This window comes from Haliotis rufescens, unplaced genomic scaffold (assembly GCF_023055435.1).
Source record: "Haliotis rufescens isolate VD_foot unplaced genomic scaffold, xgHalRufe1.0.p SCAF_17, whole genome shotgun sequence".
Taxonomy (NCBI): Eukaryota; Metazoa; Mollusca; class Gastropoda; order Lepetellida; family Haliotidae; genus Haliotis; species Haliotis rufescens.
This window is the reverse complement of record NW_025963857.1, coordinates 27592927-27665015: the sequence shown is the minus strand read 5'-3', so window position 1 is coordinate 27665015 and position 72089 is coordinate 27592927. Positions and strand designations below refer to the sequence as shown.

General features: G+C 40.8%; 6 protein-coding genes across 8 annotated transcripts in view; 4 read left to right on the top strand and 2 right to left on the bottom strand.

Annotated features, from left to right (window-relative positions):
- Positions 1-8131: 8131 nt before the first annotated feature.
- LOC124138560 (uncharacterized aarF domain-containing protein kinase 5-like) lies at positions 8132-31225 on the bottom strand. Of its 3 annotated transcripts, none has more exons than XM_046505275.2 (12): positions 31132-31225; positions 27904-28347; positions 26135-26399; positions 25165-25305; positions 22298-22411; positions 21285-21416; positions 19337-19420; positions 17074-17326; positions 15808-16015; positions 10219-10293; positions 9109-9333; positions 8132-8521 (listed from the first exon to the last, which is right to left on the bottom strand). In XM_046505275.2, exons 2-12 carry the CDS (start codon positions 28299-28301, stop codon positions 8506-8508), a joined length of 1911 nt encoding a protein of 636 aa, XP_046361231.2. In that variant the 5' UTR covers positions 28302-28347; positions 31132-31225; the 3' UTR covers positions 8132-8505. The 3 variants fall into 3 exon arrangements, with proteins under 3 accessions (XP_046361231.2, XP_046361232.2, XP_046361234.2); XM_046505276.2 differs by lacking the exon at positions 15808-16015 and adding an exon at positions 13662-13839; XM_046505278.2 differs by lacking the exons at positions 8132-8521; positions 9109-9333; positions 10219-10293 and adding an exon at positions 13690-13839.
- Positions 31226-40139: 8914 nt separating this feature from the next.
- LOC124129305 (neuronal acetylcholine receptor subunit alpha-7-like) lies at positions 40140-42698 on the top strand. The gene has a single exon (XM_048397820.1). The coding sequence runs from the start codon at positions 40566-40568 to the stop codon at positions 41679-41681; it is 1116 nt and encodes a 371-aa protein (XP_048253777.1). The 5' UTR covers positions 40140-40565; the 3' UTR covers positions 41682-42698.
- Positions 42699-47101: 4403 nt separating this feature from the next.
- Positions 47102-50462, top strand: LOC124138628 (heavy metal-binding protein HIP-like). Its single transcript, XM_046505365.2, has 2 exons — positions 47102-47402; positions 49804-50462. Exons 1-2 carry the CDS (start codon positions 47129-47131, stop codon positions 50235-50237), a joined length of 708 nt encoding a protein of 235 aa, XP_046361321.1. The 5' UTR covers positions 47102-47128; the 3' UTR covers positions 50238-50462.
- Positions 50463-53620: 3158 nt separating this feature from the next.
- Positions 53621-55534, bottom strand: LOC124138629 (complement C1q-like protein 4). The gene is made up of 2 exons (XM_046505366.2): positions 55193-55534; positions 53621-54370 (listed from the first exon to the last, which is right to left on the bottom strand). Exons 1-2 carry the CDS (start codon positions 55497-55499, stop codon positions 53952-53954), a joined length of 726 nt encoding a protein of 241 aa, XP_046361322.2. The 5' UTR covers positions 55500-55534; the 3' UTR covers positions 53621-53951.
- Positions 55535-60355: 4821 nt separating this feature from the next.
- LOC124129302 lies at positions 60356-63596 on the top strand. Its single transcript, XM_046492824.2, has 3 exons — positions 60356-60510; positions 61202-61494; positions 61659-63596. The coding sequence occupies exons 2-3, from the start codon at positions 61467-61469 to the stop codon at positions 63275-63277; spliced, it is 1647 nt and encodes a 548-aa protein (XP_046348780.2). The 5' UTR covers positions 60356-60510; positions 61202-61466; the 3' UTR covers positions 63278-63596.
- An 8195-nt stretch (positions 63597-71791) lies between these two features.
- The window catches only part of LOC124138630, a 19901-nt gene continuing 19603 nt past the window's right edge, over positions 71792-72089 (top strand). Inside the window, exon 1 of the mRNA XM_048397254.1 lies at positions 71792-72089. This exon is cut by the window's right edge and continues 851 nt beyond it. The gene's annotated coding sequence lies outside the window, so the exon portion shown is untranslated.

The following is a 72089-nucleotide window of genomic DNA, read 5'->3' as shown; positions in this document are numbered from 1 at the left end:
AAACATGGTTGTATTAATGTATCAAGATAACCATGTAACACCGAAGCCAACAGGATTAATGGTAGAGCACCTGGGTGTGGCAAAGTGTAGGCTGGGTGTGATTGTGACTTGGGTAACAATAGAACAAGAGCAGATGAAGGGGTAAGAAGTAGCTGTGAACATTTTAACAATAAAGAAGCTGTTATCCATAAACATTTCATGTACAAATCACTCTGATGTAACCATTTTGACAACAAATGTACATACCAACTATATTCTATTACATCCTTTACTGATCTTGCTGATTGCTCAAGTGGAAGACAAAACTATCATTAACACGTTGCAGTGAATCTGTATTAGATAGAAATATATCTTAAAATCATTCAAGCCAATATGCACCAGAAATATTTATTTTTAAGCTGAGATGGAAGAATAAGCCCTGATTCTGGAAAAGGAGTAAAATCATCGTTGAATACTTGCAAACAAAACATATTCGGAATCCAAAACTGAAACTGTCACTTACAATTTGCTGTTCAAACAAAATCAGCAAAAATATGTATCACTTCAACCTCAAATTAATTTTGCTAATTCAAACCAGAAACCGGAATATTTATATCCCTGAATTTTTTCCTGACAAGCAACATATTATTGGAACTTCAAAACGCACATTCTTCTTCTAACCTTCAACAGCCAAGAATGTTAGGAGATAGAAAGATGGGTTTCGAAAGGTATGGTGCTGACAGATAATGGTTAAAAAGCTGAGGCAAATCAGGGTTCAGAAATCACAACCAGCAGCTTCTGGCAGCTCTAAGGGATGCAACGCTCAAGATCTCCAGATAAGCTGCATATTTTTGTATAATGCAAACACTGTATCACCATTACCCAATTAATTTGGAGTTGCTTGCATACAAATACGCATGAAAAATGTCAAAAACCCAATGTTATGTAATTACCTGACTATCAACTTTTCAACTTGCGTTCAGGGGCGGTCAGGTAGCCTAGTGGTTGAAGCGTTCGCTCGTCACGCCGAAGACCCAGTTTCAATTCCCGAAATAGGTACAATGAGTGAATTCTGGTGTACCCCGCTGTGATATTGCTGGAATATTGCTAAAAGCAGCGTAAAACCATACTCACTCACTCAACTTGCGTTCCTGTATTTATTTTCTTTACATATCTTTATTTACTGATCAAATGTAGGCTTAACATATACACATGAACTCTACTGCAGTGATTAATGCATGAAAATTACGCTACACCTCACCTATTGTTAATTAGACATGTCTAATGCTGTTTTGAATTCATGTGACGTTACAGGCTTTCTTCAGCACTTGAAAAGATACAAATTAGCATGATTAGAAGTCACCTGAAATAACACTTTAAGAATTACTTTTAAAATGTCTACTCAAGGCTAAAAAAATATAAGAATTGGTTCTCAGGCAAAGGATTTTGAAAATATAGTGCAGGCTGGCGGGGTTTTTTTTTGTTGTTGTTCAAACTAGTATGTAAGTAAATAAACAGTTGTGTACAATCAACCTGGGACAGGGCCTCCCTACATAAATGTATTCCTTGATGAGTAAAATACTGGAATACAGTATTGGACTACCATTGGGACTACCGTTGGGACTACCAGTGTGTGTGTGCATTGCCATGATGACCATAACACAAGATGCGCAGTAAAGGGAAGTAACTGCACGCTATATTGGATCACATTGTTTGTAAGTACTGAAGCATTTCACTGCCAGTGTTGTGTGTTCGAGACGCTGAATATTTAAGATTTTTTTTTTTTAATGGAAATAAAAACAAAACATGCGGCGGACTTTATGATGTGAGCTGTGCCTGAGAACCAAGACTAATATTTTTTTTAGACCAATGAAGTAAAAATATATTCAATACCCAAAGACACCTATCAATACCCAAAGTGAATGATAACAAATTGAGACTATACTCAAGAACATTATCTGGAGCCTTGAACTCTTCACTGGTGCCCTTATCATTTGACCACACGATACCTTATCAACATGCAGAATCATAACAATCAACAGTCAACAACCTTAGAAAACAAATAAAATTAACAGTTTGACATCACCAAGGTAGAAAACAGATTCTAATAATTTTAAAAAACAAGCACTTCTTTTGACATTAGATAACATGTATACATATAATATTTAAAACAAACCTCGGAAGCTATAGTACTGATCAAAGTGCTTATACAAGCTAGTCTCAGCACAGTTCTCATAGAAATATTATTGAATCATTTTTCATCATTTGTTTTTCCCTATGCAATGAAGGTCAAACATATTAACATAGGCTGTTATTCCATAATTGTAGAATTTTCCTATTCGGAATATTCTATAAGTAATACGTTACCACTGTTATACCGAGGCTGTTGTCTCCCACAACTGCTGCTATAGCGAAATCTACCACAGAGATCTCAATTACCTCATGCAGCACGTGCGTAGCCACCTAGCTGCCATGTGACACCCTTCACTCTTGTCTCCTGCGAGAGCAAGTGCTCGGGGGACGGACGGGCGGGCAGCAGCCCAGTGGTAACGTATTACTTATAGAATATTCCGAATAGGAAAATTCTACAAATTACATTAAGTAATACGTTACCACTGTTATACCGAGGCTGACTACCACAGTAGGCGGTGGGGAGCACCTACAACCCGAATCCTGACTGCTAGCGTTCCTTCCGACCAGCAGAAGTAAACACCAAGGCGGAAGCACTCGATGCGCATGCACCTAGCTAGGCGTTACCCTATAGGAATACCAAAGCACTGTCAAGCGCATACCGTAAGGCTCAATCGTCAATGCCAAAACGATTGGTGACTCCAAACGGCCCCACTGGATAGGTATTTCATCGCCGCAGCGGATGAGAACACTGTATCCGCGTGAGCTAAATCTTAGATCAGGTTAAACAGTCGAAAAGAGGGAAATTAATTTCCTTCAGACCGTATATCCCAGAGCAAGCCTACTTAAAGTATGCATTAGGCGCGTGACCTAATTCCAGTATTCGTAAGCATGTATCGCAAGGTTGGAATACACGACAGACAATTAAATGTATAATTGTCAAAATACAAATAAGGACAAAACACACAAAAAGCCGCCTCACCTGTGGTGTGAGTGCGCTGGTTTGCAGGACCCCAACTCCTGTACCCACGGCGTGGGAACATTGGAGACGACCCAGATTGACCACCGTGCAAGGACTGACGACTGCGGAGTTTGGAATTGCGCTGGACACACCCCCTAGATGACCGCTTGTGCCGCGATCAGCGGCCCAAGACGGTGCACCCCCTCCACGTCTTCATCAGAAACCTTTCTGAGGTAATGATTGGCAAAAACCGAGTCAGAACGCCAGTAACAACCTCGTAATATTCTGTGAACAGAGATATTCGAGTGTAGGGCAAATGTTGCCGCTAGCGCCCTGATCTCGTGCGGGTTTGACCCCGCTACCGGTAACCCCCGAGACCGGTACGCCAGATTGATGACAGAACGAAGCCACAACGCAATCGAGTTGCGAGTTATGTCAACCGTGCGATTAGGGTTACACGATATGAACAGACGGTCACGCCCTTGTCTACGTTCATTCGAAGCCTTAAGATAATACTTAAGGGCCCTAACCGGACACAGCGCTCTGTCCTCAGTATCAGCAGGATGTAAGATTTCTTTGAGTGATCTTACAGTGAATTCTCTCTCCGTTTGCCCGACTCTCTGATTCTTGGCGACGAAGCCCATGAGCAGGCCCAGGCGGACCGCTCCTTCGTCACCCCTATCGAATCGTACCTTGGCGACATCGAGTGCATGAATTTCGGATACACGTGCCGCCGTGGCAAAGGAGAGGAGAAATGCTGTTTTCCAAGTCACATGCCGGAACGAAGCACTATGCAAGGGTTCATACGGAGCTTCCGTAAGTGATTGCAACACTAGGGAAAGATCCCAGGCCGGTGCCCGAAGGCTGCCCTTCTTAAGATCATGCTGTTTGAAACCCTTGATAATACCCCGTATCACCGGCTCTTTGGAGAGACTGGTACCCATAGCAACGTCCCGTACCGTAGCAACGGACGAGACATAGTTGGCAATGGAACCCCCGGAGAGTTTCCGGGTCTCTCGCAAGTGAGACATGAAACGAGCAATATCCTGCACAGATACCTTATCTGGCGAATGAATGTGATGTTTACAACACCACTTCGTGAAAATAACCCAACGTGCATTATACACCTTCTGGGTAGAATCAAGATGCATACTAACGTATGCCCGAGACGCCCGACAAGAAAAACCTTTACTCCTCAGACGCTCGGTGACAACATCCACGCGTGCAGATTGAACTGCCCTGCGTTTGGATGAAGCTGACGGGTGTGAGGGTGGATCAAGAGATCCGGTCTCACAGGCAGTGGGAGTGGCGACTGCGTGACCTGGGTCAGCAAGTCGGGGTACCACGATCTGTTCGGCCACATGGGCGCGATCAGTAACATTCGACAGCGAACTCCTCGAAGCTGGCTTAGAATGTGTGGTATCAACGCTGTCGGCGGGTAAGCATAAGCCCGTCCAGTCTAACGCGAGAGCATCGTGATCGATGGCCCTCGGGTCCGGGACTGGTGATACAAACAACGGGAGTTGATTGTTGAACCGTGTTGCGAACAGGTCGACCATCGGACAACCCAAACGTTCGTACAGCCACTGAAACACTACTGGGTTCAGCATCCACTCTGTGGGGCTCGGATCCTGAGGCCTCGATAGAGCATCGGCCAGTACGTTCCGCACACCTGGGATGTGACGGGCGCGTATCTGGCACGGGACACTGTCCACCAGAGCGTAAAACTCGAACGTGAGATCGAGTAGCGAGTGACTGTGGGTTCCCCCCAGTTTGTTCACATAGGACACTACCGTCGTGTTGTCGGTCGCCAGCATGAGCCGGGCGTCGACGAGACGATGCTTCCAGTGATTGACTGCGTTGATCACTGCCATGAACTCGAGACAATTGATGTGAAGACCTAGTTGGTCTACGCACCACAGCCCCGAGCTCACCTCCCCCTCTAGATGGGCGCCCCAGCCCACTAGAGAGGCGTCTGTATACAGGTTCAACGTGGCCCGGTAGGGCCGCAAAGAGACTCCTGATAAGACATTGTAAGGGAGCGTCCACCACTCCAGATGCGGTCGGAGCCGATCCGGGAGGGCGACGGTCGCACTGTTCACCTCCGTTGCTAACAACTGGATTAAAAACCGTTGCAGCGGGCGGAGTTGGAGACGACCCCGTTCGGTGCAGTCCTGGGCTGATACAAGTAGCCCTAACAGCTGTTCCCAAAAGTGAACAGTCTGTTGCACCGCTAAGACTTTGGCAATCATCGCCTGAATTTTGTGCCACCGGTCTGGGGGGACAAAGAGGCGATGGGACACCGTGTTGAACCGACCTCCGATGAACTGCAAGTTCTGAGAAGGGGTTAACTCGCTCTTGGGGAGATTGACAATCCACCCCAATTGCTCCAAGAGCCGACGTGCGAAAACGAGATGGCGTGACAGGGTGTCCGTCATTCGATTTGCTACTAGCGAGTCGTCCAGGTACGCGAAGTACCGGACACCCCTCCTGTGGAGGAACCCCACTATGGGGGTTGTTAACCGGGTGAACAGCCAGGGAGCGGATGAAAGACCGAATGGGAGTACAATCCACTCGTAGTGCCTGCCTTGAAAGACAAACCTGAGATACTTGTGATGATCCGAGTGAATCGGAACATGCAGATAAGCATCCTTCAGGTCGATCGAAGCTAGCCAGTCGGCCGGCATGATCAGTGCTTTCAGGTCCGTCAAGCTCAACATTCTGAACTTGGGCGGTTTGCGCAGGTAGAACTCGTTGAACGATTTCAAGTTGTGAATCATTCTGAGTTCGGCACTGTCCTTCTTGGGAACGAGAAATATCCTGGAGTAAAACCCCGGTGTTATTTCTGGTAGAGCTAACTCCCGAACTGCCCTCTTCTCCACCAACCTGCCGATGGCATCGGCAAGGAAGGGAAGATCGGTTTCCGAATAGAAACCTGCCGACGGGGCAATGGTGAGCGGCGGAATCGCTTTGAGATCGAGCCGATAGCCGTACCGAATCGTGTTGACCACCCACGGGTCGTCGAACACTTGTTCCCAATTCTCCCAGTAAGTCTGGAGTCTGGCTCCCACTGGGGAAAGAGAGGGGGGCCGGACGGGCTGCGGCAGGCGCAACTGTCCAGGGCCAAGTGACTCGGGTTCGCCTACGGGCCAACCAAAGTTGGCGCTGTCGGCATACGAACCCCTCCAATGAGAGTCACCTGGAGGGGCCCTTGCCGTCCTTAGACGACTTGGGCTTCCCCCAGTTCCCCTTCTTCCCGCGAAAGGGCTGCTGAGAACCCTTACCGGAGCCCTCAGAGCGGGGCTTCTTCCCGGAGGAAGAAGGACCCGACCCCTTAGGCCTGCCGGACGCAGCATCCTGGGGCGCGCTCCGCTTCGGAGCGGCACCCAGGCGCCTATGCAAGGACCCCACAAGATCCAGTGTGTGCCGAGAGGCCTCGGCAGACACAGCGGCCTGTTGTTCCTTCAGAACCCCAGGGATCTTGTTATTAAACAGGGTCCGAGCAGACCAAGGCTGCGAAAGGAGCACCTCCTGATTAGCAGCGTCCAACCCTGAAGCAACCAGATACGACTGGCGCCGAAGAAAATGGCACGTGCCGGAAACAAAGGCCGAAGCCCCGGCAACGTACTCCAGGGAAGCATTCAAACCGAGCAAGCAGTTGTAAATGCGCTGGTCTCGGTCCGTGGGAGAACCTTCGACCAGACTGGCCGCTGCAGCCAGGTATGTGTCTCCGTGAGACATTGCCAGCATGGAGTGTCGAGCGAGGGTGTCCAGCTGTTGCAAGGTACCTTGTGGTACCGTGGCAACCGGTGGGGCACGGACCCCCAAACGCTCAACATGGGCTTCCGCAGAAGGACCAGCCTCGGGAAAGGCAAGGTCATGTACTGGGAAAGACCCTTTTCTCAACGACAGGGGAGGTAACGGGAGACCCCGACCAGAGGCAGCCGTGAAGGCCTTCTCCAAAGAAGGCTTAATCCCGCGCAGCAAGGTTGATGCCGGGAAAGCCTTGTCGGACGTCTTGTCGTATACCTCGGAGGAACCCACGGAACCGTGGATTCCCCGCGGTATCGGCAGGGGCTTTGGCATGTCCTCGAAGAGGTCATACACCATGGCAACGCGGTCCTTTACCGATAGCGGAAGCAACGGTTCGGGGGAAGGACCGGTAACCACGGCAGCCGCCGCCGTACCGGTGGACCCCGCGTCCGAACCCGCGGCCACCGAAGAGGCCGGGGACGGAACAGCCAGCGGCCTATCTTGTGATAAGGCCTCCAGCTTGGAGTCCACAAGTTTCGACAATAATGCGGCGACGGAATCCCCAGACAGCCCGAGGGCCGCAAGGGGATCCGCCGCAGCCGAGGAGGTGGTACCCGCACGGGGACCCCGACCGGACGAACCGGCCACCACAGGGGTGGAGACGGACTGTACGTACAGCCGGTACCGCTCAAACTCCGCAGGCCCCAGACCTTCGCACAGGGTACACCGGGTGTCCCCGCAAGGAACCCTGCACCGCGGGCAACGATCGTGGGGATCCCGGGATGACAAAAACTTTCTGCACACCCCACAACTCCGAGGAGCAGGGGTAGAGGGGGTGGATACTGGGGACATATCCATGTCAGACATTGTTTGCTATAAACAAAGAACAAAACATGGTTACAACGCACGCACCACAACGATTCACAAACGAGCATTTTCACAAGAAAATAAACGAGCAATGTGAACATATAACATACACATATAACTTTTATTAAAGAAATAAGTTATGTTAACCCCCAAAACATACAAGAACAGGGGAAACGTAAAACACAACGTGCATACGCGAACCCCGCAAGTATATAGAAAAAAGGGCGGGAAAATTATAACCAAGCGTAGCTACCGCAACGCCCCATAAAAGCACAGTTTATTAGAGAATAAACTATAATAAGTATCACCAAATCTTCAAGGAACGCTTCAGCAGGAGAAAACACGTCTTGCTAAGCAGACGAAGGAGACAAGAGTGAAGGGTGTCACATGGCAGCTAGGTGGCTACGCACGTGCTGCATGAGGTAATTGAGATCTCTGTGGTAGATTTCGCTATAGCAGCAGTTGTGGGAGACAACAGCCTCGGTATAACAGTGGTAACGTTGTACTTAATGTAATTGATGTAATACAAATCACTTTCCAATGATTATTGAGAAATTACTCAAAACTATAAAAAGTGTATATTAATAACTACTTTACCATAACTGCAAGGTTACATAGCTTTCAGATGAAAACTCTCTATGGTGTTAACACAATCTGTCCGCACCAACAACGCCACCAAACAGGCACTGGAATTACACTCCGCCATGTGATGAACACCCTGTTATACAGTCAGTTCCAATAATCTTCTTCTTTGCTGTATTTCCTCTCTGGATGACAAGGGTCACAATGATGAATATGCTTCAAACTGCCAGGTCTCAGATTGTATCAAATCTGAAACAGATGAAACAGTGTCAAACAAAAAAATACAGATTGTTTTTCCTTAGAAGGCACTTTGGACAAGTTCTCAGTAGCCCACACTTCACTTCCAACAAAAATGAGGATGAACTAGCTTTAAAAAAGAAGTTTTTATCCTTAGTTACAAACAATAAAAAAGTTGTTATGCATAGTAACAAACAATAAAAACATTGTTATCCAGTTACAAACAATAAAGAAGTTGTTATCCATTGTTGTAAACAATAAACACATTATCATCCCTAGTTACAAACAATAAAGTCATTATCCATAGTTACAAACAATAAACAAGTTATCCATATAGTTACATGCAGAGTTGCGTCCCTTAGGCACACAAGGAAACTATGATTGTGTGTTCGAATACGGGTTCACCCTGATTATCTTTATGTTTCTTGGTTTGTCAGCACCTAACACATACTCATGGTTTTACCCAAGAAGTAAGTCATCTCTAATAACAAGCATACGTTGCTGGGGACCAATTCTAACCAGGAATCACTCTAGGGCTCCCCCGACCTGTATTTGTTTTTATTACCTTGGGAATCTGTTATAATCTGAATGCACCCTACCTCTTCCCTTCCTTGTCCGCAAACTGTTTGATGGACTTCAAAGAGGGTGCTCTTCCCAGAAGCTCCAGCACTCGGAGGAAGGCAAAGGCCAGGAACATTGTCAGTCTGTGTTTAACATTCTCTGTGTGGACACGGATGTCGAACACACACCTCTCCCACCATGCCCTTAGGTGCCCGGTAATGTTTAGACCTCCTGCCAGCTGCCGAGCTGTTCCTGATATGGCACTACAACAAAATCAAAATTAGGAGCCGTCTTAAAATCTGAGCGAAAATGACATAAATAAGGAAGGAATGTTGACAATGTTCACTTCATGCACAAAAATGAGATTTATCACATGAGATCACATGCAAAGCTGCATCAGTTGCTTTTTTTCATTAACTGCTTTATGGATCAGCCAGTCATAAAAATCAAGATAGTAGAAAAAAAGTATAATACTCAATTAATATGATTAAGATGTTTTTTTATAACTGCCAAGTCTGAAAACACCATTTACTATAAAATATATCATAAATTGTTTTCATGCCTGTCTTGACAAAAGATTGTCATGATCTTGGCACTGAAATTTAATCAAATTGATTAATCAAATTAATTAATGAAATTTAAAAAAAGAGTTGTTTTTCAATACCTACTGACTGCCCATAGGTTTTGAAAATGACACAAACACTTAAAGTGGTTTTATTCTTTTTTTTATAGGTGAGTGAGTTGAGTTTAACGCCGCTTTTAACAGTATTCCAGTTATATCACGGCATGTCAGCTTAATGTGGGAGGAAAGCCCGAAATGATGCAGGTCCCAAATGTTTACCACTTTAGTGAAAACCACGAGCACAGGTATGGTGCAAACCTTGAAACATAATCAGGGGGAACCGGGATTCGAACCCATAATCATAGGTTTCTGGCATGCCCAAGGGACGCAACTCTGCACAGCGAATCACGGCGCCTTAGACGACTGGGCCACCCATGCCCCCCCACACCTTTTTATAGGATTTTTTTATGTTCAAAATAAGATCAAGTGATCTGGTTGAAGCACACAACATATTTACGATACACATACTTTCCATATTGCTCCTACAACAGTGACTACAGTATACAGATCCGTCTGAGTGGCCTACCTGCGAGCCATAATGCCATATCTGTCAACAGGGTGGCCATGTTCCCTAGTGATAGCCCTGATGGTGTTCAGGTTCCTGGAAAACAAACATTCCAAAATACAGCACTATCCCCGTCTGTGCAGCAATCAGCATTGCAATGTTTCACAATAAATACCCAGAAAGACCTCTGACAAAACTTTCATTTTGGAAATGTAGTGTAAAGGTTGATGTTCAGACCAGGTAAACCAGTGACTGATACCATGAGCAACGTCCCACATTGACAGGGTATGATTACCACACAAAAGGTACACAAATATACTCACTGCCAAAAGAAACACGAACCATAGAAACATATTGTTTGTTTCTTCTTAGTTGTTTAACGCTGTACTCAGCAATATTACAGCTATATGACGGCGGTATGTAAATAATCAAGTCTGGACCCGACAATCCAGTGACTGATATCATGAGCATCGATCCACGCAATTGGGATCGATGACATGCATCAACAAAGTCAGTGAGTCTGACCACCCAATCCTGTGAGTCGCCTTTTACGGCAAGTATGGGTTGCTGAAGACCTATTCTACCCCAGATTTTCACTGGTCTGAAACTTATAGAGAAGTATGTAGGTTAAGAAGAGATGTTTCCAATGTGTACCAATTAATGACAATACCAAAAATCAGTCAAGTGTTACCACAGTCTTTTTATTCTTTTAACCATACGCTGCACTTGATTTCCAAACTTTACACGTTTATTGTTAATCCACAGACAAAAGGAGCATCTCGAGTCGTGGATCTATGACGTCACATGTGATGCGTTCATGAGCATCAGTTGGCACAACATAACAGTATCTTCATTTGTGCATCGAACCAATCTAATATCTCTTGAATATGAGTAATTCTTCATATATTAACCAACATGTATGGCATTCGCATTTCTTTTGTCGGTGAGTATATGTACATTATGTATGATATCAATTGGAGAAGTTGAATAGGGAAGGTTGTCTTTAAAGGGAGCACAAAGTTCTTCAAAAGTACAAATAGATTTCAAATTGTATTTGCAGAAGACATGGTAAATATACTGTTACACTTTGAAAACACATATTCAATTTTTGTTAACATTTGAAAAATGCTACCAAAATCTAATTAGGTTGTTCCTTGTACACTGGCATGAGATAATCAAACAACAATGTCATTTTGTCACACAGTTCTCATTCATCGTCATGTCTGTGTACCCTGGCATGAGATAATCAAACAACAATTCATTCATCGTCATGTCTGTGTACACTGGCATGAGATAATCAAACAACAATTCATTCATCGTCATGTCTGTGTACCCTGGCATGAGATAATCAAACAACAATGTCATTTTGTCACACAGTTCTCATTCATCGTCATGTCTGTGTACACTGGCATGAGATAATCAAACAACAATGTCATTTTGTCACACAGTTCTCATTCATTGTCATGTCTGTGTACACTGGCATGAGATAATCAAACAACAATGTCATTTTGTCACACAGTTCTCATTCATCGTCATGTCAGGTGAGTAAAGATTTAGTTCTAACATAACTCTTGTGGTGAAAACTGATTATGTGTTTTCACTGTGTGTCAGTATAAATTATTCATAGTATGTTAGAGAGTAACATCCTGACTGAATGTACACAAACCTAGTCCAAGACTCATCATCAGGGATACAAGAGCTGTCATCAGCAATTGTAGCACAGTTTCAACTCGGACAAGTATATTAAAACATCAGAGCAGACCAACTAGTGGTTGAAGGTGTGAGCATCACTATACAAATTCTGAGATTCAATGACACACAATCAGAGACTAACTAGGTCTTCCATGACACTGGACAGTTACAGTACTATCCATACTATGTACCCATTGTATCCATCTGATCCCCACTGTGTCCATCTGTTCCCCATTTTGTCCATCTGTTCCCCATTGTGTCCATCTGATCCCCAATGTGTCCATCTGATCCCCATTACGTCTGAATCATATTGTGGCCATGGGATCCCCATTGTGGCTCAATCATATTGTGGTCATCTGTTCCCCATTGTATCCATCTGATCCCAATTGTGTCCATCTGATCCCCATTATGTCTAAATCATATTGTGGCCTTATGATCCCCATTGTGGCTCAATCATATTGTGTCCATCTGTTCCCCATTGTATCCATCTGTTCCCCACTGTATCCATCTGATCCCCATTGTGTCCATCTGATCCCCATTATGTCTGAATCATATTGTGTCCATCTGATGCCCATTGTGTACATCTGATCTTCATTATGTCTGAATCATATTGTGGCCATAGGATCCCCATCGTGGCTCAATCATATTGTGTCCATTTGTTCCCCATTGTATCCATCTGATCCCCATTGTGTCCATCTGATCTTCATTATGTCTGAATCATATTGTGTCCATCTGATGCCCATTGTGTCCATCTGATCTTCATTATGTCTGAATCATATTGTGTCCATCTCATGCCCATTGTGTCTGAATGATATGATGACCATCTGATCTCCATTGTGTCCATCTGCTCCCCATTGTGTCTATTGGATCCCGTAGAATTCATCTGCTCCCCATTGTGTCCACTGGATCGCTATCCGATCATCAGTGTATCCATCTGAACCCAATTGTGTCCATTGTATCCCATATTGTGTTCACATAATACCAATTGTGTCCATCTGATTCCCATTTCATCTTCAAACGATCATGGACTACTGCAATCTATATTTACTGGTGTGGTTCATTGCTGAGACCCTATGACTGTAGAATATGTGTGTCTGTACTTCAAGGTTGCAGATGAGGCAAGAAAATACTGAAGCTTGAGAAGTGAAATACCCAGAAACAAACCAGAACCATGAATATCAAGCACCAGCTCCAAATTCAAAATTGTTTCACCTTTTTCATGATACAACCAGCAAAAGGCATTTCCTCATCACATCAACAGCTGTGCAAAGCATGGACAATTTCTCAACCAGTAAATAGTAACAAAACATCACATTTCCCCTGGGACGTGTGCACAAACATTCATGAAGAAATATTTACGTGGATGTGTATATTTCAACTTTGAAAATTAAACCTTTGTGTATGTATTCAAAAACAACACATGTAAAATGCCCCCACAACCACAATGGCTTCAAAGACTGCTTATTTAATCCTGAACACACAAACAATTGTTATAAACAATACAAAATCTGTGACATCATTCAGATAGATAATGCAAACCCTGCCCACTATTATAAGCCAATCAGGAAACAGTAAGCTTCTAGTGGCATGGCCTACTATTTTTAGGTTTAGGGAAACAAACACACACAAAATATTGCTTGGTTAATTCACAGTCACTTACAATTGTTTTATTCCTGCAAAAACAGACAAACCACTTACTGTTTGATGATACCCACCTGATGAAGCAACAACACACTCTGCAGCATATATTCAACAAGCATTTGTACACCCACCTTATGACTAACAACAGACTTCGTGGCATACATTTCAGCACAGCCATAATTTTGTCAAAGTGTTGGCCTGCCATCACTCGCATATGTTCCAAGTCTTTTTCTGTCATTCGACTCGGCAAGTAAAGCGTCTTGCGTGCTATCGGGCGTTGTACCAGAATCTCACAGAAGACACGATGGTCTAAGGAAACAAATGTCACCAAGAGATGAGAGAGACGGATACATCAACAGCAGCTTCCTCGAATGAAGAACAAGCCTTTCCACCTACATTTTCAGCCTACTTTTTTCGGTTTTTACTAACATCACTGTCGGACTAATACATCCTTTCAAAGTGGCCGTATTACAAGAGATAGCGGTGTAGGATTCATTATGCAAGTAATAACAGGTCAGCCTTTGTTTGCATGCAACCTTATTGATGTTTTAGTACAGGCATTAAACTGCATTAACCTTTCAAGTAGTTCAAAGTGTTTTGTTCAAGTTGTTGGAAATAGATGTGGTTAATATGGTTTCTGTTAGCAAATGAGGGTAGGAGAAAGTACAAATCTCTGCAATATTCCCTCAGGACTAACACGTAACTCTAACATTAAAGAATCTAGCTAACACAGGACTATCCTTAAACCAAAATGCCAAAAGCAAATCTTGTCTAGTTTTCATGACATACACAAATGATCACAAATGCATTTATGTATGCAAGTATTTACTATCTCAGCTGTGTCTACCACTGTATCACAAAGATTTTTTCACCAGTCAACAGCGTTATGGCTAGCATGCAATAAGGGAACTTCCTTTGCAGAGTTTTGTTCATCTCAGGGCAATAATGAATAATATTTTCCAGGTTCTGCTATTAAGGATTTCTCTTTGGAATTAAACTCTTATGCTCTAACATATTAATAGTCAGCAGACATGTGAAGTTCAGTAAGTCTTACATATTTCTGAATATGAACATAAATAACAAGATTAATGCCAGTGTCATTTCTGATTACAACTACCTACCCTTAACGCATTTCTCAGACTAATTAGATATTGAATATTCATCATGATTACTAACCTAACTTATCACGCAAATGTCGTTCAAAAACAGACAAGGAATGCCACCATGGGCCTAACATTGCTTGTCCTTGAGGAGACTCTCAGACAAACTCAGCTCACGACAGGTCTACAATCATTAAAACAAATGTTCATTCCAAAGCAGGCACTTGCAGCAATTAAAGAAGATTAAAGAATAGATCTATTCCAGTCCTTACACCATGCTGAGCAATCATGTTTGGGTTTAAAATAATAAAATATCTAATGCAACAGAACTAACGAGCGCACAGCTAGCGTTTCCTTTCTCACATTTCCTGTAGAAAGATGGCATCCCTTTGGAGTTATAACACATACAGTGTATATTCTTTCTACTAGTCTTAACTCTGTAAATGGATCACAAACAAATAACCACAGATGAATACTGAAAGTCAAATGACAGGTAGGGATTTTAGTTCAGCAAATCTGTATGATGGATTTTTGTCTAGGTCGTTTTGCTTTCACTGGGGCAGTTTGACCAATCTCATTTACCTTAATAAGTCCCCCAGGTAAAACACAACGTGATCATAACATGCTGACACAATACAACCAAGCCATGTGTGACATGATTACAGGACATAGACGACTGGTCGTAATAACCAGCAGATATAAAACCACCACAAACACTGAGCAGGAGGAGGATAAACATATGCAAATGCGCAAAAGCTTAGCAACTTTTTTCAATTTACAATCAAATTTTGGTAAGCGCTACATCTTTACACCAAAACAAGAAAAGCATTTTCAAGACTGCCTCCTGTAAGCAACACCAACCTATGTCCCCCAAGGACTGCCATGAGATACATGCAGGATAGAAGATATCATTTCCAGAGTACATCAATAATAACTGGCATACCATCCTACTGAATCACATTTAAGCATCCCAACACAGCCATAAGCATGCTTACAAAGCAGTTGATATCACAATATTCAGAGTCGAGAGAGTGCAAACGTGAAACTGCTCAGGAAAGAGTGAGAGAAATGACACAATCAAAAGGGAGAAATTGATACGACAAATACGTAATAACACCAACCACTGAAGATAAAGAGTGAAGAAAGCCACTCATCAACTAAAACGGAGATTTCCTACCTAAATATCAAAAGAAGACCCTTAGGCATATCTTTCATGACCTGCAAAACACGATCATGAATGACTAAGAATTCCTTCTTGAGTTGATCTTGTAACTCTTTGGACATGTTTCTCCACTCTTGACGCGAGAAGGGTTTGGTGCGGAGCAAAGGCTTGTTCTTCACTCTAACTGGCCGCTGTACTAGCATTATGGCAAATATGTGGAAATCTGAGGAGTAGCAAGGCATTGCAATATTAATGACAGTGTCAAATCTTAATAACAACCTTGTTCCAGTACATTTCTTTATCACCATAGTTACATAACTTCTACTAAGTGAGTGAGTGAGTATGGTTTTACGCTGCTTATAGCAATATACCAGCAAAATCACGGCGGGGGACACCAGAAATGGGCTTCCCACATTCTACCCATGTTGGAAATCGAACCCGATTCTTGGGGGGGCAATTGAATATTTTGTTTGTCAAATGCCGCACCCAGCAATATTTCAGCTATATGATGACGGCCTGTAAATAACTCTAGACAGTCCAGTTGTTGCTTTGTTTTAGCATGTGATCATTTCAAGGTGAGAACACTGTTCATTGACTCCACCTATTCAAATAAATTGGACATCTCCTTCAAGACAATGTGCAAAATTCTGAACTTAGAAAGGGATATTAAAAGAGATTATGGACCATGCTTCTTTACCAAGATGTATTTAGGGATGCACGTTATCAAGAGAGCAGGAAAAAAGCATTATACAGACATATGAGCAGATATCACTTTGTATGGTTTGTTTGTTACAGCTCTGTCACCATGGGCAGATCAAATTTACACTGTTGAGGAATAGCCAGACTCATTGGAAACCTGAGGGTTATTTCTAGTTTGCACCCCGGGCCTTTAAAAGTACTCATGAATAAAACATCCATTTCTACTTAGACAAGAGTGAGTGAGTGAGTTGGGTTTAACGCCGCTTCTAACAGTATTCCAGTTATATCACGGCTATCAGTTTAATGTGGGAGGAAAGCCCCAAGTGATGCAGGTCTCAGACGTTTACCACTTCGTTGAAACCCACGAGCACGGGTATGGTGCTGACAAACCTAGAAACATAATCTGGGTGAACCTGGGATTCGAACCCACAATCATAGGTTTCTGGCGTGCCCAAGGGCCGCAACTCTGCACAGCGAATCGCGGCGCCTTAGACCACTGGGCCAACCGTGCCCCCTACTTAGACAAGACACACCAATAGCATCTGTTGTAATATACTGGTCAAAGTACTCCCTTCTCCTCACCTTCAACACCTAGATTCTGGGAGTATGTTTCCATGTCTTGTTCGTTCTTCATCACAATGGCTTTATACAGATGGCACAGGGACTCCCTGTGAGAGGGACTGAGGGAGTCGTATAGGCCATGATCTAATAGCACCAACTCGGCACCGCCTTGTTTAGACCGCCGCACAAACACGTTTCCAGGGTGTGGGTCAGCATGGACAAAACCAGACAGGAAGATCTGGTCCGAGAAACATTTGACTAGCTTGGTATCTATCTGGAAAACAACATATATGGTCAGTATTGCTGGTAATAAACGAGTGAGTGAGTATACATTTATGCCACTTTTAGCAATATTCCAGCAATATCACGGCGGGGACACCAGAAATTGGCTTTACACATTGTACCCATGTTGGGAATCGAAACCAGTTCATTTGCATGACAAGCGGACGCTTTAATCACTAGACTACCCCACCGCCCCAGTAATAAAATGAACTGTGGATATATAATCATTGCCATATGTGTCAAGTCTTTGTTACTAAAATCAATTTTGTTATCTTGAAAAGCATTCATAATCGACCACAATAGTTTGCCACCAACTGTTTCCAACCCTTCATATTGCAACTAATAACGCCATTTGTGTGATCAAAAATACTTCACAATTTATGAATATGTTTTGTTCCTCCATTCCTTTTGAAAATACATGGACTGTATGTTTTAGTAGTGACACATGTCTAATTTCAGTACGCTAATGAAATTAGGTCGTATATAACTAGGAGTGTAACAATATATCAAACTATCAATTTAGTGCAATTGTTTGCCCAACGATTGTATTACTCAATAGGAATTTATAAAAGTTGATGATATTATTGATAGTCTTCATAAGAGTCGATAGTTTCAATATTTGCAATTTAAACACTAATTATGCATCAGAATACTTCAGATTAGAGTTATTTCCCATTGGTTTGATAATCGACAGGGAGAGAAAAGGCCGAAAGTGTCAACATTACTTTATTGATTTCTTTTACATTGATAATCAACCACTAAAGTTGGTTTAATACTATTGCAAAACTATTGCAATAGTGTGGGGTTCTATTGCAATATAATTGCAATAGTAAAAAAAGCCCAATAGTTACCCCAATTAATAACTCATTGAAGTACAAATGAACCCACTAACCTACCATCCTGAGCCATTAAAACAATGTGTAGAGAAGACTGCCACAAGGCTAAGGCACATGTTGCACACGATGTCAAGCAAGAAACCTTGCCATTTGTCTAACGTCAGCTTGGCACCCATTGATCTGAACAAAAGCAAGCTGGCCTCTTGTTGTCACCAGGAACCCATTCCACAAAGCGATCATAGCGTTAAGATGATCGTAACTCATATACCTTAACATAAACTTACAACAATCGTAGTGCTAAGATCACTTTGTGGAAAGGAGCCCAGGCCTTCGCTAGATTGGTTGGTTAATACAGCGACTACACCTCATAGCCGACACATTCATTCACAGGTGAAGGAATGAAGTGAAAACAACAAACCATTCAGTAATGACCATGTATGACTTTCAACTGACATTGCTTCGATTCAGATTATAATATTAACAAGGAATAGCCAGGAATACAAAGAAGGAGATTCATAAACTCTACCAAACCTAAGTCACTGGCGTGACATTATAACACATGATCCACTAGGCAACTCAACAATCCCAACATTTTGTCACAAAGCTATATTGTGTCAGGAACAAAAAAGAGAATGTGAGTTGTGTTTAACGTCAATTCGAACAGTATTCAAGTTATATCAAGGCATATTAGGAAAGAAATCCTGAAAGGACATGGGTCCTGGAAGTTAGTACTCTGGTGAAACCAACCAGCTGTGTGCCGATCTGAATCTATGGGATAAGTTAGTCCAATAAACAGGGAATGTCAGTATGGTCAAATGTTATACTCAGATACAATACCTGTGTGCATGAACATCTCACAACTCTGAAGGTTGCGTCAGGTGAATTTTTTAATCAGCATCAAGAATTTCAAATTATCAGTACAATTGAACAAATAATTCAGACAAGCATATCTGTTATCCGTATCTTGAAAAATGAACATAATCAAGTAAATCCAAATGGGAAAATATGCTATCATTTTATTGTTGTGGACATTTTATATCCTGTCATTTTCCATGTCGCTAACTGATTGTTTCAAGTCCGTCTATGGACGTGTCCTCAGACCTTGATGCAAACAAGTACTGTAACGGAGGACAAAAAGAAGTTGTTTTAACAAACTGTTTATTTACATCTTTCAGTGACAGACCCAAGTTCTTGATGCCAGCAATGTTGCTGATCTTGCAGCCATCAATGTATTCCGCTGTGAGCACCCTCTAAGAGTAACATAAGATGCATGTTATAGTCAACATAGGCAAAGAGTACTTGACATAGACATACTGTCAATAAAAGTAAGAACTGAGAAACAAGCACTTTCAAAAATACTTTCATTTTGACAATGTCTTATTATTTCAACAATGTCATCAGTACAATAAGCATGATAGGTTTTCAACTACGAAACTTCCTTCCATCATTTTGAACCTAGAGCTACAGAAGCTCACCTTTATTCACTGTTATAAAAGTGAGTGACTGAGTTGGGTTTAACGCTGCTTTGTAACATTATTCCAGTTATATCGCGGCGTGTCAGCTTAATGTGAAGGAAAGCCCGAAATGATGCAGGTCTCAGACGTTTACATATTGGAGAAAACACGCTCACGAGGTTTTGGTAAAATAAAAGGCGTGTAAAATATCTGTTGCTGGCGTACAGATCTTGAAAAGGACATTCTAAAAACCAGTGATGCTTATCAACACCTCTGTAGCCTCGTGGTACACTCACTGGGCTACAGATATGAAGGTTGCGAGTTCGATCCTCGGGAATAAAAAGAAAACATTTGGCATTTGATTTTACATTTCATTACATGTTACAATGTGTAAGGAAGTTATATTAATAAAATACCCAGGACATTATATAATATCCCAGGGATATTATATAAAATCCCAGGGACATTACGACGTCCCTGTTTATGAGATTTAACCCGACTGGAAAGTAAAACCTCACAATAGGTCTTAATGCCTATAGAAAGAAGTCTTTTACTTAATAGCGATCCCAATGAATAGGTTTATAACACGTCCGTGAAACCCACGAGCACGGGTATGGTGCTGACAAACCTTGAAACATGGTTTCTGGCGTGCCCAAGGGACGCAACTCTGCACAGCGAATCACAGCGCTTAGACAACTGGGCCACCCGTGACTTTAAATATACCAATACTTTAAATAGAATAGAAGTGATCTCACCAAAACATATTAATGTAGGAATTATTACAAGTTGCTGATTGCTTGAAACATTTTGTATTTGACTTGAAACAAGAGCAATATTTACAGATACATATCAGTCTTAAACTCTACAATATTCCAGGCAGACGATGACAGTCTCTCCTGACAAACCAGTGGTCGATATTAGGACCAATGTCCAACAATAACTCGTAACTACCTAATCCAAATAGTGTTATATGGCAGTGTAATTTATTGTTAAACAATGATGTAATTGTACGACATTTATTTCTGCTGAGATTCAGTAGAAGTTTACAGTATTATGTTTTAACAATGGTTAGTTGTCATGAATGTAGTGCTATTTAATGTATGTTAGCATACATCTTTGTTATTTGTTGGTTTCACACTTAATAATTTTGTGTGGAGATTTCTGGGTTAACTTATTATTTTAATTTGGAAGTGGACACGTAACAATTGCTCAATCTTATGACCAGTATGGGTAGCTGGGGACCTTTCTAACCCAGAGTGAGTGAGTTGGGTTTAACTCTGCTTTTAACAGTATTCCAGTTATATCGTGCCGTGTCAGCTTAATGTGGGAGGAAAGCCCCAAGTGATGCAGGTCTCAGACATTTACCACTTCGGTGAAACCCACGAGCACGGGTATGGCGCTGACAAACCTAGAAACATAATCGGGGCGAACCGGGATTCGAACCCACAATCATAGGTTTCTGGCGTGCCCAAGGGTGGCAAATCTGCACAGCGAATCGCGGCGCCTTAGACGACTGGACCACCTGTGCCCCCTCTAACCCAGAATCCTAATGGGCCAGCTGAATATTGAAGGTTCACCATGTTGAATAACACAACAGCAGAGCATTCTACTATTCCTTTCATTCTACTATTCACTTAACACACAGACACAGATCACCTACCTTACTTGTTTTATCCCAGTGCACCTTGGGGACGTAGACATACTTAAGATGTTGCAAGTCCTTCTGGCACCTCTCACCATTACCACCCTCATTCACAAAGTCCAGCTCCTGGGCTAATGTCCCCTTCAGATCCTGAAAACATATATAAAGGTACAACGATATAGCAAGGTGGCAAGTGGTCCTGTGTACAGCTCACTGGTCACAAATCTGACAAAGTTAAGTGACATTTTCAAGAGTCGGTGAATGAGTGACAGTGTTCAGCAGCTTGACTCCTGTGAGTTTCTAGAGATCCAGGCCTTCCCCATACTAAAACACTGATTACGCTGGTGTCTCCTTTGGCAAGAAACTTCGTTCAGAACATGAATGTGTTCCTGTTATTGGTAGTAGTAGTAGTAGGATCATCTGAAAATACTTCTCATACTGTACACTGGGAGTTGAAACATAACAAATTTCTCATACTTATCAGTGTATTAAACATACTGCAATACCTTGCGAAGACCATGAAAAGAAATATATATAAAGCATTTTAGAATATTGGTAATTTTTGTAAGAGTAAAATTCTCTCTGAATATTTCTTAATAATATTTGTAAGAAATTACTGGTGATATAAAAACAATTTTACTCTTACAAAAATTACCAATATGCTAAAATGCTTTTATCATGATCTAAAGGTAAATCACTTCTGATAATTTTTTATGTTACTATGGTTACCTAGATATTGCTATCTTGTTTGTATGTTTTACGCTACACAGCAATATTCCGGCTTCATGATGACAGCCTTTAAATAACTGAGTCTGGGCCAGACAAACCAGTTATTGATATTGAGCACTGATCCAGGCTATCGGGGTGAGGACATGCAATAACCCAAGTTCATTAATTTGATCACCCGATCTCTTAAATAGCCTCTTACAACCAGCATAAGTTGTTGGGGAACAATTCTAACCAGGAATCCCATGACGGAGATATTGAAATCAACAAAATATGCTCTCCACATATCTGTGCTAGCTAGTTACCTGAATGACCCAGGCGAAGCCAAACTTTGGGTGAATCCAGCCAATCAGGTGCAACAGGATCTCACATGTTCGAATATCCCCACTGAAGCGGTCACGCAGGTCTATATACTGCACCTGGAAAACCACAATGGTATTGTAATGAATACATCATTCTGACTACAATGTGAAGTTCGTCTTGGATCTGTTTTAAATATTAAGTCTAATAATGAGCATTTCAGAATAAATGCAATGTGTTTATACTTACCTGACACAACACAGTGCTTTAGATCCCTACCTTTACAGACAGTATTGGAAAAGACAGACAGTTGAACCCTGTTGAATAACCACAGGCCGAAGAATTCCAAATTGGAGCACTCTCCACTTAAAGTGCCGGTCCCGTGAGAAGAACCGGAGGAAGCAATGATGAGCTGCATGGATGGTCGAGGCGGGAAGTCGGCAACTTACTGGTTATGTCGCAGGAGAAACCTAAGCGGCATCAAGGACCGTAGGTCCATTATGGGAATATGTCTTGTCCTGGCGAAGTGCAGGGCTGATGATCAGTAACCTCAGTGGCATGTCTGCTGGGGTCAGGGGTTGACTGAGGCACTTCAACAAAGTCAGGAATGAAGTCATCATCAAAGAAATGGCCATCTCGGTGGCAAAAGTGATCGAAGCGAGCCAGCAGACTGGCGCCTCATGCCTGGTGGCAAAGTCATACCCTGGTGCTAGTCTCTGGAGGAGCGAGGCGCATCAGAGGTCCCGAGATGCCAGAGTTGGAGGAGGTGTGGCAATGGTCAGGCAATGTCTACATGCTGGCGACCATCAGGAAACTGCTGATCCAGTAGACTGCAACAGGATCCAGTAGACAGGCAGGAGGATGTCTCAGAAGGGGCACAGGAGAGGCGATCAGGGGACTCAGGGTGCTGACAACCTTTCCCAGTCAGAGAGGTGAGTTCTGGCAACCCACAGGTTACAGAACTTGTGGGAGGTGTCATCGGGGTCTTCAGGCAATTTCAATCAGGAACGGGATCAAGAAGGCCGGCGGGATGACATCTCAGAAGAGGCACAGGGTGTCACCTGAGTAGCAATCCTCTAAGGCAATGGCACCAATGTGGAGGTATTCATTGAGGTTGTTGTGGGTGGTAAAGGTAATGTCTCTGACAGAGGAGAATACAAAACAAAATACAAAATGGCAACCTTGCCACGAAAAATGTGCTTAGGTACATGGTTGACGTTTTCTGCAAAACTAAGAGCAAAAAGCAGAAATATACCATATAGAAGCAGAATATATGTCAGAAGAAAGATATACTCAAGGAAAACCATTGAAACCCCTGTCAGGAAACGACTTAAAAGTATCGGAGGGAAGTCTTAGTTCACTGTAAGCATGTCTGTCGTGTAGGCAGACAGAGCAGAATATAAGGTAGTACGGGCCAAGGGGGGTAACTCTGGAGTAACAGGGTAAGAGCTATAGTGTTTCAACTGTCTTTCTGTTCCAGTTTTGATCTGTTTGTAAAGGTAGGGAAGCTAAAGCACTGTGCAGCATCAGGTACAGTAAAACTTAATATTTAATATAGTGTATTAACATGACTTAGAAATGACTACTTGACAATTATTATTGGTACTGAGTCCGATAATGCAAATGTTATGCATACAGCGCTGAGAAAACAAACAATATTTCCTCAATGTGTATCATGTTAATAACAAATCTAAAACGATAATATTTCTGCATCTTATTCCACACCCTCTATACACTCCCTAAAACACAACTGTGCCATGCTGACAGCCTGAATAAATAAACATTGTCTGCCTGCACCATGTGCACAAGCCATGCCTAGTAAAAGTCGGTGTTTTAGGAAACACAATTTCCGAGACACAATTATGAGCTAATTTACTTTTTGAGTCAAGCCTATATTTAGAACCGTTATATCACATCTAAAACATTATTATTATTTTTTTAAATCTCTAAAAGCTTACTGGTACTCAATTTGGGAAAAACCCAACAGAGTGATGAATAGATGAGTAAAAAATATTGGTAACCGAATGCAAAATGTAATAACCCAATTGAAATAGAAACCTGCGAGTAAAAACTCAATTGCTCAAAAAGTTATCTGGAGCTCTGGATGAGTGAGTGAGTATGGTTTTACGCCGCTTTTAGCAATATTCCAGCAATATCACGGCGGGGGACACCAGAAATGGGCTTCACACATTGTGCCCATGTCGACAATCGAACCCGGGTCTTCGGCGTGAAGAGCGAACGCTTTAACCACTAGGCTACCTGACCGCCCCGAGCTCTGGATGAAGTGCACATGCTCTCCTTTTCATAGTAAATGCACCACAACACATGCACTACACCACGCTCTGTGACTTTAGCCACTAGTCAGAAGCCAGAGTTCATTTAAATTATGTTCAGTCTCATAAGCATGGTAAGCTCAGGTAATAATAGCAGGGGTAGAAATTTACAGTTTTAGTCCAGTAGTCCTTATAATGATAACACATAGCAAAACGCTTAAAAATGGCAAATTTCTACTACCGGTAGTCCTTATGATACCTTAACTATTGGGAACTTTTGCAAGGACTACAAGACTAGTGCTAATTTCTAATGCTGAATAGCCCACATAACATTACTAAATTCTACTAAAAATGGTACTAGGAGCCAAGTTCAGGGTAGCAGTCTCAAAGGGTTTTGGCACAGACAGAACACATGAAGCTACAACTGCCTTCCAACCCTGTTGCTGACTGCAGAGATAATACAGATCCAAAGTTCAGCCCAGAGTTTGTTCAGCAGTAGTCATCCTGAACCTTGCATGATCTCAACCCTTGCCTAGCACACACAGTCAACATGCCCCTATACACTGAATACATGGTAACTACTCCATCATGTGGTTTACCTTCACAGCTACCCTTTCTCCCTCATGGGTGACAGCACGATGGACTTGAGCGAGACTGGCAGCAGCAATTGGTTCCTCCTCAAACTCAGAGAACATTTCCTTTGGAGTCTTTCCAAAATCTTCTAAAAATAGTTGTTGTACCTGTAGTTGGGATACAGTGAGTTCATAAACCTAGTAAAACACAACAGAGGACAAACCAAAATACAAAAATGACCAAAATTATTCTTACACATGAATGAGTTTAGTTTAATACCACTTTGAACAGTTTCTCAGTTATAACACGTCACGAAGCTTCATGTAGCATGTGTAGCAGTGAGTGAGTGAGTGAGTCGGGTTTAACCCTGCTTTGAACAGTTTAGAAGTTATATCACAGCATGTCAGCTTGATGTGGGAGGAAAGCCAGAAGTGATGCAGGTCTCTGACGCTTAACATTTTGGTGAAACCCACAAGCACGAGTATGGTGCTGACAAACCTAGAAACATAATCGGGACGAACCTGGACTCGAACCCATGATTAATGTTTCTGGCTTGCCCAAGGTACACAACTCTGCACTTATAGGAGGAGAGCCTGAAGGGATGCAGACGCTTACCACATCAGTGAAGTGAAACCAACAAGAATGAGTATGGTGGTGACAAACCTAGAAATGTGGGTAAAGCTGGGATTTGAACCCAGAATCTTAGATTTCCGGTCAGCGTAAGAGATGCAATACTGCATGGCATGAGCTGGTGAGTGAGTCAAATTTTAAGGTCTTATCGGCAGTATTTCAGCCACATCGTGACTATGAAAGGCTGTACATAATAAATAAATTTAGAATACATCAGAACTTGTCAACAGAAGACAGTACAATAACTACACTTATCACCAATTTGATGGCTTAATTAGAATGTTCACACTGAGATAGAATTTTGATCATCTACCCACATCAACGAAATGTCGTCATTCTCATTCCTTCTTCCAGACTATCACCTACCTCATGTGGTCCACGTGCCAGCGCCTTATCTTGCAGAGCAACCAACACATCAACATATTCTCGAGGTAGGATGTGGTTCAGAGATACAAGACCCTGTCCAAGTTTTATATACAACCCTCCATTCTGTAAGCAGCCAAGCAACATCCTCTCAGCTGCCCGCCGATGACATCCTTTGATCGTCCGATCATATTCCTCTCCATCCTCATCCAGGTTCCATAGAGACCATTTGTAGTCCAGAGAGATTAAAGTACCAATCACTAGAGACCTAAAATCACACACGATCATACTTATAAATATTTACTGCTAAAACATTTGTCATGTTCACCAGATCTGATCTGAAACATGTTACAATATGAGATTGAGTCTTGCTAAACTTTGTTCCGGGTTAGAATTGGTCAACCTTTGCTTGTCGTACAAGTCAGCTAAACAGATTGGGTACACAGGCTTGATTATCTACATGCCACCATTATAAAGCTGGAACATTGATCAGTGTTTAACAACATACAAACATATAATGTACACTCACAAGTCTGAAAAATTACCCCCAGGGTTCACTCTTGGGATTTTCTGACACGAGCCCTTTATGTGAAAATTCCACCCACACTCGCACATACAGCACAATGTTAAAATGCCCCATTGTATTTGAAATGTGGGCCTTTTTCCAAATTTAGGGGCTAGAAGCACAAGACCCCATCCTAGAATTATCCCTGGGGTCACCCCAATATGTTCAACAATGAAGCCCTAGTGCAGACTCAAAGGTTCAATAGGTCCCCTCTCTATCTCATTTAAGTCAGATGTTTTACTGTTCCGTCTCTGCTTGAAGACACCTCCATTGGCGTGGACTTTCTAATCAGCATGATCAGCCAAAACAGTGCCAAGGCTTCTAAATTCTCAGTAGTAAACAAGTTTAATCCAGGAAATTTGAATGTGAGTATGGTTTTACGCCGCATTTAACAATACTCCAGCAATATTATGGCGGGGGACACCAGAAATGGGCTTCACACATTGTACCCATGTCGGGAATCGAAACTGGCTCTTTGGTGTGATGAGCGAACGTTTTAACCACTAGCCTACCCAACCGTCCCTTTGAATGTGAAAAAAGCCATGCTATATTACATCGTCATGGATGTTTTACACATCCTATCATCTTGAGTTTCTATGGAATGTACAGGTTTATAGTTTCTGTGGCGCTTTTCTTTGGCAGAGATCAAATTTCCCTGTCAAGGTGGTTACGAATCAAAACTGAAAAACTGTTTATAGATGGTAAGATGAAATGGGGTTTAACGCCGTGTCCAAGATTATTGCACTTATATAGCGACATGCATGCACGTGTATGTATAGAGATGTGCATGCATGTGTGTGTTTGTGGCTGCTTGTACTAACTAGCAGTTTAACATGAACATCCCACTTAGACTCCATGCCAACCAGTCCTTGTTTTGGACCTTTGTTGCCAAGCGCCAGAAAGGGTAAAACAAGTACCATCTTTTAACGTCTTTTCGTATGACGGGGCTGGGAATGGTACCCCAGACCTTCCGCTCTACGGACGGACGCTCTACCACAAGAGAATTCTTAATAGAAAACAGACATCTCATGCAGAGAGGTACCGTTTCAGAGAAAATGATCTAATTTTAATTATAGGTCCCCTCCACTCAGTTATTTTTGATATTATAAGTCGACTAAACTTTTAGAAAGGTGCTGAATGTTCACTGGGCATTGAAAGATTTCATACCAACAAAAGATAAACATAATATTAATAACATGCAACTTAACTCCAGAATCGCCTAAATCCACCAATTGTGACCCGTATTTTCCTCCGGTCTTTCTCCTCCAAATATGCATAATATGTTCCACTCGCTCCTGAACTGATTCCAAGAGTCAATAAAAAATGTTTTGGCCATTTACGTACTTTTGTAGAAGTGCTAGAAATATTGCTTTTATGACGGAATGGTTTCAAAGATTGCCATAGTGATACTCTAGGATATTTTCTGCACAGGCATCTGTTCGTCACTATGCTTGGTTGTGAATGTAGTTGGCTGTGAAATTGATGACCTAGTTTTCTGCTGATGGGCATCAGCCATTTTGAACATACAGAGGTTGATCTGAGGCTTGTTGCTGCATATGACAGCATGACAGGGATGTTGGAAGCAAAGGTAGTTCTGGACAACATGGCGTTCCTTCCTGCTTCTCCTTACTTTGCATCTTAGGCCATCAATCTGAAAACAATTATATGAACAAACAGTCATAGCGAGTATTAACACAGTACCTATACCTTGTTTCCTTTAAGAAGGGTTTTAATTTATTACTCACCCATGAAGAGAAGACCCGTCTAATATCAATACACATTTATTAAACAAATACAAATTTTGTGTTCGCTTTGCCTTAACCTTGGTATAATTGAAAACATCTGGATATTTTAAATAGTATTGTGTAGTTTTCTATCAGGAATAAATGTGCAAAATATTTCTTCAATTGGCCTTTGTTTAATGAAGCACTGACTGTCTGAAATCGTCCACCCTCTTCACAGAGCCTTATGTCCAAACAATTCAACAGTTCAAGGTTCAACAGTGTTTTCTAACACCAAGTATGGATGCAACTATTTTTTGTCATGGTCATTCCAAAGGTGGCATCAGTATCCCGGTGCAACTGTACTCCACATCTACTCTTCTCAGAGATGGATAATCTACTCCTGATAGAAACTACTATTTTGCATACCCTAAGAATGTATCGCAAAACCTGCAATATTATTGACATATTTTACTTGAATTTTCAAGTTGTTTTTTTATAGCTGCCTATGATCTTTCGCATGACACAGGAACAAATATGTATGATATAAAGAAATTATACAAATGCTCACTTTTGTATTGTACCCATGGCATTTAAAAGGTTCACTTTTGTATTGTGCCTATGGCATTTAAAAGGTTCAGAGATTCACTAATAAACAAAACCTTATGTCATTTAGCATATCACACTGCATCTACTAACACCCTTGGACTTTATGTTGCAAATGAGAGTAACCCTCTTTGCAAAAGGGGGAGGATAATAAAAATATTGTCCATATGTCAACTGATGCAATCGCATGTCGTGAAAGCCCATATGAAAGCATGCAGTCAACATGACATGATGCAATGGTCCCTCATCAGGTTTCCCTAACCTACACTCAACGAAGAGTGAAGCTCTGAATGCAGATGTTCCAAACTTGGTAAGGCTAATATGAACATGTTTTTAAAATCGGCATCTTATAATCATCTCATAGAAAGTTTACCTTATTGCCAGGTTACACCTTGAGTAAGTCGAATCATGACCTCCAAATGTTGCATTCATATGTCCCCCTTACATCAGTTTGTTGTTTAACGCCGCACTCAGCAATATTCCAGCTATATGACGGCGGTCTGTAATTAATCGAGTATGGACCAGACAATCTAGTGATTGATATCTTGAGCATCGATCCACGCAATTGGGATCGATGACATGCATCAACCAAGTCAGTAAGCCTGACCACCCGATCACTTTAGTCGCCTTTTACGACAAGCATAGTCGCCTTTTACGGCAAGCATAGGTTGCTGAAGACCTATTCTACCCAGAATCTTCACGGGTCTGATATTAAGGGTGTAATGCTTGATCAAGCTAATAATGCAACATAATTGTCCATGAGTGAATGAGTGTAGCCTTACCCTGCTTTCAGGAATATTCCATCAATATATCATGGGGAAACATCAGCAACGAGCTCCACACATTGTACCCAAGTGGTGTATCATGCCCAGGGGCTCGACATTACGAGCGAGAATAGCTCCAAGCACATGTCAAACCATTCGAGATGATAGTCCAAAATAAGCAAGTTTTGAATCCACAAAGAAAAAGCTGATACTAGAGCTGGAACGAGACCAAATTCACTACCAGGGTACCCACCCCTCTATTACCCGACACTACCCGAGGTACAAAATGTCTGATTGGGATTAGTTTGACCGTAGCCAAGGACAGAATGTATTTAGATACACGTATAAAACAATCTGGTCATGCATACACTGAAGTTGACTGAAGTTTTATCTTTATTCAAACATAAAAATCAGAAGGAATGGATGCATAGTCAGGAAGAAATCTGAACATTAGTGACTTGTAGTGTAACCATATAGTGTCCTTGATAATTTTTGTCATTAAACATTATATTACGTGACTAACCACGGGCCTGGGTAGTGCTGTGGGTACCCAGGTCCTTCTGAAAACCCACCCAAGTCGAGTACCTAGGTTACGGTTCATATATCACATTCATTAATGTTCATTCTCATACATTACAACGCTGACTGATTAATATGGATATCAGAATGAAATCAAAATGACACTCTGACAGACCAAACAAAATGACAGAAAATGTCTGATATCACATTCAGCAGGGTTAGAAATTGGCACTAGTCCTATAGTCCTTGACAAACTGCCCAATGGTAAAGGTATCATAAGGACTAGTAGAAAATTGCCATTTTTAAGGGTTTTGCTATATGTTATCATTATAAGGACTAGTGGACGAAAACTGTTAGTTTCTAACGCCCGTCAGTACTACTCATTGTCACTAATTATAAAAAGTTAACCGATTACCGGTAATACTTATACAGGATGACAAATGAAGCATGAATGTATTTCATCATGCAAAGACACCGACGTCAATATGAAACAAAATGACATGTCTTTTTCCCAGCATCATATTGTCAAAACGAATCAACGCCCTTGACAACTTCTCATTTTTTCTCAGATTTAGATTGTGTGTCAGTACTCGAGACCTTAGCTTACGACACGAGTCGTCTAGTTTCTAAACTCGACCTGTTAGAGTAGGCCCACCCGAATACCCTTCATAAGGTCAGAGTCCTATCGAAAAGGCCTCAGTGTTCTGTACTCAAAACAATGTCATTTGCAACCAGGAACTGACGTTATGCACTCTTCCTTATGAAATGATCAATTAAATGTGCTAACTTAATGTCAAGCACTGTATAGCAAATGGAACCACGTACCAACTGTAGACACGGGCTACAACACCGTCTTCGTATAACGCAACATTGTCGTGTTTATCTTCCCACCAAGCGTTGGTCGCTGTGAACTCTAGCGGTTAATACAAAAGACGGAGTTAGCTGTCATTGAAAACCTGGATCAAGCGTTTCTAAAACGAACTACGAGTAACTATAGTCCCGTGTGTCTAATAATTGTCCAAACTAAATCGTTGAATTAATTTTCTTCCCTATTTTATTGAGTAAACATCAGGTAGACCTGTTCAGAACAAAATCTTATTAATCCTGAAGTTGTTTGTTTGTTTGTTGTTTAACGCCGCACTCATCAATGGTCCAGCTATATGACGGCGGTCTGTAAAAATAAACCGAGTCTGGACCAGATAATCCAGTGATTGATATCATGAGCATCGACCTACGTAATTGGGATACGATGACATGCATCAACAAAGTCAGCGAGTCTGTTTTCACATCAGCCTTGTGATAATATTATATTTCAGTGCATGTCGATTCATCTTATTTGCTGTTTCTAATCAAAGTGCGGCACATTCACATTGTACCTTTCACTAAATCAGGACCCATGAAGGCGACTATGCTTGTCGTAAGGGGCGACTAACGGGATCGGGTGGTAACTGGAATACTGTTAAAAGCGGCGTTAAACCCAACTCAGTCACTCACTCACTCTGAAGTGTGTAACTTCCTTTTCTTCGAAGCATTCACATTGTTTAATTGATTTGATAAATGTCATTACATATCACATCGTAAATAAGGCTAATAATGACTTTCAAAAGAATCCAGAGAACAAGTGCAAGAACCGGAAAGTCAACTAATAGATAAACAGCGATTTTATGTGCGCATCAGATGTAAATTAAAGCGACGAATCCCATTCCAAATTTCTTGCTAAAAACAGAATCGATTGTACGATTCCGAATATACGTTTGTTTGTTGTTTAACATCGCACTCAGCAATATTCCAGCTATATATATATATATATATATATATATATATGCCTTCAGCAACCAATGCTTGCCGTAAAAGGTGACAATGCTTGTCGTAAGAGGCCACTTTTTTTTAATAATTCACCGACAGCATGAAATATCTCAAACGATTTCTCAATAGAAGGGAAGCAACTCTTCCGTAACTGCACTTTCCATGAGCAGAAGTGTAAATATGTCATTGGATGACTTTTTTGTAAAATGCGTCTGTAGTTGTGAATTTGTTATTATAATGGTTTCAGGTAATGTCGACAGAGTGCCAAACGGTCACAACACACAACAACTTTCTATTAGGGAGTGAGCTGGCTTTAACGCCGCTTTCAACAGTATTCCAGTTACATCACGACGTGTCTGCTTAATGTGGGAGGAAAGCCCAAAGTGATGCAGGTCTCAGACGTTTACCACCTTGAAACATAATCGGGGCGAACTGGGATTCGAACCCACATTCATAGGTTTTGGGCGTGCCCACGGGACGCAACACTGCACAGCAAATCGCGGGGCCTTAGACGACTGGGCCACCCGTGCCCCAACTTTCTAATAAACAAAATAACTTAAATTACTGACACAGTTTGTGATTTGTTGTCAAATATGGTCACATGCTATACGTATCGGGGAATGTACGCAATATCTATAAACTATTAAACTCTCAAAACAGACTTAAATAGACATATACGGTCTATTTGACACGTGACTGCATTCACAAGCTGTGATCTGACCAGCAAGCCTTACAACGTTGCAGATCTCCATACAACAACATAATTAGAATGTTGGTAAGAAATGCCTAGCTAGAACCGCTAAATATATTCCGTCAATAGGAGAAGAGTGGCGAGTAGTTTTATAACACTGTTAAGGTTTCTAAATATCAATTTAAAAAATGAGATTATCATGTTATTGTGCCGCCATGCTCAGAAGGTACACTAAACAGGAGGACAGTCTACTACAGCTTCAGAAGGTACCCTACAACACGAGGAGGCACACTTCAACCGTAGGAGGTAAACACGCTCAGAAGGTCTACTACAACCTCAGAAGACACACAGACCCGTGAAGATTCCGGGGTAGAATAGGTCTTCAGCAACCCATGCCTGCCGTTAAAGGTGAATATGCTTGTCGTAAAAGGCGACTAACGGATCGGGTGGTCAGGCTCGCTGACTTGGTTGATACAAGTCATCGATCCCAATTGCGTGGATCGATGCTCATGATATCAATCACTGGATTGTCTGGTCCAGACTCGATTATTTACAGACCGCCGTCATATAGCTGGAATATTGCTGAGTGCGGCGTTAAACAACAAACCAACCAACCAACAAACCAGAAGGCACACAGCAATCAGACACGTGAAGATCCGGGGTAGAATAGGTCTTCAGCATCCCAAGCTTGCCGTTAAAGGCGACTATGCTTGTCGTAAAAGGCGACTAACGGTATCGAGTGGTCAGGCACGCTGACTTGGTTGATGCATGTCATCGTATCCCAATTGCGTGGATCGATGCTCATGATATCAATCACTTGATTGTCTGGTCCAGACTCGATTATTTACAGACCGCCGTCATATAGCTGGAATATTGCTGAGTGCGGCGTTAAACAACAAACCAACCAACCAACAAACCAGAAGGCACACAGCAATCAGACACGTGAAGATCCGGGGTAGAATAGGTCTTCAGCATCCCAAGCTTGCCGTTAAAGGCGACTATGCTTGTCGTAAGAGGCGACTAACGGTATCGAGTGGTCAGGCACGCTGACTTGGTTGATGCATGTCATCGTATCCCAATTGCGTGGATCGATGCTCATGATGTCTGATCACGGGATTTACAGACCGCCGTCATATAACAAACCAAACAATGTCACGTTGATGCCTGAAGACATTTGCTGCCCGGTTATGTATTGGGTCAAAGGCAGCCTATGCTTGTCGTAAAAGGCGACTAAAGTGATCGGGTGGTCAGGCTTACTGACTTGGTTGATGCATGTCATCGATCCCAATTGCTTGGATCGATGCTCAAGATATCAATCACTGGATTGTCTGGTCCAGATTCGATTATTTACAGACCGCCGTCATATAGCAGGAATATTGCTGAGTGCGGCGTTAAACCACAAATAATAATCACAACAACAACAACACAGCCATCTCGAAATGTACGCTAAATTCTCATGTAGTACACTACAACCGAAGGAGGTAAGCAGCCTCAGAAGGTACATTGTAATCTCGGAAGGCACCTCTGAAAATAGTCATCAACCTCATAGGCTAGACTGTAATCTAAGAAGGCACACGGCAGTTTCTTAGGGCTCCCTACAACAACATATGCCACACCAAACTCCTTCCCAGCGCGTGACACCTTCGTTACACTCTCGGTAACATCGCTGCCACCAGTGTGGGCGCGGCCATTACAAGAATCTTGAAATTTGCCCTCTAACCCCATGTGTAGTAACGTTTATACTTTTGTTTATGTCTTTGAGAATGCCATCATATTCATTTTGAAAAGGTTTACGGCTGACCATGTTTTCCAGATGAATATAGTTTGTTGTTTTAATAATCAGATTGGTTCGAGGGGCGGTCGGGTAGCCTAGTGGTTAAAGCGTTCGCTCGTCACGCCGAAGACCCGGGTTCTATTCCCGACATGGGTACAATGTATGAAGCCCATTTCTGGTGTCCCCCGCCGTGATATAGCTGTAATAATGCTAAAAGCGGCGTAAAACAATACTCACTCACTCACTCACCCTATGAACAGACAAAACAACGTGTTAGTTACTGTCGAAAGAGTGGCCTCCCTTGAATTGATGACGGATATGATGTTTTCACCTACACTCACAAGGGACATAGAACTCTGTTACACCCCCAAGGTATGACAACAACCAGAACAGATGACATCCTGCTTGTAGACAGAAACTCCCACAAGGTGATTCAATTGACAGTGTCGGAGCAGTTTGTCAAAGATATATTTTCACACATCAAGTGGTCAGGGACGAAGTCTCTGAGGGGAAACTACAAACAGGGATGTACACACCAACCACGGAGGGTACACATCGACCACTTCAAAAAGTAAAACAACCTCAGGGGTACACTTTAACCCATAAGCAGCACTGCAATCTAAGGAGGTACACTGCAACCTTCGAAAGTACACTGCATTCTCAGGAGGTACACTACAAACCTCAACAACCACTTTAGGAGGTGCAGCCACTATTTTTCAAAATTACTTTCAAATATGTTTTGGTAGCCCACATTAGTATTGGACACTGACAGGATGTTTAGGGTTTTTTAACTGTGACTTCCAACAGTTCAGTATCATCTTATGTTGTGGTCAACTGCATCTGGAACTACTCTGGAACCAGCCAACTTACCATGCTTCTCAATACCCTCGTGGAGGTTCCGCGTTAGACCTCCCAAACAGCCTATGCTTGTTACCCCAGATGTATAAACATCGGATGAATAATTGGTCAGGCTCACCGAATGTTGATTGTCAACATACACCGGCGACGTGTATCTTTGTTTATAATATTCGGAACTCTTCTGTCTGGTCCAAACTCGATATTTTGTTTGTATCGAATGTAGTTGTTATAGAACAAACGCCGGGGGTATGTTATTGTACTGACAATATGCTACTGACTTGTATCTCGGGTAGATCATGTGATAGCAAACAGTTTACCACCACTGTTGGTGATTAATCCTAACCATCTTTGCTTTGCTTTCCTTAACCCATTCATGTTCCTCATCCCAGCTCGGTCCGGGGAGAAACTTGGCTTCTTGATGGCTGTCTTTGTTTCTCATACAATGTTCCTGAGTCTGATCCACGGCAACATGCCACCCACCTCGGACTGCACATCCACACTGTCTCTGTACCTGTTGATGAACGAGATCCAAGGATTCCTCACCATCTTTGCTTCTATCATTGTGCTCGTGGTTCATCACCAGAAAGTGGTGGCCCATACCGACTCAACATCCTTGGACACAAACCCTCTTCTGGACCGTGCAAGGCCTGTAACTGGGAACGTTTACTTGACTGTGTATTTTTTGTCATATCTCTGACAAACCTGGAGCCAGCATCTTTATCCTGTTCATTTAGAAGATGAAAAGAATTAGGAACGAAAATTAGTTTTGAGATGCAAAATTACTGCTATTAAATCTACAGGTAAGCTAGTTTTTACATTAAAGACATGATAAATGTAAATGTTTATCTCCGTTCTATCATGAAAACACGAAACGCTGTCTGATGTTGGAGAAGTCAGTAAGTGAAGCGGTTTTCATTGACCCTATTGTTTTGAGTGCATTGTCGACTACACACCGATTAAATGAGATCTTCATAGATCGGATGATGAATTGGTCGGGCTCAGCGACTGTGTCAACATACACCGTCGACGTGTATCCTTTTCACAACATTAAGAACTGATTTGACTGGTCCAAACTCGATATTCTGTTGGAATTCGAATGTAGTACGAATACTGTCTTGTATCTCTGGTAGATCATATGATCGCAAACAGTTTACTACCACTGTTGGTGGTCATTACAACTTTTGCTAAAATGGACAATTGTCATGTTTAGATACTCAATGTTAAAATACGGCAGTTGGAATTTCCAGTGGTTCACGTCGAAGTTTCAGGTTCGATTCCTAACATTGGCACAATGTGTTAAGCCCATTTGTTGTACCTTCCTCTGTGGTATTGCTGGAATATTGCTCAAACTGAAATGACACACTTCACATTATCAAGAAGATTCTTGAATACACAATGCCATTTAGAAGTGGTCAAATGTAACAAATGTTATATTTGGGATAACACTTTCTTAGTAAAGTGCAGATTCTCGTACTTTTTGGGGGTTGAGTCCCGTCCGGAATTCGAACCCACACTTGCCAATTTACACTTGTCAGAGGGGTACTCAAAGTACGTGATCTTGACTACCAGTTGTCGGACTTTCATTTTTTGTGGAAGCCTCGGTGGCTGAGTGGGTTAGATCGCTGACTTTGTGTGCTGGCGATTAGGTGCCTCACTCTGGGACTCAACCCAAAAAAGTATGAGAATCTGTACTTTACTAAGAAAGCGTTATCCCAAATATAACATTTGTTACAAAAGAAGATTCTTCTGTGTGAATCTTTATTATTGTTGAGTGGATGTTCATGTGCACCTGCACGTTTATATGTCATGTGCGTTGGAGACTATGTACATATTATATTACCATGGATAATTCATTTATTGTGTTTGCAAAATCCAATGCTTTTACACAGTGATTTTTTGTTTCCTCTCGTTGTACATTAGCCAGATTACATATCTGTCCAACACATGCAAACAAATCCAGTATATGCATAGCTGTCATGACAACTCTAAACTCTAAACAATTATAACGATTTTATTAGAAATGCACATGTAACATTTACAAGCGGGTTTCCCAAATGCACTTAGATGCAAATGACAAAGCAAAATACCCTTCAGATGGATATCGATCGACTGGGGCCATATGTACAAAATGTATACAGCGTCCGCTTCAAATTCCACTGGGATTCCTAAAAGTATTTTTCTTGATTCATTAAATCGATTCTGGACAGTTTGTTATGGTTACCATTGACCTAACACGGTTCCACGGACCTCTCCGTTGTAACAGTGCTTGTAGAATGGATTATGCCAGTGTTTCAAGGACTTTAAAGGACGAGCTTGCCTATTACGCCCAGTCGAATCTGTTACATCAGATTATCGAAACTGGTTATTCTCTAGCGTTGACACTGTATGTTGTATTGCAGTGAAGTGATTTAATATGGACCGTTACGTGAGAATCGGTATGGTCAGAATATGCCTTCTCCTGTTTGTATTTATGGGTGCGAAAGCAGATTCAGAAACAAGAGACTCTTTAAGTCATTTGAGGAAGGATCTTCTTGCACAACAAGATAATGCTGTTCCTCCGTTCAAAGGAAACTCGAAATCAGTAGACGTTTCACTGTCCTTCACCCCGGTCACGATCCTAGACTTGAACTCAGTCACCCAAGTGTTGTCTGTGACTGGATATCTCAAGGTAAGCTGGCTTGACTCGAGACTCACTTGGAATGTTCACAATCATTCAGATGTCCGATTGATGGAGGTAAGAAGTGGCGACATATGGACACCCACTATATCTGTTGGCAACAGTGTATCAGACATGAATCCAGTGGAAACAAAGATACCTATTGTTGTCATGCATTCCGGGTACGTGACATGGCAAACTGTCGATGTTTTCCGGACAGTGTGTAAGATAGACGTTTCACGATTTCCTTTCGACACTCAACACTGTCCCCTGCTCTTCACTCCTTCCTATGGATACACACTTAACATTTCAATTGATGATGACGATATTCCAGGAAAAAATTTCTTGGGTGAAAATGGTGAATGGAAAACTCGAAGAGTTTCTGCGTTCCTCTCATTAATAGAAAAATTTGAAATTGCCGAATACATGCTCACATTGGAAAGGAAATATGTTTACTATCTCATTAACTTTCTCTTCCCCATGGGCCTCATGTCCATCCTTAACCCATTCGTGTTTCTCATCCCAGCTCGGTCTGGGGAGAAACTTGGCTTCTTGATGGCTGTCTTTGTTTCTCATACAATGTTCCTGAGTCTGATCCACGGCAACATGCCACCCACTTCGGACAGCACATCCTCGCTGTCTCTGTACCTGTTGATGAACGAGATCCAAGGATTCCTCACCATCTTTGCTTCTATCATTGTGCTTGTGGTTCATCACCAGAAAGAGGAGGCCCAGACTAACACAACATCCTCGGACACAAAACCCTTTTCTGGACCATGCAAGTCCTGTAACATGGAACGTTTACTTGACTGTGTATTTTTTGCCGTATCTTTGACAATAGCTGGTGGCAGCATCTTGATCCTGTTCATTTAAGGGATAAAAAGAATTAGGAACGGAACGCGCATCATGATTTTTAAGATGTAACATTTAGCACGAATAATTCTACAGGTAACCTAGTTTTTCCTTGAAAACACGATATGTGTATGTTTATCTCCATTCTATCATACTAACACAAACGCTGTTTGGTGTTTGTAAAAGGTCTTAGTGAAGCAGTTTGGTTGACCCCAATGTTTGGAGTGGATTGTCGATGAATTAACTAAACACCAATTAAATGCTTTTGTACAAAGGATGGCGATGTATATTGGTTCTACATTTGTATTCTTTGCCAGTAAAGATGATAATCATTGACAGTGTGTGTCACAGCTACTCCGTAAGCAAAGTGTGTATCCTTAAAAAATTAAGCAAGAATTGCAATGTTGTCCTTAATATTTGCTATTTAGTAATATTCCCTATGCACGTCGCACAAGGTCTTCATGAATCAGCTGGTGAATTGGTCAGACTCACTGACTATTGATTGTCAACATACTCCGGCAACGAACTGGTTTGTCTGGTCCAAACTTGATATTTTGTTGGAATTCGAATGTAGCTGGAATTCTGCTGAGTGAGGTGTAATAGAACAAACGCCAGGTGTTTGTTACTGTACTGACAATATGTTACTGTCTTGTATCTCGGTTAGATCATATGATAGCAAACAGTTTACTACCACTGTTGGTGTGTCATTACAACTTTGGCTAAAATGGACAATTGTCATGTTCACATACTTAATGTAAATATACAGCAGTAGGATATTCCAGCCTTTAACGCAATTGCGCGTAATGTCAAAGACTCAGGCTCGATTCCTCACAAGGGCACAATGTGTGAAGCCCATTTCTTTTACCTTCCTCTGTGATATTGCTGGAATGATGTTAAGTGGATAAAATTTATATTATTCTCAAACTAAAATAACACACTTCACATTATCAAGAAGATTATCCTATGTGAATCATTATTATTGTTGAGGTGGTGTTCATGTGCACCTGCACGTTTATATGTCATATGCTTTGGAGACTATTAAACATATTACATTACCATAGATAGTTCATTTATCGTGTTTGGCAGGTCGAATGCTTTTACATAGTGATTCTTTGTTCCCTCATGTTGTACATTAGCCAGATGACATATATGTCACACATGCAAACAAATCCAGTATATGCATAGCTTTCATGACAACTCTAAACTCACAATTATAACGATTTTATCACAAATACACATGTAACGTTTACAAGCTGTTTTCCCAAATGCACATAGATGCAAATGACAAAGCAAAATACAGTTTAAATGGATATTGATTGACTTGGACCATCCGTACCAAATGTGCACAGCGATCACTGCAGATTCCACTGGGATTACTTAAAGTATTGCTATACATTCATTAAATTGCTCCTGAACAGTCTGTTATGGTTATCGTTGACCAAACACGGTTTAATTGCTCTCTCTCTTTTGTAACAGTGCCTGAAGCCTGTTTTGTGGCAATGTTTCACGAGGGTTATAAAGGACGAGCTGTGCGCACAGTGGAATCTGTTATGCCAGATTATTGAAACTGGTTATTCTCTAGCGTTGACGCTGTATGTTGTATTGCAGTGAAGTGATTTAATATGGACCGTTACGTGAGAATCGGTATGGTCAGAATATGCCTTCTCCTGTTTGTATTTATGGGCGTGAAAGCAGATTCAGAAACAAGAGACTCTTTAAGTCATTTGAGGAAGGATCTTCTTGCACAACAAGATAATGCTGTTCCTCCGTTCAAAGGAAACTCGAAATCAGTAGACGTTTCACTGTCCTTCACCCCAGTCACGATCCTAGACTTGAACTCTGTCACCCAAGAGTTGACTGTGACTGGATATCTCAGGGTAAGATGGCTTGACTCGAGACTCACTTGGAATGTTCACAGTCATTCAGATGTCCGATTGATGGAGGTAAGAAGTGGCGACATATGGACACCCACTATATCTGTTGGCAACAGTGTATCAGACATGAATCCAGTGGAAACAAAGATACCTATTCTTGTCATGCATTCCGGGTACGTGACATGGCAAACTGTCGATGTTTTCCGGACAGTGTGTAAGATAGACGTTTCACGATTTCCTTTCGACACTCAACACTGTCCCCTGCTCTTCACTCCTCCCTATGGATACACACTTAACATTACAATTGATGACAACGATATTCCAGGAAAAAATTTCTTGGGTGAAAATGGTGAATGGAAAACTCGAAGAGTTTCTGCGTACCTCTCATTAATAGAAACATTTGAAATTGCCGAATACATGTTCACATTGGAAAGGAAATATGTTTACTATCTCATTAACTTTCTCTTCCCCATGGGCCTCATGTCCATCCTTAACCCATTCGTGTTTCTCATCCCAGCTCGGTCTGGGGAGAAACTTGGCTTCTTGATGGCTGTCTTTGTTTCTCATACAATGTTCCTGAGTCTGATCCACGGCAACATGCCGCCCACTTCGGACAGCACATCCAGGCTCTCTCTGTACCTGTTGATGAACGAGATCCAAGGATTCCTCACCATCTTTGCTTCTATCATTGTGCTCGTGGTTCATCACCAGAAAGAGGAGGCCCAGACCAACACAACATCCTCGGACACAAAACCCTCTTATGGATCGTGCAAGGCCTGTTACTGGGAACGTTTACTTGACTGTGTATTTTTTGTTGTATCTCTGACAATAGCTGGTAGCAGCATCTTGATCTTGTTCATTTAGAGGATGAAAAGAATGAGGAACGGAAAGCGCATCATGAGTTTTTAGATGTAAACTTACTGCTATCAAATCTACAGGTAACCTAGTTTTTACATTAACGACACGGTAAATGTAAATGTTTATCTCAGTTCTATCCTAAAAACACGAAACGCTGGTTGGTGTTTGAGAAGATATTGAGTGAAGTGGTTTTGGTTGACCCCAAAGCTTTTGAGTGCACTGTCGATCTGAATTAACTAAGCACCGATTATATGCCCGTAAACAAAGGATAGTGATGTATATGCTTACATGTTGTTTTTACATATACAGTAAACTACGGTTATAACGACCACGCTTATAACTAACTGACGGATATAACAAACTTACTTTTTTGGTCCCGACTATTTGCTGTAGTTATGCTATATATATGCTTATAACGAACTACGGTTTTAAACGAACTAAAATTAGTAGTCCCTTTGAGTTCGTTATAACCGTAGTTTACTGTAGATTCTTTGCCCGCGTAGATGCTAATCTTTGACAGTGTGTATCCCAGCTACTTCGTAAGTCAAGTGTGTATCATTAAAAATTATTCAAGCCTTGCAATTTTGTCTCTATTATTTGAAATACCTTCTCTCAGTGGATTTCTATCATGTCTTCTGCCAAAAAGCATTGCCATACATTCTTTGAATATTGTAGCAACCGCAACTCTGCATTTTGTAGATTTCATGATTCCAAAATATGTACCGACAATGACTGAGTGAAAAAGACGTACTTTTTTCATGATACACTACACTTATTTTGATAATGAGATATGTCACGTTAATTAAAGATACACTTAATATATAAGAATCAGTTATTTGCATTAATTATCGAAAGATAAAACAATATCCCTATCAAAAGAGGAGTAGCATATTAACATTCGTGGAGAAGCGGCCGTCAAATCAGAGATGGCTTTTGTGATTTGAAACCAGAGTATTTTCCAAATTCATGGTGAAAAATAGTTCCTGGAACAAGCTTATTCAAGTAACTTACTTCTGTATGACTCCTTAGACGACTGTATCGTCATGATCCATATACATGGGAACTGTTTGTCCAACATAATTTAATCATTTTCATTTCATATTTCATGAATGTATATGAATCGTTTGAATTTCTTGGCAATTAAATTGCCGGGCAAAATGATGGTGTCTTACAATGAAACAAACAAATTGGTTATTCGATGGTGATGTATTTGATACTGGCTTAATAGTTATGTTTTGGATCTTCAGTTTGCAGTGTTTCGGCGATTGTTTTCAGCCTAATAACGTTTTGAAAATGTTTGTGACTTTGAGCCAAATCCAACTTTCAAGTGTATGTGCGTACATCATACGTGAAATACACCCTCACTATGTGTTTTATGTTTCTAAATGATATTCAGCATGCGTATATGCATGTATGAATATGAAATCAAATTCATATTCATATTCATATTCATATTCATACATACATACATACATACATACATACATACAAATGTGCATATGCATATATACACACAAATGCAATATACATATAGATATTACATATAATATAATATACAGTTAAGGATTGACTGTGTATTTGTTTAGGTTCACTGAGGTATGAATCGAAAAACCTATGTGCAAACTGTATGAACTGAAGAAAATACACAGTCAATGCTTATAATTAAATTCTACAACGTAAAACATGTTTAATCTACGATAGTTTAACCAAAAACTGTTGTATATATCAAAACTGACAAAAAAGACGAGATTGATAAACATTCCAGGTGTAGGAATACATACTGTGGCGTGACATGAATCAGGTGTTCGTTTAATTTATGCACATAACTTGACACGCCTACAAAGTCAGTAGCCAATCAACGGAGAGTAGGATCAAATAATGTTCATAGGACCTGTCAATTAAGGCAAGAGGCGAGAACCGGAAGAAATCGGAAGAAATATGTCCAGAAGGCGGCTGTTTCAAATGACATGGTCAGTTACCGCCAGATTCAAACATTAGTTCCCTGAAAAATGCTAGTTAGAAATGAAACCCGAAGACATGAAAGTTCTTAAACCGAGGCGAGCGGGAAAAAACAGGCGAGCGAGCCTGCACGTTTGCTGTTTCATTCTATCTCGGCCTTCGGTTTCAAAGGGTAGTTTGGACAATGAATATGCATGAATGTCGCTGAATGTTCTGTACATGACGATACACGTGAACAGAAAGGGAATTCTCTCAACTGCAATATCATATTACAGTCGACGGAATTCCCTTTCTGCTCACGCGTATCGTCATGCAATTATATTGGGATTCCCAGACATTCCGCAGTAATAAAAGTAGTGCGCCTCGGTGGGCGTGGCTTAATTTTTTACATTCATTGGGAAATGAATGCAATACCACGTGACCAATTCAGCTAATCAGAATGCAGGAATTTAATTGAACACAGCGACAATTTAATTATATATACATATTTGAATCCATATACATATTCATTTACATATATAATTTCATATACACATTGATATTCATACACATACACTGAACATTGTACTAAAAGCTCTTTAAACATATTCCTGTCAGTGTGCCACGGGTAATTAAAAAATAATTATATAACAGGAAACAGTATTTTTGTCACAGTAAACAGATATCAAGCATATTTATTACTTTTCTTTGTATCGGTAAAGCTGACACTCACTCACTCACTCACTCACTCACTCACTCACTCACTCACTCACCCACCCACCCACCCACCCACCCAACCAACCAACCAACCAACCAACCAACCACTCACTCACTCACTCACTCACTCACTCACTCACTCACTCACTCACTATTGCGTTACTGCTGTGGTTACATCACCTTCTTATGGTGAGAAATAGCTTCTTGTTGGAATGTATCATCATCTTTGAAGTAGTGTTGTGATAAAATGTCACTAGCGCCCAGCATACCTGCACAAAATACTTTCATCCATTCATGCATACCGGAAACAAATAACATGGGTCGATAACTGCTGACTCAGCACGTCTATAATAAAGTAAAGATGCTCAGCAAAGAGACAGAAATATCTCACCTGTAGTGACCAGAGGGAAGGCAAAACACACATGACTGAAAACATGTTTTTGACATGGAGAAGGACGTCATACCGAAGCATTAATGTACACTTTATTGGTCTCGGAACTCATGGTTTGGATGGAAACCTAATTATAAAAATGTTACTCCAACATACTGCATGGTTAAATATACCTATTGCTTTTTACCGGGGCATGAATTTTTGTGTGAATTCTCAAACTGATTATTCTAGTCATACCTGATAATGTGTACGTGATGGATTCTCCCATACTCCCCATAGTGACATCCACAATATGAACATTTAAATAAGTAACGACGCTTTGAGTGGTAGGTAATCCCGTGAGGATGTAAGGAAAGAAGACCTCTGAGCCCATTGTCGTAATGTCGTTGGTGTATCATCGCACTCTCCTACTCATGTTTATCCGGTCCATAATCGATACTTACTTTGATCATAATCGATACTTAATTAGGTCATAATCGATAATTACTTTGATCATAATCGACACAGCCCGATGACATCCATACGTTTAATGATTCTGTCAGGGCAACGTTCAACAACCGTCAGGAGATCACTGAAGTGGTTATTGATTAACACCCAGCATATCGATTCCCACAAAACTTTCATTCACAAGTCAATTCTGGTTTGAAAAACAATTTGCTAATATCGGAAACAGTCTGTCCGATAAAATAGAAATGTTAGGGAACATATCCATATATGCTTATTGCAAAAGGGTCATGTGGTCAAATGACAAAGTAAAATAATACATTATTGTGGGTTTACTAAATCCGCATTAACCTACGATAAAGTTTCCAAGGAAAAGGTTATATCATTTGACTCAAGTTGTTTACTAAATGTGTTTTTGCACCACAAGGACACAGTGTGTTGACAACATTTGTCTTCCTACAAAATATGTAAATGTGTGCTCACCAAACCACACGAATTCTGTCAATTGGGTCATAACAACATTGGTATTAGGAGTGACAGTGACTTGTGAAGTATTACATCAATGACATAGTTCTTCGACAAAGCACCTCAAAGTAATGTAAATTCTTTTCTCTCAAATACTAGAATATTTGAATTGTTTACCGATTCATGTTACTTAACTATTAAGTTTTCAATACAATCAGTATTTATTTCGTCTAGCGCGCATTTACACAGTATATTTCGTCCATTCATGTTGAGAAAAGTAGAATACAAAATATCAGATTTTTATGGTAGTAACTTCTAAATGTCTTTCAAAGACTCAGTAATTATGTTATTTTTAAATTGTACATTTGGATAGGCTCTCTAAGGTTGTGTTTACATTTTCACCTTTTCGCGAACACCATCAATATTTAACAGTGATCATAGACACGTGCTTATTAAATAATCGAAATCGTACAATCGATTTTGCTTTTAGCACATATTTCTTGTCTGCGGTGTCGGGCAACAAACAAACACTTACTTTTTTATGCAAATTGTGCGAGTGACGGGTGTTACCGGTAGGGCAGGATATGCTTGCCCTTTTCGCGAACACCTCGTGTCATCACTGATTTTCAGTGATACATTTCAATAATTCTTAGCGCTATTTTGCCTTTTACGCCCAAAGGTAGATAATCGAGGTGAGAATTCTCTGGCGTTAATGTTTTATATATATTTTATGATTAACAAAAGGGTTTTTCCGCTTTTATGTAGATATATAATTGCACCGTTTGGAAAAATAGGTACATTAGTTGGGAAATCGGCTAATCTAGAAAACATTCTTCATGTTTGTCAGAATCACAAATCTTAAACCCATAGCAAACTGAGGTTGTTTGTTTCTGTCAAAAAGTTGTGAGTATATAAGAAAAAACTCAATTTCTTGGTGTAACTTGGCAATAAAGTACCATTTAAAGTTGCATTGTCATGTTATCTTGTGTTGAGCATCAAGAGATGGGCGTGGTGAATTGTTTTGCACCCAAAACACATGAGGTTTTGTTCTCGGGGGGAAAAGACCATTGTCCGAGGAAAACAGGAATTTCATATTTTGAATCGCTTCCTGTTTGGCCCAGATATAGTTTAGGTTTTACGAACGAATTTGACTAGCTTATCACCCAGAATTATCATAATCCTGTTTTGAATGGGTTCCTATGTTAAGAGGTACACATCCCCTTGCCAGTCAATGTCAGAAGCGCGGGGCGTGCTGGAAGAAGCAAGAACACAAATATTTGACAAATTGAAGATGGAGGACTTGTTATTTGTTGAGGCTATTGTGTTGGCAGGCAAAGTGATCCTCCCTAACTTGGCTCGCGGGGCATGTTTGTTGTCTCAACGTTTCATATTGACTCAAAAAGTCTGACATGGGCGGCGTGAGGAAGGTCGTATTGCACGCAGGTATAAAAGACAAGCACGGACTCAGAACACCACTCTGCAGAACACCTCTATCAAAATGACTCGTGAAACGGCGTTAGTGCTCTTAAGCATTATAGTTTATGTATCATCTGCGCATAAGGTTGAAAAGGCTGCAGCCATCCCCACAAGATATAACGCATGGGCAGCCGGATCCAATAACTGTTCCTGTGCGTCCGATATCACTGCCCTCAAGAGAGAAATCCTCCAGGAAGTTCATCAGCGACAGGAACTCAAGGGTGCTTTGGAGACCTATGTATCAGAACTTTATGAACTCAGAGCTTTAGTCACTGCTCTAAAAAATGCAACCAAAGGTAAGTGTTTATTCGGCCATAGGACTGTCAATTTAACACTTTCTACTTATTCTTTTAATAAGGGGAGGTGGGTAGCATATTGGTTATAGCGTTCACTCTTCAAGCTGAAGGTCGGGTCCGATTCACCTCATCTAAAAAGTGCCAATCAAATAGTTCAAACGCCGTCTACAAGGAGACGTGGCGATCAAATGTGAGGATCTATACCGAAACGTCACATCATAATAGAATAAAGAAGTTGTCATCAATAAATTATCTTGTCTTCACTGTTACTTACCAAATTCTAAAAAATGACCCGTGAAGGTCCGGGGTAGAATAGGTCTTCAACAACCCATGCTTGCCGTAGAAGGCGACTATGCTTGTCGTAAGAGGCGACTTACGGGATCGGGTGGTCAGTCTCGCTGACTTGGTTGTCGTAAGTCATCGATCCGAATTGCGTGGATTGATGTTCATGATGTAAATCACTGGATTGTCTGGTCCAGACTCGATTATTTACAGACCGCCGTCATATAGCTGGGATATTGCTGAGTGCGGCGTTTAACAACAAACCAACCAACCAACCAATCCAAAAAATGCCAATCAAACAGTTTATATTGGAAACATCCGACACACTGACCACTTAAGCATACCAGAAGGCATAATTTAGCAGGGATTATGAATTTCTATATTTAATAAATGTACCAGTTGGTTTTGAATAGACTTAGTCATGTATTTCGACAAACAGATATTGCTAGGTCAATTACTTCAAAGAAAAACCGACAAAAAACGGGAACATAAGGTACAAGTCAAAATAGAGAATTGCATCGGACATCATCATTATGCAAAGAAATAAGATAAGCAGATCAATATGCTGAATGCAAAAGACAAACTTTACAATATGCTGAATGCAAAAGACAAACTTTACAACGTATGTTAGTGATCACCTGGCCAGGTTATGCAAGTACTTATCCTAAATCTTCTGATTATCATGATTATGGCTCAGGCAGCGTTTGGAGCATCCCTTTAAATTTAGTTTTAATTTTAAAAGAATGAAAACAGTGCATACAACACACCCAACGGTATCATTTCTTATTAACCAACTATTGTCTATACAACCTCGTGAATCATAGGATAAGTCTAATGAGCCGCAGTTTGTTGTGAAGAGATTTGTCTTGATCGTGATTTTTGGTTTGTCAGGGCCATGCCCGTACTGGTGGGTGTCAACCTTTTTCGACCTGCGTCATTTTGGACTTTTCTACCCCAAAGCTGACAAGCTGTTGTATAACTGAAATCATGTTCAACAAGGTGTTAGCCCACCTCTTATTTTAAGCCTTACAATATTTGATAAAACGCCTACAAATTTACAGTCTGTAAATTTTGGGGAAACAGCAAAAATATGCATGATTTATTATGAATTTATATCTAGTTGATCAAACAGTTCACTGTGAAAGCCTCCAGAGGTAATATGAAATGGGGTTTAACGTCGTGTTCAACATTAAACACCTCTAGAAACCAGTCTGCAAGAATACACATGATTAATTATGCCTGTTATTTCTCATTGTTCCTCTTTTTGTAAATGCAGAGATACGCCAGTAGTCTCTAACATATTTGCTGTATTCGATGATAGCCGCCCAATTCTTTATACGAGTCGTTCTATCTATTCTATCAGTATGGGTTTTTTTCTTATACCAGGATGATAAAAAATGGTCACGCTATGAAACTGATTTATTTCAAGGACCCGTGAAGATCCGGTTTATAATGTGTGTTCAGCAACCCATGCTTTCTTATAAGAGGCGACTTTGCTTGTCGTAAGAGGCGACTAACTGGATCGGTGGTCAGGCTCGCTGACTTGGTTAATGCATGTCATCGTATCACAATTGCGTAGATCGATGCTCACGATGGCAGTCACTGGATTGTCTGGTCCAGACCGCCGTCGTATAGCTGGAATTATGCTATGTGCGGTGTTAAACAACAAACAAAAATCAAACAAACTAACAAGGGTAAATCGGTCTATAAATACAACTGAATGTTATACAAAAGGCGGAACTCTCACCGATGATTAAGGAATTCCTTGTACATAAGAAGATTAGGATTTGTTGGTATCTGCGACAAACAGTTCCTTGTATATCTGGCATTCTTAACCTTCTTTATATAATGCTATGGCCATCCGATTAGTCGTTATGCCAAAAGTGAAAACGAAAAGTATGATTCAAACCATTTAATAAGGGACATTTGTGTCATGGAAGCAGTAACGGTATAAGTATTATCAAAAATAGCCATATTACAACAGTATTTTCTGCACATTACTACAGCTACGCCGATGTTTAGCCCATTTCTGGTGACCCCCGCCGTGATATTGCTGGAATATTGCATAAAGGGGCGTAAAAAAAATACTCACTCACTATAGCTACACATTTTATTTCAGTCGCCCGAGCTACTGCATTGTCCGCCCAGAGAGACCCGCCAGCAATCGCCTTCACTGCCAAGCTGAGCTACAACCGAGAGCTACAACCTCTGGACACCGTCATCTTCGACACAACTATTACCAACAACGGCGAGGGGTACAATTCAGAAACTGGTAAATTCACGGCGCCCCTCTCTGGGTCGTACTACTTCTTTGCCACGGTGTTATCCGGCTACAACACCAAAGTGGAAACTGCGGTCATAGTCAATGACAAAGAAGTATCCCGGATGTACTCAGGCGCACATGACGCGCATGGATCTGGCAGTAACGCGGCCGTTGTAAACCTCCGCAGTGGTGACAGCGTTTGGATAAGGCTCTTGTATCAAGGTGGCACTCACGTCCACGGCTTTTACAGCACGTTTTCGGGGTTTATCCTCAATGAGAAGGATCCTTGAAAACTTTGCAAAATAAACTGTGGTTTTCGTGAACAATATGACATTTCCTTGCAGGGCGAAGAAGCTAGTTCGCGTGTGTGTGCTATCCACGCTCTGGTCCAAGAAGTTTTTGTATTATTTTTTTGTATTGTGAGAGTTGAATAGGAACGCCTGTCTCTTAATCTAGACGTGTGTTATGTTGATTATAATGATTTTACAATTTAATAAATATACTTTGATATAAAATCGTCTTTGTTCTCATGTTATATTTCATTGTCGATATTCCCCAAGTTTTCATTTATTCGACTCGCCGTTGTGAATGAGTACGTTTTTCTAAAGACATTGTGTATGGATAGTACGGATAAGTTATGGTATTTTACTTTAGGTTTCAGTATGCATGTATGACATAATATATGTCAGATGTATGCATTGTTGACTACGACGTTACAATGCTATCAGCCCTTCTCCAATAAAATGTTTTCACGTGAATCACTTACACCTGTTCATAGTTAGAGACAAGAAGTTTTACTATTGAATGGGTGTAAAATGTTACCAGTGGATTGATGACATGGTTCTTATTATTCTACTTTTAAGCATTTCAGTGAATCGTTGCTTAAAATGTCAGCTTTGTTTTTTTGTTTGTTAGTTTGTTGTTTAACGCCGCACTCAGCAATATTCCAGCTATATGACGGCGATCTGTAACGAATCGAGTCTAGACCATGCTATCCAGTGATTGACATCATGAGCATCGCTCCACGCAATTGGGATACGATGACATGCATCAACCAAGCCTGACCACCCGATCCCGTTAGTCGCCTCTTAACCAAGCACAGTCGCCTTTTCGACAAGCATGGGTTGCTGAAGATCTATTTTACCCCGAATCTCCACGGGTCTAAAATGTCAGGTAAAGGCAATTGTGAACATTTAAAGCATTTTACATCTTCTGCCCTAAAGTTCAACAGTGATCTGAAGTACAACCTGTACGGTCGTAGAGATATCGTGGCTTCCCAAACCACCCATGTTAAGCACAGTCGTGGAAACCTGTCTCTGACATTACTCCCATCAACAGACAAGAGACCAGAATTTTCAGCATATCTGACGCGTTGTGTCTTAGTAGCATTTATCAATGCTGAGACAACTGCAAAAAAAATGTTTGGGCCCAGACTTTACATCTGCGCCAAACTGTGTTGCAAAACGAATATATTTCTTAAAGTTTTCTTTACTTATATTTACATACCTGTTTCTATTAGTTTTAACAAAATCAGTATTGGTGCTCTCGTGTCGCTGGATTTTCTGGTTCATCGATCACTTGATTGTATGGTTTGTTTTCAAGCATACGTCGCATGGCAAGAGTGCTGCTGTGCAACGTCAGGCAATAAATACTTACTTTTTTATGCAGATTGTATGAATGGCGGGTGCTAACGGTAGGGTAGGACTTGCTTACCCTTTTAGCAAACACCTGGTGTCATCACTGATTTTCAGTAATCCATTCATATAATTTCCACACCTATTTGCCCTGTACGCCAAATGGAATCTTTTTGGAAGTAAATCTAGGTTGGTTATTCCCTTGCATTGACAATTTATATTAACAACACAAAGGCCGTGTCGGGTGTGTTGCAGTGTGATGAAGGTGCTAGATGTCATCAGCAGAAAAGAGTCCTGAATGTACACCTCCTCGCCATGTCTCAGAACACAAAGGCCCAGTTTTGGGTGTAGCAGTTGGTGGTGGTAACACCGCTCGTCATCAACAGCTTACTCACAGGCTCAGGATCACATCTGTACAAATTGTCTCCTGTTTCATAACAAAAACTTCCTCAAACTGCACAGCTCCCTTGTTTGACAGGAATTAACTTAACATCGCTGAGACAATTTGCGTGTTTGTTTTGAGGGGCTACTGTTGACGCATGACAAGTTAATGCTGACTTTAACGGTTCTAGCACACGAAGCAAACCGCACTGAACAAGCACGTAAACACAATAGGACAACAACCGCGGACACGAAGATGGAAGTGGTGTGTAGAATGTACGGCTTATTACGTGTATTATGTTGCTTTGGCCCAGATGATGAAGGTCGACCAGGGCTTAATATCCCATCGAATATAACACCCACGTGGCATAGACCATAAGGCTTTTTGTACTTGGATCCGGGAATCAAGTCTCACGCTTGTATTTGAAACAAGCTAATATTTGAAATTTTATATTCATTTTAAATAACACCCGAGGCCTAAGTTTATTCCTTATATTCATTTCGGACAGTTATTCTCTTTCGATTTCAGAAATACATCTTAAAATGCATAATTGTTTTTGAACTCTGATGTAACCATATATTTGGACAATGAATCACATGAACGTAGAAAGGCGTCGTTTAGATGTATATGCTTTGTGCAGTCTGAACATGTAGTTTAATACGCTTTTACCATACACTACTTGGAGGAGAAACTACTTGTACACATACTGCATGGATATGAGCATTGTTGGTTTAAAATCAATTCCAATCCAGGTTCGGACCAATGTATGTATATTGGTATAATGATGTTCTTACATACAGCCACACACAAACCATCCTTTTTGAGAAACATATCACTTTGGTACAAAATGATGTTCTTACATACGGTATATCACAGCTTCAGCCACACACAAACACCCGAGGCACAATAGTGCAATGGTGGCATTCTTTATGTGTCTATACATCCAAAATGTATTGGTTTTGTTCAAATGATATACATATTTTTTTTTAATTTTATGAGATGAAGTTTTGGGATATATAATAGATCTCTGGTCATATATATATATATATTGAATCCACATCACCAAATCCTAGATCGTCCAGTATATATATATATATATATATATATATATATATATATATATATATATATATATATATATATACACACACATATATATATATAATCCACATTTAACATCACCAAATCCATTGATCGTCCAGTATATATATATATTGAATCCACATTTAACATCACCAAATCCATTGATCGCCCAGTATATACATATATTGAATCCACATTTAACATCACCAAATCCTAGATCGTCCAGTATCGATTTAAAATGAATAACCCACTTATGTTTATTACCAGAATTCACAACATTTAGTTTCACAAACGATCAATCAGTCTTGCAATCAAAAATATTTCAGAGAAGGTTTCATAAATATAGAACGTCGACACCAGAGACGTCAACACCTCAAAACTGCCATACTAACCCAAGTCACAACAAAATGTATAGACATTTGACTACCAGCTAAGTAACGAAATGTGTGTCACAATTTAAAATAGTTGTACGTGTGCACCGTGTGGTTGAATGCACTATCCAGGTTTAAGTGCAGTCAGGGTTATTTCAGAAATGTTAGTTACGGATTTCTTACGAAGACAACAAACACAAGCATTAGGTTACATATTTTATTGATGATTTGTATTCAGCATATAATAATCTATAGTACAGGTTATGATTATGAGTATGATATGATGAGGTAACTGTTCATCACAGGTCGTACCCCAATCGACTCTACATGCAAGTAAGTACTGTGTATGATTCATCGACGGAAGAGTGTATGATGAATCAATCAACATTTGTTGGATGACACGAATCTGACAAAAAGATGCGTTTGTGTGACGAGATGATACAGATAGCAATGAAAATGTTTGGCAAGGAAACGTTCCACTTCACGCCATTTTCAGTCAATTTTTAAACAAGAGCTTCCGCAATCTCACACCACCTATCCAAACAGTGACACGGCATATCCAGAGAATGTGCTCCATTGTCCGTGAACATAATCCCCGTTGCCGTAGAACAAATTGATTGAAACCTCATCGCCTTGTTTCAAGTTCACAAGAATAGAGTTTGTTCCTGAACCTCTGTTGTTGAAGGAACCCGAATACAACCGTCCCATTTCTGCCCCGTTGACCACAAACATTGTTTCAATGGTGGTGTTGTAGCCACTGAGGATGGTGGCGCTGAAATGGTAGACACCGATGGCAGGTGATGTGAACTTGCCGGTGTAGGGGTCGTATGCACCAGCATTGTTGATGATGATGTCGTCGAAGATTACAGTGTCGACGTCCTTGAGATATGGTCTGTTGGTGCCAACGCGGGCCGAGAAAGAAATGTCCTGTGATTGTCCAAGAGCTGGTCGAACTGAAAATAGATGAACGCATAGGACGTTACAGTGAAGCATGGCACCGAGAATATCCATAATGTAGTCTCGTTATAGTGATAACGTATGTAGCTTCACGGCAGTATAGCGAGCCTAAAGAAGATCAGACAATATCAGAAAATGGACTAGTCAATATCAGAAAATCCATCAGACAATATCGGAAAATAGGTCAGACAATATCAGAGAAAGGATTAGACAATTTCAGAAAATGGATCAGACAATATCAGAAAATGGATTCGACAATATCAGAAAATGGATCAGACAATATCAGAAAATAGGTCAGACAATATCAGAGAATGGATTAGACAATTTCAGAAAATGGATCAGACAATATCAGAAAATGAATTAGACAATATCAGAAAATGGATCGGACAATATTAGTAAATGGGTCAGACAATAATAGAAAATGGATCAGACAATTACAGAAAATGGATTAGACAATATCAGAAAATGGATAAGACGATATCAGACAATGGATTCGACAATGTCAGAAAATGGAGACCATACTAGATATATGAATTTTAATGTGATAAGTTTACGTTCATAGCAGAGATATTTTATGATTTTGAATTATTTTGTATCGCTTATATTTCAAACGGTGGCATAATAACGAGGTAAGTGTTAAATTAAGATTCGATGTCGTGAACCTTTTCTGGACGTCATTTCACAGATGCAATGGTGAGCAAGGTACAAATTTAGGATGCTCGAGAATTTGGAATTGTTAAAGAAGTTCCTGAACACTGAAATATCTCATAATAAACCAATCATGAACGCCATAAACTTAAACGGTGGCAAGTACTAACGTCCGTTCCTCAACGCCCTCATTCCGTTCTGCATGTTGTATAACTCCGCCGACAGCTCGTCCATTCTGTGCTGAAAACTCTCAAGTCTTCCATGAGTAAGTCTTAGTTGTTTTTCGAGATGTGAAATTTCCTCCAAACACGAACACACTTCGGTTGTTCCCGCCGTCTGGAAGTTTGAATCCGGCTCCCGAGGGTTTGTTGTAGTGTCTCGGGAATTTTCGCCATTTGTCGGAAACACGGGCCACAGGGCGGTGGCTATCTGAGCCAAGCACATCCCGAACAGAAGGGCCGATGTTGTGACAGACATATTGCTTTGTGGACTTCTTCTCCAAGCAACTTGATTCGTAAATGACTCGAACTCTCCAACACGTCCTTTATAAGCATACAGTTGTCCAGTCAGGATGCGAAATCTCACGTCTACAATAAACCGACTTAAAGGATTTGCGTTAGCTACAACCTTTAATGTACATCTTTAAGTATTTGTCTTCTTCTATTTCATCTTATAGCTTATCTTCCTTATGGAGAATTTGGTCAACTTCCGAGTTCTCAATGAATGGTAGATTATATTAATTAAGGCACTATAGGCGATTTCTTTGTGAGGGAAACTTGACTAAGTCTGTGTACTACAAGATTAAGTGACAAAATAGATCCCTTCACAGCGTACTTTAACACGCTAGTCTAAAAACATGTTCGGTTTGCGCTACACGTATCTGTCACTTCTTACGTGGGTGAATAGTCTTTCTATTATCTTGACGTCAGGGTCTGGTTTCATCTGCCACATGAAAAAATTGAATTGTTTACCACTTAGGGAGTATGACCAAATTAGCCTGTACATAAGCACCATGTTTATCTAAATGTATCACAAGTGTAGCCAGTGCTTGTAAAACGTGTGAATAGCTGTTGAAATCCAGCAAAAAAATATATCCCATTTACTTATGTTATTGTAGCTGGGTCGTATTTAAACAACTTTGGGTTTATTAAATACTTAACAAATTATATTTTGGGACATGGTGCATATTAAGGAGCTTCTTTTTGGAGTGTGTGTTTACAACCTTCATTCAATTCATTAGCCATGTACATTTTTAACGCATGAGTGTTTCAACATGTTTGTGGGGACCGGTATTACGTATTGTGTATGAAATGGTGGACCATTGGTTTGATCTAGCCCCGCACCATGATAATGATTTATGTTTATATGACGGTCAAAATAGCAGACTCGATTTATCATTGCGTTCTCACACACATGTACACCTTGGACTGGATCAGTGTATATTTATTATAATAAAATATACATCATGCACGATTGTATATTGAACAATAATTTCAAATCCATGCAGCTTGTAATATTTCGGTGCACATTGGCCAAATGGACTGTACGCCGGCTTGGCCAGGTAATTGATCATGAGAAGACAGTGTACCCCTTCGACTGGCTCAGTGTGTATTGCACTGATATGTAAATAATTCATATCATATTAAAACAGAACATTTTAAAATTCCCCCTAAAAATACCCAAAAAGTTTTAGAATCTGTGCAACTTTTAATGTATTTTCAAAAGAGTGAACTGAACATATGTGCGGAAAAGGTACACACACGCGCGCGCGCACGAACTCACACACATACACACGCTGAACATATGCGCAGTACATTTGTTATACTCATGATCATGGAAAGGCCGGACCCACACATCGTGACACACTTACACACATATAGGCAAAGACGTCACACAGACACGGTAGACACACATGATGACAACAACTTCCTACCGAAACGTCGCCATTGCAGTAACATAAAGAAGTTTTGTCTGCTTTGTCATCCGTCAACTTCTAAGAAATGCCTATCAAACAATTCGTGACACAGCCACGCACTCATAAAAAGACGCAATACATACGTGTATGCATGCGAGAAGATACATATACATGACTATACATGTATGGATGTAAAGTGCTACACACAGGCAATTGTGCAATCCATGTATGTATGCTAACAATGACACAACGTATATGCATGATAAAAGGCACAAACAGACGAGTGTTCTATATTCGTTTAAATTCAAATGTCGACGCCGGAGAATACTCAGTCACGGACGCAAGCCGAACGAATTCCATGGGGAAAATTCAACATCGTGATGACATTATATGAATCGATCACTGAACATAAGTGATGACACCAGGTGTTCGCTCAATTGTCCTATTATACCGGTAGCATCCGCCACTGGTACACTTGTAAGGGTGCAAAGTGATTGAGAGAGTGGGTATTGTTTTACGCCGCGTTTAGCAATATTCCAGCAATATCACGTCGGGGGACACCAGAAATAGGCTTCCCACATTGTACCCATGTCGGGAATCGAACCCGGGTCTTTGGCGTGACGAGCGAAAGCTTTAACCACTGGGCTACCCCACCGCCCCTAAGGCTGCAAAGACGGTAAACATACCATACATGCCTCGATGCAAAGAAGGCACGCACGCGCGAATGTACAAAAGGTACTAATAACTGAGGATAACTGTATTAATGTGCCTCTCGCTGAGAAAATCCGCGGAAACTACTTTATTTGAGGTCATTGTAAGCAACAATATACCAGTCAGTGTAGAAGTGTAGTTGTCATATTAAACAAATAGGTCATTTTATCTCCCATGAAATGAAGATATGTTACTGACACTAAATACATTTTATCATAGAAACAGTGTACGATTAAAGAACACCTCTACATGAGTAGTAAGGGAGGGCATACATCGACAATTAATTTTTATTTCATGGGCACAGTTTTAAATGTAATGAATATCATCAGTTTTACCCATGCAGCACCTGATATGGCATTGCTATGGAGAACCGGGAGCATTCCTCCTGATAATACAGTCAGACTTTTATCATCTATAGGCCATAGGTCCACGGTAATAAGCACCATCATGATCAGTTCTACCCGTGAAGAACATGATATGGTATTGGTATGAAGAACAGGGGCCTTCCTCCTGATAATACAGTCAGACTTTTATCATCTATAGGCCATAGGTCCACGGTAATAAGCACCATCATGATCAGTTCTACCCGTGAAGAACATGATATGGTATTGGTATGAAGAACAGGGGCCTTCCTCCTGATAATACAGTCAGACTTTTATCATCTGTTGCCCATAGATCCACGGTAAGAAACACCATCAGTTCTACTCATGAAAAACCTGATATGGCATTGGTATGAAGAACTGATACCTCATATCCTCAAGGTATGACAACTATCAGGACAGAAGACATCCTGTTTGTAGGCATTGGCACCCACAAGGTGATTCCACTGACAGTGTCGGCGCAGTTTAATTTTGTCAAAGATATATTCTCACACATCAGGATGGTCAGGGACGATAATACATGGACATTCCTGAGCAGCACAATAAATATCCTCCCAACTCCTGCACCCCGATACGAAGCGAAAAGCTGCACGTTGTTTACGGGTCAACGAAAGTCACGTTACACTGCACTGGTTAACCTCAGCTCAATCGAACAGCATTCAATCTCTTTCAATTCATTTACAATGGCAGATCGTCAAGGTAGATTCGTTGATTCGTAGATTCGTTGTAGCAGTATCCCTCGGGGTATGTGTGGCTTTATGCGTCCCACGTTAGGTTTATACCTCCCAAGTGTCGTGATATCAAACCTAACGCGGGCCGCATAAAACCTATTGTCGCATTATTAAAACGAGTGAGGGAAGGTACCATTGTACGCGACCAACCCACACAACAACACAAGACCTGAGTGAATAAACAGTCAGTTTATCAGACAGCCACTGAATTTTTTATAAATTCAGTCAACAACAGAATGCTTTCAATCAATTACTAGTATTAGAGAATGTTTACAATCAGGTATAGAAGTACATGTACTGTATGCAAAGAGGTGTGGTTAGGTGAATTTGGGTTTAACGTTAAAAGATTATTACACTCAATTAGCGGCGTGCGTGCGGTGGGAGTAGAGGGTGGGGGAAAGTGCACGTGGGGGTGGCTGGTTGTACCAGTCCGGACTGATCCGATTTCATGTGTCAGCCCACTGAGATACCTTGCCGCAGTTTAACATGAATACCCCACTCAGACACAGTATACTGACTTCGAGCCGACCAGTCCTTGTTTTAGCCCCTTAATGCCGAGCTAGCGCCAGTCAACAAGTACCATCTTTTAACGTCTTTTGGTATGATGTGGCCGGGGATAGAACCCCCGATCTTCCACTTGACCACGAAGCGGGCAATATATGCGAAGATTCATCCTACATTACTCATGATACATATTCCACGGTACACAACGTCATACAACAGTTTACATGTGATTGAATATAATATATCCGACACACTCTATCTAATACATTGCCCGTGTGGGCTTTCACACAAGATACATTCTAGAACAGAGACAATTCACAAACAAGGTAATAATGTTAACAGAACTGACATAATCTATTCACAGCATTATTACAATGGAAATATCTAAAATATACTCAAAAGTGGGTCATTTACAATTACCATATAAACTTGCAGGTATTGCCAAGAGTAATAGCAGGGAGAATATCCATATAGTGTCCCTATGCATCAAAGAATAATAAATTGAGTACACGCAAAACGGAATTAGTGAAGGGATGGGTTTTCTAAGCTTTGTATTGATGAGCAAGTTTCATAGTCACAATTGGGTTATTTACATTGACCAGATATCTATGTAGTTGGAGGTAGATCTAGAATTAGCACGTTTACAAACGTATTCCCCCCTCAGCAGGAAGGAATGTGTTAATATAAGTTGACAACCGATCTAGAGGGGTATAAAATGTGATGTACCCCGTGTGTGAGCCTATGTATCCCGGGCCGTCAGGGGTACACATGCTCACACACAGGGTAAATCACACTATATGCCCTGAGGGATTGTTTGACAACGAATTTGATTCAGCTAGTGTGACAGCTAGCAGACGACGCAAACGAACCGAGTTACTTCCTTTTACCCAATGCATTCGGATAAACATCGGTTGTTCAGCTCAACGATTCGTATGCGAGACAAGCAAGTTACCTAAGGTGCGTTCCGGTTGATTTCCCTGCGGGGTACATAAGCGGGCTACATGGAAAATATTTGCCCGCTCTTAACCAATCAGAAGCTAGTATTTTAATGTAAGGTTTAATAAATAGCATTGTTATTGAAGAGCCTCAAGTCTTGAAACAGTTAAAACTGCTGTTACTAATATGTCCTATCGCAAACGAACACGTACATATTGATTGCGTGACTACCCACGCTAAACATACACGTGACCAGCTTTGTTGTCAAGACACAACAAGGAAGTGAGACGCCCTCTGCTGTGTGTGTCAAGGTAATCACTTGCTACAGTGTTGCTCTGCATATATGTAAAACTCTAATGGTAGATTTATACATCAAAACAGTTAAACATATTATTACAACATTAAGCGAATTAAAGTAATGTTGATATAATAAGGGAGATGTTATTCTTTCATATTCAAATAGATTTTGATAACGAAAGTAGCCTTACAGATTTCGATAGCGAAAGTCATGGTTTGGGTTTAGATTAAAAATTAGATGCCCAAAAATATCCACAGAAATAAATATGCAAAGAATGCAAAAAATACAGTTAGATGTTGATTTTGCCCATCACAAAAACTCCATTGAAAAGGACAGGGGTGATCTCTGTCGTGTAACAGGCGGTCATCGAGAAGATGGACGGAGTTATGTCCCTGCTAGAGACTACCATCAATTTTTACAATTTGCAAAAACAATTTTGACTCATCTCTGATTCTATTGTGATAACATGAATTTTAATCAAATATCAAAGGCGGATCCAGCACATTTAAACTCGATGGATCCCTCAGATAATTTTACTGCATACAACATACTCAGTAACTTTTCAAAAGGGGTGAGTCCCGACCCCCCCCCCCCAGCTAAGCTAACGAATGGCCTCTCGTTAATCTTCTTCCCCTGCAAATTATACGCTTCAAATTGTGTCAATGTTGATGTGGAACCTAGTATCAATGTATATTTTCTCTCAGATGGCGACTGCTAAAAGGCTGGAAGACAATTACCTGACCTGTGTCATCTGTTCAGAGGTGTTCACAGACCCTGCCACGCTTCAGTGTTGTCACACATTCTGTAAGACATGTCTGCTGAAATACACCAAAACACAGCCTGAAGCAATGCAAGACAAATGCATCCCGTGTCCCTCCTGTAGACAGCTGACGAAGGTGACCAAATCCTGCCAGACCAGTAAAGGAGTGGGTCAGTCAGCTTAAACCAAACCACATTATACAGAGTCTGATGGACGATTTTGGACAAAGTTCTACAAGTGAGTATTCATCTGGTTTATGACGACGCATCATCATGTTCTTATGTTTTAACTTTTACATTTATTTAAATGAATGAGATTCCTGAACACAAAAGGTACTCATTATTAATCACAAACAATGATTTTACTGTTTAATTTCATAAATGGATTTCATTAATCTTCAGAAATGGACTCGTGCAATGTTTGCAGACACGACGGGAAAACAACCCCTGCCACGTCCTGGTGCTCTGTCTGCAATGACGCCTTCTGTAGTGAATGCCTCAAGCTACACAACAAAATGCCAAATCTACGAGACCATGAAATAGTTGATTTACTAACACAAGGAAGAAGAAAATCAGCACCTCATCCAATGTGTAAATTACACAAAGACAAACGAATTGAACTATTTTGTAAAGATTGCAAAGTAGCTCTATGTACTCTCTGTTGTAGCATAAAACACAGGAAATGTGATGATGTTGATACAATTGAACACATGAACCCACTTGTAAAAGAAGAACTTTTGCAAAAAACTAGACGATTAAAGGGAAATGTGAAATCTACAGCTAGGGTGATGTCAATGGCACAATCCCAGATTAAGGAGTTGACCCGAAATGCGGAAAACGTGAAAACACAAATCAGAGACACCCACAGGGCTGCTACAGAAGTGCTGATGAAGAAGAAAAAGGAACTGATGGACCAGGTCGACCGATCAACTGACAGAAACATACAAGAACTGAAAGCATTCATCAAATCTCAGGAGATTGACCAACAGATGTACCAGCAGGAAGCAGAGTTTGTGGAGAAAGCTGTGACGACAGAGTCTGTGGCAGACATGTACGACGTCTACGAGTCGGCAGCGGAATCTAACACAGACACAGACACAGATGCTGTCAGTAGACCAACCTCCGAGAGGGTTATTTTCACACATGACATGGACGAGGTGAGAGCATCTGTGGAGGATATACAGCTGGGCCATATTGACATAGTGAAGGATGTAAGTGACAGGACGTCTTCACCTCGTCTGTATCACACAGTTGACTGTCACACAGAGAATGTGCTTAATTTTGTTAGAGATGTCACAGTGTTGACAGTTGCTTGTGAAAAGGTCATTGTTATAACAGATTCTGGTAATAATGTTAAGGCATTTTATGGTTTAAAATCAAAACCACACCACAAATGTCTAACTCTATCATGTAAACCATATCGATTAGCTAAGATGAGTGACAGCCAGGTTGCTGTTAGTGTCCCTGACAAGAAGATGATAGCGATGATTGGCTTCAACCCTGACCCTGTACTGCTGTCAACCATGACAACGAAGCACAAACACTTGGCCCTAGCATTCTTGAGTCAGTCACAACTACTAGCGAGTAACAGCGAAGTCAAACACTCTCTGGATATTCTGGATATGTCAGGCAATGTACTGAAGTCTGTCAACACGGGTATCGTACCGCTTGCAGATTTCATCCATGTCACCAGAGGGAATAATGTGTTAGTTAGTGCCGGAGGAGTGGCCTCCCTTGTATGTGTGACCGGTGAAGGAGAAGCTGTTTTCACCTACACTCCCACAGGAGACAGGGCTCTGAGATATCCTCATGGTATCGCAACAACCAGTACAGGAGACATCCTACTTGCAGACTGGGACTCCCGCAAGGTGATTCAGCTGACAGAGTCGGGGCAGTTTGTGAGGGATGTTCTCACAGATCAGGAGGGCCTGCAATGTCCTTCTGGTATCTGTCTGGACAGCGACGGCTTGCTGTATGTCTCCTGTCTCAATAATGTGAAAGTGTTCAAATTCACCCAATAGGATAATGTCATTAACCATCACAATTAAAACCTGATAGACTCGAATGGCATAGATAACAATGTTGGACCACTCAGTGGACCTGAGAATAATGCATGGATGAAGATGAAGCAAGGAAGCCTACCGGGACAGGGCCACAGGATTCAGTCTGCAAGCATGAAAGACGCAAATGCTGAAGGCAGTCGTGTTGTACAGAGCTGACAGCTCTTGTTTCTAAAACTATTGTGATTCTGTTCCTTACCTGAACCTGATCAAGCATCACATCAGAATGATATCTAACACCCTCTGTATTTGAGTCTTTGACCTACAAATTTGGAGCATATATAGTTTGTTGCTGTCATTTCAAATTATTTATCACTGTAACGTGAATGTATATGTACAAGACAAAGCTAAAATTTGGAATTATTATTTTGGTTACAAAAACATGTGCTTTTTATAACCTTATAAGCCTCGTCTGCCCAGAGATTAGAAGGTCGGTGGTTCAATCTCCCTCGTTGTCAGTATAATGTGTCTGAGTCTGAGTTTGACTTTATAATGATTGAATGAAAAAAACAAAAATTCAAAAAGTAAGTTTTTTTGTTCACCCAATTAAAAAAAAAATATATGTATCTTTTACGAGTCGCTTGAAAAACTCGAACGGCATTCCGCGAGGGAATTCCAGACATCAAGCTGTTTATAGACGTAAGCAAAATCCAAGGTAGCCATTCGTTCGAAAATGACTCAGAACAACGTGTTAGTGACTGGGGAGTAGCCTCCCTTGTACCAGTAACCACGAAAAGATAACATGTTTTCACAACTCACCGATACGTGATCGACAACAGAAAATATTATAATACCTTTGAAGGAATTATTTTTGTATTCTCGAGCTAAAACATCAGGAAACATTAAATAAATGGACAAAAACTAATTATATTCTACTTATCATAAAGTCTACATTGCTAATTGAGTAGATAATTACATCAATAGGCATACACGAGGAACAATGTCCAACAAGATATAATCGTTTTCAGATATTGCTTAAAGAGGCGAATGTTGTTTGATATGCTGTCCATGATGTACAAGCTGTTTTCACATTGTGGAATTTGATAGCGTCGGGGGCGGTCGGGGTAGCCTAGTGGTTAAAGTGTTCGCTCGTCACGCCGAAGACCCGGGTTCGATTCCCGACATGGGTACAATGTGTGAAGCCCATTTCTGGTGTCCCCCGCCGTGATTTTGCTGGAATATTGCTAAAAGCGGGGTAAAACCATACTCACTCACTGATAGCGTTGGCCAGATAGTAAGATTGTGTATTCGGATTTAAGGACATGAGTTGGATCGTCAGTAACTGTGTCAGCCAATTTCAGTGTATACCGCTCATTTAAGGAAGAAAGACTTTCCAAATTGACCCATGCTTTCTTAACAGCAACGTTTACACTTTTCATATATTTTTATATATATTCTGCACAAAAGAAATTCATATCATGACTTGAGAAGCACATTGCACTCTGGAACAAATATTGCGTACAACACCCATATGCCAGTTCGAGTGACGTTAAGAGATCGAGGTTTACGCACGAGATGTAACCGCTGTTTGTATTAACTGTACTCTGAGTCTCAATAAAACTTTAATTTAGGCGGCGGCGTCTGCCACACCTCACACAGCTCTGATGTGGGACTTCATGTCACATTTGCCTTTAGACAGATAGAAACAAGTGAGATCAGGAAAAAAATTAATTAATTTCACTCTCTGAAACAAATGTTAAAGATTTATAAATCAGTAACTTGTCGCCTGTACAAAATGTGATGTCGGCAATAATTTTCAAACGCATATCGACAGATAACTTGTAAAATGTTAGGAAATCTATCTGACACGTAAGTTCGTTCGTGAGTTCAATTGCATCACACATTGATGCATTGCTATAATCGTTAATGTTTATTTATTTGCTTGTTTGACAAAATTGAAAATGTAAATGAAACATAGTTAATTCAATATGTTGTGTTGCATAAGCTTCAAAGATCGTCATCCGACTCTTACTCAAAGGTTGTTTGATAAGGGTAAGAACATTCACGGCCTTAGGAAATATTACACTCAATGCCAGAGAATAATCTGCTGAAACAGATTCCATCGGATGTAAAATGCAAAGTGGATCACTGAAAATCAGTGACACCAGGTGAAAAGCGTGAGACGTTGCTCATAACAATTCGGGCGGTCGGGTAGCCTAGTGTTTAAAGCATTCGCTCGTCACGCCGAAGACCCAGGTTCGATTCCCGACATGGGTGCAATGTGTGAAGCCCTTTTCCGGTGTCCCCTCGCCGGGATATTGCTGAAATGTTGCTTAAAGCGGCGTATAACCATACTCACTCACTCATATTATCAATTACTGCTATGGCTGATCCAGATTCGTCATATTGCTGTCGTCATATTGCTGCAATATTGTTGTGCGAGGCATTAAACAGAAACATATTAAGTGCCATGATTAAAGTTTGAATATATGATGTCACCTTCGGACACATAAATTACTGCAGATACACACACGTAGTGTTTCTGGCTTCTTGGACATGTCATGTTTACTTCAACGATAAACTGTAAACTGTTGATATTTTGGGGGTGAAGGACTGACTTTACCCAACGTTCAGCAGTATCCGCTTGATGTGTCAGGACGGGTAAAGCAGGTCAAAGAAGTTTACCATTTTGGTGGAACCCACGTTCATACGTTTGATGTCGACAGACGCTCATACTCTGGAATCTGGGATTCGACCCAAAGGCCAGCGGATGCTGATCAAGGGGCGCATAGCTGCTCATCAAATCACGTCGTCTCATGTCACAGGGCTATCACGTACCCTTGGGAGTCAAAGATATGATCGTTGTTTTGGTGGTTCTTTCATTATAATAGTTGGTGGACCATGGTTCAAGTGTGTGATAAATCGGGATATCTATTGCATGGTTGAAATGAGTGAGTGAGTATGGTTTTACCCCGCTTTTAGCAATATTCGAACAATATCACGGCGGGGGACATCAGAAATGGGCTTCACACATTGTACCCATGTCGGGATTCGAATACCGGGTCTTCGGCGTGACGAGTGAACACTTAAACCACCAGGCTACCCGACCGCCCCCATGGTGGAAATGAGCGTGAAATAATTGTGAAATATCGAAAAGTAGTGACACATTCATACATCAAATTCCAAAACTTTGAAATCAGGAAAACAAGAAGAAAACATTTGGAATTTTAGTTGCTCTCTATGGTAAATCGATCCATGGAGTTCAACCATAGTCAATTGAATAGCAGTGATGGGAAACAGCAAACAAATCACATTAACGGCTGTTTTGAATAGTTTATCAGTTCTATCACAGCGTGTTAGCTTAAAGTGGAAGGGCATCATAGACGTTTACCACTTTAATGGCACGGTATGGTGTTGACAAATGAGTGACGAGTGAGCATAGTGTTACTTCTAAATAAATACTGAGTGTGTCGTATTTCAGTTCCATGACGATGTATCAGCGAGAGGAAAGTCTTTAACCATTGTTGGAACCTAAAGGTACGGGTGTGGGTCTCAAAGACCTAATATACTAGGCTCATGAATAGGGTTTATCTTGGAATAGAACTCACGATCATTGGATCCAGGGTCCCCTAAGGAACGCAACTCTACACGAAATGCGGTCACGTATACGAATTGACCACCCATGCCCCTTATTTGCAACCTATGATAACAACAACTACATATCAGTGTTGCATCTTTACCATCACGTCTGTTGTTCCACAGGACACTTACATAATACAGCAGTGTATGTTCTTGTAAAATCATAAATTCAAAATACATAAATGTCAAGGGCTAATGAAAGAGTGTGTAAATAAAATACAAATAACATAGAATGCCTTCTTTAAGTGACATGTAAGAGTTGCTTCATAGAACTATTTCCCTTGTTCAAGGTTGCTTGGTGAGAATTTGTAAAGCTGGTTTCTCCAAGACTGTAGAAACAGGAATCAATGTATGTCACAATCCTACATCCTCTTTCTGAATGTTAGTAAAAAATACACGCTTTCAACATATTTAGCCGTATTTAAATAATGATGACACCCCGAATAGCATCCGACAGCGGCAATGTCGACCAAGCCCATTTTCTGAAAAGGGGATATGTGTAAATTTGGTCTTTCCCGCATATGCTCACAATATTCACGTCGATTATCTGTATATCTCTCCCACTTTTGGGGTGCCATCGTTGCCATTGCGTTTATCTACGTTGCCCAGCTACATCTGTTGGGAACAACTAACTAGACACTTCCCTCTCAAATTTTACGTCGTCTTCAAGTTGCGAGCGCATATTTGAATCTCCAGAAATTACGTCATGATAGGACAATGTTTTGTCGTGAAAGAAACCACGCTTCGTTCTTCGTTGTTCTTTGCGATTAATTCTTTGCGTAGCTATCTGATATATCGTGTTTGCCTGTTTAGTTAAAGTAACACATTCTTATGTAAATTTATTTCTATATGAAGTTAAAATACCAAGATATTTAAAGTACTTCAATCTGTTCACCATCGATAAACAGTTTTTCGTGTTGTGATAGATATCCTTAATTTTTTAATACCATGAGGTTATTTTTATTAATATTCACTGTTAATTCTTTCTTTATGATAGAATCAGCAAGAAATTGCTACATGTAACATTAATATCACAATCAATGAAGATACCATGAGTGTCATCACTCTTAATAACATTTCATCTATGTACATATAAAACAGTTACGGTGAAATCATACATCCTTGTGAAACACAACATCAGGTTTTTCTTTATTGATTCCCATCGTCGACAGATGAATATTCATTTAATCACCCCTCTTACCACAAACAAACATAATGCAGTACATATTGATCGAGTGTTTACCCGCAGCAGCATACACGTGAACAGCTTTATTGTGAAGTCACTACAAGGATGTTACGCCATGTGTAGTGTGTCTCCAGTTCATGACCTGTAAAGGTAATAGTCTGTGTATTAGTAACTATCTACTTGTATATTTACATCAAACCAGTTAAAACATATGAAGACAGCAGTAAGCGAATTAGAATAATGTTGATATTCTAAAGGAGGGGCTAGTCTCTCAAATTGAAACAGATTTTGACAGCGAAAGCAGCTTTACAGGTTTTGATAGTGAAAGTAGCCTTCAGGCATATGGTTTGGCACCAGACATTTCGTTGCCTAATAATATCCACAGAATCCAATACACAAAGAATGCAGTGTATACAGGGTGGATGTTGGTTTTGATTAAGACAAATATTTCAGCCATCGAGAGTATTGACGGTGTTAAATCCCTTCACCCTGTCACACTTCAGTGCAATCACACATTCTATAAGACCTGTCTGCTGAAATACACCAAAACACAGCCTGGAGCAATACAAGACAAGACCATCCCATGACCCTCCTGTAGACAGCTGACGAAGGTGACCAACCCTGACTGTCCTGTAGGGGAGTGGGTCAGTCAGCTGAAACCAAGTCACGTCATACGAAGTCTGATGGACTCAAGTGAGTAGGCATATCTTTTATGGCATAAACACATTCGTATGTTTTAGAGCTTAGAGTTACTGAAAATTATATAGTTTCGTTAATTAATATTCGATATAAAATGCTTTAACTCTTAAACAAAATCAAGTCTTCAGAAATGGACACATGCAGTGTTTGCAGACAGAACGGAAAGATGACGCCTGCAACATCCTGGTGTTCTGTCTGTAATGACACCTTCTCTGGCGAATGCCTCCAGCTACGCAACAAAATGTCACATCTACGAGACCATGAAATAGTTGATTTACTTACACGAAAATCAATTTGTAAATTGCATAATGAAAAATGAATTGAACTTTTTTGTAACGGTTGCAAAGTAGCTATATGTGCTGACTGTTGTAGCATAAAACACAAGAAATGATGTAATGTTCCTACAATTGAACAAATGAACCCCTTTGTAAAAGAGAAACTATTGCAAAAAAACACTAGACAATTAAAGGAAAATGTGGAATCTACAGCGGAGATGATGTCAATGGCACAATCCCAGATTGAGGTGTTGAAACGAAATGCGGAAAATATGAAAACACAAATCAGAGAGACACACAGGGTTGCTACAGAAGTGATTTTGAAGAAGGAAAAGGAACTGATGGACCTGGTCCACCGATCAACTGACAGAAACATACAGGAGATTGACCAACAGATGTACCAGCAGGAAGCAGAGTTTGTGGAGAAAGCTGTGACAACAGAGTCTGTGGTAGACTTGTATGACGTCTACGAGTTGGCAGCAGCTGAATCTAAAACAGACACAGACACAGATGCTGTCAGTACACCAACCTCCGAGATGGTTGTTTTTACACCCAACATGGACAAAGTGAGAGCATATGTGTAGGATTACAGCTAGGCAATATTGAAATAGAAAAGGATATAAGTGACAGGACGTCTTCACCTCGTCTGTATCACATAGTTCACTGTCAGGCAGATATTAACAACTTCACAGTGCTGACCATTGCTTCTGAAAAGGTCAATGTCGTGAGAGATTCAGGTTATGGTTTAAAGTCAAAGCTCCGACACAAATGTCTAACTTTATCGGGACCTCCTTTTCTATTAGCTAAGGTACGGGAAAGCCAGGTTTCTGTTACCGTCCGAAACAAGAAAATGATAGCTATGGTTAGCTTCAACCCTGATCCTGTACTGCTGTCAGCTATGACAACGAAGCACAAACACTTGGCCCTAGCATGCCTGAATCAGTCACAACTACTGGCGAGTAATTGCGAAGTCGAACACTCTCTGGATATTCTGGATATGTCAGGCAATGTACTGAAGTCTATCAACACGGGTATCGTACCAATGGCACGTGATCACACAGAACATGTGTTAGTTAGTGCCGGGGGAGTTGCCTCCCTTGTATGTGTGACCCGTGATGGAGAAGCTGTTTTCACCTACACTCCCACAGGAGACAGAGCTCTGAAATGCCCTCAAGGTATCGCAACAACCAGCAAAGGAAACATCCTGCCTGTAGACAACGGGTCCAACAAAGTGATTCAGCTGACTGGGTCGGGGCAGTTGGTGACAGACGTTCTCACAGATCGGGGTGGCCTGCGATATCCTCGTGGTATCTGTCTGGACAGCGACCGCTTGCTGTATGTCGCCTGTTTCAAAGATTTGAAAGTGTTCAAATTCACCTAATAGGATAATGTCAATAATCACCACAATTAAAGCCTGAATAGAATTGAATGGCATGGATAACAATGTTGGTCCACTCAATGGACCTGGGAATGAAGTTGAAGCAAGGAAGCCCCCAGGGACAGGGTCACAGCATACACAGTCTGCAAAACATGAAAGAAGCACATGCTTAAGGCAGTCGTGTTGTACCTAGGGGAAAACTGACAATTGTTCTTTCTAAATGTATGGTAATTTTGTTTTTTCCTTCAAGCCGAGCATGTACCAGATCAGAATAATATCTCATTCCCTCTCTATTTGAGTCGGATACTGAGCATAAACAGTTTGTTACAACATCTCACGTGAATGTGTTTCATAAAGGTAAAATGTTGAATTTTATGTTCTAGAAGTGTCGTTTATATAATCTCATAATTCTTGCCTGCCCGGATAACGGAACGTCGGTGGTCCATTCCTCGGTGTCAGTATTCTGTGTCTGAGAGGTGTATCCATGTTAAATCTTCAGCAATGGTATCTGAGTTGAGCAGCACTTCAAAGACAATATTACTCTCACATTAATGTTTTCACCACTATTGTGCCTGTTACACCCAAAAGAATTTATGTCCCCAGATGATCGAGAGTGAGTACTCTCTTGTATTAATGTTTAATATTTCAATGTGAAATTGTTTTAAAACAATTACTATTTCTGCAGTAAAAAGAGGTGCTCTTGTATTATCGTATTAATCTGAGTGAGGTGGTTAATGTTGGAATTGGTATGCTTTGATTTATGGAGATTACTGTTATTGAATAATTTGTTTAATAATTTACTTATCCCAAGTGCAAGGGAGACAAATATTTATTACATCTTCGTTACTGTTGCAAACAAGGCTGAAGAATATTTCTGTATTCCTTGTCGGATGAATGGCCTAATATAAACAGCATATATATCTTCTTCAAATCGCCATGTAACATATCCCCTGTGATTATCGCCATATAACACTGGTGATGCTGTTAGTATGAAAATGAGTACTTAATGATTTCTCTATTTGGTTCATTGGCAGATGAAATACTTTTCCCAATGCTACTGACGCCGGCTTATTGGCTCGCTGTATATGAGTGAGTGAGTATGGTTTTAAGCCGCTTTTAGCAATATTCAAGCAATATCACGGCGGGTCCTGGCTAGAACACGCAGACATAGACACACGCGCGCATGCACACATACACGAGCATTAAAGTCGCCATTGTGCAATAATCTTAACCGCGACGATAACATCCATTTCACCTCAGCCATTTTTTCTAAATGAGTAGGTTAATAAATATATAAATAATAGACAGACACCGAAAAAACAGGGATACGAACGAACAAACAAAAATATTTTGAAAAATAAGGGCAACAATAGTCAACTACAAAAGTCCTTTTTCAGGGAATTGTTTAAAATTGGGATACTGATTGAGATAAATGACGTAGAAGCTCTTTTTGTTTCACATGTTGGAATACCAAAGAGGCGACGACCAGATAATAAGGGTGTGTGTCCGGAAATAATTAATGAGTGAGGTCGTTCATAATTTTGTAAGACAAGTTCATAGAATGCAGTTCATAGAAGGAAACTTTCAAAATTGTCCTCTGCTAGTTTGCCCTCAATTGTATGTATTTTGGAATTATTCTGCGAAGAAGATGCATCA

What these genes read in the sequence shown, in the direction of transcription:
- LOC124138560 (XM_046505275.2), bottom strand. Translation starts at nt 28,301, where the DNA reads ATGTTGTCCAGAACTACCTTTGCTTCCAACATCCCTGTCATGCTGTCA. An exon ending in GCTTCGCCTGGGTCATTCAG is followed by an intron (nt 21,417 to 22,297) that starts GTAACTAGCTAG and finishes ATATGTTTTCAG; the next exon opens with GATCTGAAGGGGACATTAGC. An exon ending in GGTCTTCTTTTGATATTTAG is followed by an intron (nt 10,294 to 15,807) that starts GTAGGAAATCTC and finishes TTTGTTTTCCAG; the next exon opens with GAACCTGAACACCATCAGGG.
- LOC124129305 (XM_048397820.1), top strand. Translation starts at nt 40,566, where the DNA reads ATGGACCGTTACGTGAGAATCGGTATGGTCAGAATATGCCTTCTCCTG.
- LOC124138628 (XM_046505365.2), top strand. Translation starts at nt 47,129, where the DNA reads ATGACTCGTGAAACGGCGTTAGTGCTCTTAAGCATTATAGTTTATGTA. An exon ending in TCTAAAAAATGCAACCAAAG is followed by an intron (nt 47,403 to 49,803) that starts GTAAGTGTTTAT and finishes ATTTTATTTCAG; the next exon opens with TCGCCCGAGCTACTGCATTG.
- LOC124138629 (XM_046505366.2), bottom strand. Translation starts at nt 55,499, where the DNA reads ATGTCTGTCACAACATCGGCCCTTCTGTTCGGGATGTGCTTGGCTCAG. An exon ending in GAGGGCGTTGAGGAACGGAC is followed by an intron (nt 54,371 to 55,192) that starts GTTAGTACTTGC and finishes ATCTATTTTCAG; the next exon opens with TTCGACCAGCTCTTGGACAA.
- LOC124129302 (XM_046492824.2), top strand. Translation starts at nt 61,467, where the DNA reads ATGGACGATTTTGGACAAAGTTCTACAA. An exon ending in TTTTGGACAAAGTTCTACAA is followed by an intron (nt 61,495 to 61,658) that starts GTGAGTATTCAT and finishes ATTAATCTTCAG; the next exon opens with AAATGGACTCGTGCAATGTT.